The 72,089-nt window shown below is 36.1% G+C and overlaps 1 long non-coding RNA gene across 1 annotated transcript; it reads left to right on the top strand.

Moving 5' to 3' along the window:
• The first annotated feature begins 41,658 nt into the window (after nucleotides 1-41,658).
• LOC131574675 (uncharacterized) lies at nucleotides 41,659-60,942 on the top strand. Its single transcript, XR_009276560.1, has 3 exons — nucleotides 41,659-41,760; nucleotides 44,903-44,965; nucleotides 60,790-60,942. It is a non-coding gene; the product is annotated as an uncharacterized LOC131574675 (long non-coding RNA).
• The last annotated feature ends 11,147 nt before the right edge of the window (nucleotides 60,943-72,089 follow it).

The following is a 72,089-nucleotide window of genomic DNA, read 5'->3' as shown; positions in this document are numbered from 1 at the left end:
GTTATTGACCAAATTATTGAATTTTTTTCTGCATGACATGTGCTGTGAGGCAGACTTAGTGCAATTTTTTTTAAAAGATAACTCCATCGGGTAAACATTTTGGCTGAAAACCTTGAGCAGTTTTCTGAAAATATTGTAGATTAAAGTATTATCAGGATTTTCTCAGACTACTGCAGTGAAGTGTCATTTCATTTTTGAGGAATGACGCATTAATGAATTAATCAGAAAATGTGTTCAAGTAATAGCCATAGCAAACCCATCTCTTTCCCACTTTAGTCCATACTGCTCTTTCTGAATGCTAAAATAACTTCTCCTTACATCTATAGAAGAAATCTCTAAGAACACTCAATAAACTCTGAGTTTAGCCTTAATACTTTAGTATTAAGACTGAATGTGTGGAATTTCATTTAAGAATATTTTTTTCAGGTGGATACAAGAAAAATTTCTTTGTCATTGCAACACACAAAAGCCTCACGAACATACAAATCCATGCATCTATTCCTACTGTCTGAACAAGAAAAAAAACCCCACATATTTGTTTTTTTGTACATAATGTCCATGGTGGTGATATAAATGCTATTTATAAGCAGAAGAATTGGCATGAATTTTTTTTTATGATTAAACACTGCTCAAGGAAATAAATAAATATATAGCCACTTATTCTTGGAGCTTTATTTTAATAATAATCAGAACATTATTTTTTGTGATGAACTTTGTATTTATGAAAAAATGTATTTAAGGAAAACTAGTAAGATTGACTTAATGACACAGAGAGATATGGTGGTATGAAAGCAAGTAGCAACTCATAGAAGTCTCATAAACGATGTCTCAAGGGGTTTTATGGAAGCTTTTCTCCATTTAATGGAAAGCAAATACTAAGCCAGCTTCAGAACAGAAGGTCAGCTCTAGTATGCAATACCCAATTCAGTGCAGGTTATGAGTAAATCAATCTGCTCTCTCAGTTCCAGGAATTCTCTCAAAAAATGAAAAGGCTTTATCGCATAAAGGAGCATTGTGTTATTAATTGAACTCCTCAGTGTGTTGAGAATTGTGTAGTACAGCTCTAGCATTGCATCCCCTCAAAACTTCCTCTAAACAGGGCTCTGTTGAGCTTTGCATATTTTTTCTAAAAACTAGATGGGGATTGCTGGAAACACATTCTTCATTTTAACCCTGGGCCACAGAAGAGTGTGCTAATGCAGAGACTCCTGTGTGCTGGAGGTCCAAGGGGAGCTTTGAGGAAGCAGTGGGTAAGTGATGGTTTAGATGCGCGGCAGCTCGTGGCGCACAGAGCGCCTGAGCTCCACAGAGCTGGCGCAAAGCTCTGGCAGCCTCGGCATCCCCATAGGAGCAGAGTTAAGCAGCAGATTAGCTCCAGCCTTGTGCGCTTACAGACCACCACAGGACTGGTGCCTAAAGATAAGCTCGACAGTTGTGAAGCTTCCCTCACACCAAATCCGGGAGACGAAACCAAAGGGAGGATGATAAAGGTGTAATATTCATGAATATCAACAAAAGCCCGATCTCTGTTTTCTTGCCAATTGTCTGACACAGGACAGAGTTGTGAAAAGCTAATCAGAGAACTACTTAGGAAATTGGAATCTCACTCATGGACACTTTTGTGAGGAAACAGAAAAATCTTTTGAGTTTTCCCTGGTGGATACTTCACACCATTAAATGTACAACAAATTACTTCCTCACATCCCTTGACTGCCTTCCAGCTTAACCGTGTTAAAACAGTAGAGTGCTAAAATCGTTCTTTGGAGATGAAGTAGCATGGTCATGTGTTGTAGTGAATAAACATGGAATAGCAAAAGTGCTGCTTACCAACATGAAACAAATTAGTTTTAAAATGTAAGATGGAACTTCCTCCTTTCTTGTTTTTAAATTTAAATTTTCCAAGGGCTAACAAAAAAGTAATGAAGTTGTCTGTTTTTCTATAATGTCCACCTCAAAACTTGAAATTAAATTTCTTTCCTAAAGTAATGCTATCTAGAAATTAGATTTTTATGTACTAAAGTATGATTTTGAAAGAAGGACAAATTGTTGCTTCTTGTGTTTTGACTGGATGGACACAATTGCTACTATTGACTGACTATAAAAACCAACCAAAACAGCGACAGCAAAGAGGAGAAAAACCTTTTGAAGCCTTAGCCCACGAATGTTCTTTACTTAAATTATAATGAGCAGAATAGAAGGGTAATTGTCAGATAGTACTATGTGGAAAATCTAGCTTTGGTCTGCAAGCCACAGACTTATGTTATTTTACAACCTTGTCTTGATCTACAGAAGAACCTACGTATACTGGATTTATGAGAGCAGTTCCTCAGTACTTTTCTAGTTCTCTAAAGCTCAAGGAGAAACTACTAGTATTTGTGAAGGATACAATTTCATAGTCAATCACATGTCTGGACTCACACATCAATCACAAACCTTGGCAGAAATGGATCATTGCAAGTTCCTATTCAGAAAAATTAGAAAATAATTAAGGAAAAAAAAAGTCAGGAAAATTTTTGTCTGATTAGTCAAAACTTGTCACTGTAATTGGTAAATTAAAAAGCCACAAAAATGTGACAGAATTTAAAATAGAATAAAATAGTATTAATTCACAGATATTTGGAAATCTTATGAGGTATATATATATAAATCTTGGTGTTTTTCTCTGTTTTGTGGCTTACACTCAGAAGAGTATTTTCTTGCACTGTTTTCAGAACAATACAGCCAGAACCTCAGTTGAATGACAAATTTTAATTTCCATCCGGCCACTGGTGCCTCACAAGAAATAAATCTATGCTGCTGGCGTAATTTAGAATAATGTTTGCCGAAAGCAAGGATCAAATTGTGTGTATGAACAGTTCACTGAGTATACCTGTGGGATGGAGGTTGCAATGGAAGCACATTGATAAGACGTGTAGGAGAGATCACACTGCTGCTGCACACACTCATTCTCTCTGCTGCACAAGCATGAAGATAATTTCTAAGCACAGAAATGTTAGTTTCAGAAACTCTGAAAAGCTTCAGTTACCTTCATAAACTCTACAGGCAACATTTAATGAAACAAAGGAATTTGTCAGTTTTATAGCCCAGCTGACTCCCCAAAACAGGCTCTACACTACCAGGTGGCCGCCTTTCCTTCTGAACACTGGCATTTCATTTAGCAGACAATGGCAGAAGAGCACCTGAAAGGACTGTGGTCCAAGACCTGAAACAGTGCTCTGAGAGGGAACAACATTGGACACCAGGTGCTTAAGGAAGTTATATAAGAACAAGACAACTTTGAATGCTATAAGTATCTGATAATTACTGGTTTAAGGATTGCTTAAATCAAGCATGACTTCAGATACTTGTATTTAACAGCCTCTGAGGTATTTTTTTATTCTTCCTGTAAATTTGTCTGAATACATTTCTATCTTTATTCTTCATAATATCCTCTGGCAATGAGTTACACATTTTAATTGCAATCATGTTAAAAAAGTTCTTCACTTGTTTTAAACCTGTTCCTTGAAAAATATAACTTGACAACTTCTTGCTCTCTTTGAGAGCTAATGAATGATCACTCCTGATTTTATGAACTTGTACCATATCACAGCTCTTCCAAATTGGAGATCTTATTCTGTTTAATCTTCCTTAAAAGCAGAGTTGTTCTGCACTGTTGCTCATCCTTGTCACATTCCTTCCTGCTTTTCTATTTCTGCCTAACACTTTTCAGATGAGACTATTAGAATGCACTGTATTACTAAAAAATATAAATGTCCTAGTGATTTATTTGCTGACTTAATGATGTTTTCTGTTTCATTCTGTCTTCCTTCCCTAATAACTTCTAATATCGCACTTTGCCTTTCTGGACTTACTGGGCGTTAAGCTCTCTTCAAAGAACCATCATAGCAGTTTGTGATTCCTTTGAATGTAACAAATTTTGCAATCATATTCGTATCTGCATAGATGTAATTACTTTTCCCATTGAGCAGTATTTTCTATGTCATTGGCCGTTTTATTGTCACTCAATTGTGAGTGACGCTATCAATCCCTGACTGCCTCTGCTTCTCTTCACAGGCAGACTCTACAGACTTTTTTACAGGGCAGGGAAGGTTACTTCATAATACCCCAAACCTGAAGATGCAATACCAGCTGTGTAAAAGACAAACAGGTTAAATATGATGTCCTAAGATTGCCTAGAAAACAGTGTCAGTTGTAGGCACGGGCAAAGCTGGCAGTGATAATGAATGGTTCAAATATTTTTCCTGCTTCTTCCCACATTTTTTTCCTCCCCTTTCCCAGCAAGTTCCAACAGGAAGCACGGTTCAGTTTCATTCCTTCATCCTTAGAACCAAAAACATCTGTTTTGTCTACTGTGACAAGGAGCCATTGATGTAAAATAGGTACATGTAGCTACTAGTTTACCATCAGTGACTGGAGCAGCCTGTTTTTCTGAAGTCAGTCACAATAAATCCTCTAAGAATGCAGCCTTGAGCTTTCAAGGAAGAGAGAAGGCAACTCAATATTAGCTTGCTAGTTTAGAATACCTCATAAATCAATATTTTTCTACTCCCTTCACTCCACTCCTTGCAAAACATTTAAGAGGTGTACAAGGTCAGAAATAGAGATCTAGCTGTAATCTATAGTTAGAGTGTGGTATGAATTCCTATAGTTGGTGTAAAGAATTTGTGAGAAGAAGTTAGGGAAGTACCATGCACAACAAGAGTATCCTGAGGGGGAAAATCCTGCACTGACAAGCTCAGCAGATGACCTCATTGTTTTCTTTGCCAAATTTCTATTTCCATACCATTTATAATTGGTTGTCATTCTATCTCAGAAGCCTACTTGGCATCTGAAAGTCTAATTTATTTGAACCATGATCATATGCTGATTAATGCTGAGGGAAATTTCAAAATATGCTTCTCTATATACTTCCCTGTGGTGAAACACAACACTAATATATACAACATCTCATGAAAGCTTTTTATTTTTCTCTCTGTATATATATAAATATTGTATATATAATAACATATATATTATAGGTGTATATATGTGTGTATATATATATATATATATATATGTATGTGTGTATGTATGTATGTATGTGTAACAACAAATATTAACCCCTCTTATCCAGATTTTGTGACCCTAATTATTTGAACAAATACATGTGACTTCCATATTATCACAGGATTCCTTTGGTATTAGATGGAAAATTCTTTTGACATATAGTTTTTAGCTTATCTGGCATTTGTTTTACTCTTCCCTGTGGAATTATAAGTCTGTGGAAATAGAAGTTGTACTAAACAGTTCTGAGGAAATCAAGCAGAAAATACTCACTTAAAATTAAAAGACCAAAGAAATTCATGGAAATTATAAAAAAATGTGAGGAACATATATGCAAAATAGTTTTTAAAAAAGCAATGTCAATAGGTTTACTTTATCATTATCAATTACAAAGTGGCCTGGCTTCTGTACTTTACTCTGAACAATATGCTCCCTGAAGATGCTGTCTTGGTTTGAAACCAAGTGCCACCTCACCAACAAAACATTTGCAAAAAATCAGATTTCTCCAAAGTATGGCCAGTTGTATTGCACATTAGTGCCAAAAAACAAACAAACAAACAAACAAACAAACAAACAAACAAACAAACATATATAAATTCAGTACTGTGGAAAATAATGTTCCAGAAATAACAACAATCCATGTTTCTCCACCTAAACAGTACCAATTCAGGACAGAATTAACCATAGTGGCATAGTGAAATAGGTTTCTTCACTAATTGTGTGTGTATTTGTAATATATTACAGGAGATGAACCCTGTGAAATTTAATTATGACAGCACTTCTACAGTATTTCTAATGGAAAGTCCCCATTTTGCAGCTAGCAGTGATACCCTGTTTTGGAAGTTATTTATACATTTCATTTTTACTTATTTTTGGTGCTAATTTGTTCCACTAAATGCTGTATTAATTATCCAGAAAAAAAGTGTATTCATCTCCATTGACAATACAGGAGGCCTAGAGCTATCAGTAGCCTAATTAGGGCTGCTACTTTTGCCCTCTAGCCATTACTAGTCTGAAAAAGAAAAACTAAATTTTAAAAAATAAGCACATCTTTCTCTACTATGAGTCTGCGTGACTTCTGTTGGATTATAATGACACAAAGATCTGATTTTGGATTAAACATGCTGAGGGATGGATGCTTGATGGGACCAGTAGAGTGACAAAGAGGACTCCAAAGGTAGACAAGGTGCTGCAAGGTGGATTAGAGTCTTTCTCTCCACAAAGGAGATATGCTTTGGGAGGATGCCAGCCACTGATGCTTGTTGCCTTGGGCTGGCTTGAACCATCCTTCCCTGAGCCACTCTAAACCTGCATCACCTCTGCATGGCCACAGCCTGTGAGCAGAAACTTCCAGTCAGAGTTCTGGGACACATGGCTGTGCCAAGGATGGAAAGGAAGTATGTCAGGGAGGCTGAAGGAGCTCCTCGAAACACTAATAAAAGTACAAAAATGCAGATTATTTTGAGGTTTTACAGGGATCTAACTGGAAATTTGCTATTCAAAAGTATAGCTAAGTGATGGAAATTAATTCAAAGAAGCTTTACTATGAAAAAAAGCTCTGTGTGGTTTCAGGCTCACGTCACAAAATATATACGGTTTTGATATCTTTGCACTAGAAATGTTGCTCTTTAGCTGGCATGAATCAACACAGTCTTCAGCAGAGCCACACTGATTTACATGAGCTGCAGACATGACCCATTGTATTTAATTTTAGGCATCTTATTAGGAGGATATTCACATATTGGAGGAAGATCTGAAGAAAGCTGCAAAAAATGATTAGACTTCTGGAGTGATTGATGTATAAGGATTGATTGCAAGTGCTAAATATGCATGGTTTGTCTAAGAAATGACTAAAGGGGGACATGGTAACAATTTATAAATACTTGAAGAGTCTAAATGTCAAGGAGGGAAAGGCATTTTCAGGATACAGAAGAGATGCAGCAGGACAAAATTAGCAATAGAAAAAAGAGAATGAATTTCAAAAGAGCCCCCAAAGGAAGACCTTAGAGAGTAGAAAGGTGTTTTCTTTCCAAAAGAAAAAAATTATAGATAAATAGATACACTTACAAATGCATATTGGATACCAGATCATTCCAAATGGCCTTGAAATAGAATTTTAAGGCCAGTTTTCTGCAAGTGATCATACCACATCTCTATTCACTACTTTTTTTAAAGGTTTAGACAACTGTGACTCTACAAGAAACCCAAAAATTTGGAAAAAATGTGACTAATTTCACTGTAACTGCAAGTGATTTAAATTTAGAATATCACTTTCAGCCAAGCAGTACCACATCCACTTTGATGAAAATAAAGAGAGACAAAGGTTCTGTATTTCTCTTGGTTTTATTGTCTCTGGAGCAAATGGTATGATTTAGAAAACAACAAAGGAAAATATTGCTTCTGGACATGCCTTCCACATTTTTCTGTTCAAGACAGAATATTTTCAGAAATGAGTGGTGACTTGTGAAGCTATCTGTATATAGCACTGACATGATCATTACAGTTACGGATTTATGTCTGACTACGAATTTCATTAAGACCTAATTTCAAGATTCCAAGAAGTGACAAAAATCAAGTACCTGCAACATGATGACAACAAGAGAGGAGGTTCAGAGAAGTGGGCCCGAAACTCATAGGATAAATTAATGTTCATCAAAAAAGACTGTTATGTCCCCAATTTCAAATGTGAGCATAAAAATGAGAAACATGTCTTGGGATTATAAAGAGCTGACAAAAGAACTGGACATAGGGAACAACAGCTCCAAATTCAATATTTTACAGATACTAAAACCAAAAGAAATCCCAATATCACTCTTTTTATCTCTGGCATAACACAGGTTAGAAAATATCATTCATTAATTTTTGTTAAATTGAACTAAAAAGTATCTTTTAGAAAGATTTTAAGCCTAGATTTAAAGGCTCCAAATGATCAAAATTCATATCATCCTTTTGTAATTCATTGTAGTGTATGGCACTCCTCTACCAAAATAAATGTGTTTTATTTCAACCTTATGAGTTACTGATCTCATTTTCTAGACAGTGACACGCTTTCTGAATAATTTCTACCATGTTTATTTGTTAGAAATACATTTATGACCCCAACAAATACAATTTTCATCTTTGGTTTGAAGTTTACCCAGAATTTTTCCTGGACATCACATTACAGAGACTTGGTAAATACCTCTTTAACTAAACAGTTTTCTTATATGCATAATTTAATATCTTGATATATATTCACAATTATTCAAGGAGATAATATGTGATAATATGTATATCTATAATGACCTAAGAGTCCACAATGGCATGCAAAAGATTTTGCAAAAGCTTAACATAGACTGAATTGTTTTGGCAGGAAAAGACCTCATCTCACCACCACTCATCATTGTAAATTACATCTAGGTAAACATCAACATCTGCTTCCTGTGCAAACAGAGTCTGTCATCACAGGAGCTATTATATTATTATGAGTAGATGAGATGGTTTAATATTCATTACAGATATACAAGGTTCAAGAAACTGCTTCATACACGTGCTAATGAGCAGTAAATGTATGAAATGAATTGTACCAGTCTCCCCAGGTAAATGCAGCTTTGAAACTTTAACTCATTTAATGTGAAGAATTCCAGTAACATCAAAGATAGATTCAGCAGCAATAGATGTGCTTAGTGGAAATATGTTGTAAAAACTCAAAAGGACTAGCTCATAAGAAAAAACTAGTGGGTGTGTTCTAGAGTACCAATAATACCGAGGTTACTACTTTGTTTCCATTTTGTAATAATTTGTGTTACACTTTTTTGAAAAAAAATACAATTCAGCTATAAATTCTGACACAATGAAATGGTCAAAGCCAAAAATCCTATCTCATGAAATTCCTGTGCACTTCTGCTGGATTTTTAGACCTGGGACATGGGAAAGAATAGTGGCATTATTGTTCTGCTAAGCCTACATTTATCCTACATGCATAAATTCATCAAGGGAAAGGCAGAACAGATAGTAAGTTGGGATGTTTGTCACTTCATACCCATCACCATGCAAATTAAGAAGCAAAATCATAAAAATATAACAATTCCTTTAATTGTCACCTTGTGGAATTCACTGAATTTTGCAGTTCTCTTTTAGATTTGGCTTAGTTTCTTCCTGTCTACAGGAGTCTGGTTCTGAACTACAACCTTAGCTTGCAACAAGTGCTGCTTTTCCAATGGAAATAATCTGTGACTGTCAAAATGTTTTCTGTTACCTATCAAGTGACCTTATAAGGGTACCAGTGTGGTGTAACAACAGAAGTCTTCATTTCATTTGCTTGCTTTATACAGAAGAACTTCTGCTGGATAAACCATATAACAGACCTATAAAGAAGATAAAATTTGTAGCATTCTGGTTCATGTTCTTGTGAGCTTCTTACATCCAGGTCTGAAGGATTAATGGGGAGTCTGTAAAATTATATTACAGAATTAGAGCAATAACTAGCCAAGAACAAACCTAAAGAGAAATTTTGTCCCATCATGTCATAAGTTAACACAAAGACTTTTAGAATATATAAGAAAATATGAGTGGTTATGCCTTGTCAAATCAGAGTTTCACCCAGTCCAGGTGCCTGTGTGATATGGGCTAATAGAAACCTAAATAAATAAAATAAGCATGGGGCAAACATAAGGGATAGTTCTCAGATAAACTCTCAGACTGTGAATTAGGTCACTCCAGACTCAGAGGTACCTTTTTTAAATAGGCTTTAATGGGGTTTTATTTTCTGAATTTCTTTTATTACTTTTTGAACTCATCAATGCCTCTGGCATTGCTAGTACCATGCAGCAGTAGGTTGGACAACTTCATTATGAATACTGCACAAAATTAACTTATTTTGTTTGCTTGAAGGCTGCTACCCCTTAATTTAATTTTGTGTCTGTTAGTTCCTGTACTGTGGGAAAAAAGTGAATAGTTTTTTTCCTATTCTCCTTTACAGTGCCAATCATGACACTGCTTCTCTGGATTTTCCAAAACTATAAGAAAGTACCTGAAGAGTCTCTCCCAGGATGGGATAACTACTGGTTGACTTTCTCTGAAAGGGAAGAATGTACAAATCATGAATAAGGGCTTGTATTTGAACAGCAATTAACAATGCTTACTACTTCTACCACTACCTCTTACTCCAGCCATAGATTCATAGAACCGAGCAGGGCTACAATACACAGTAAAGGAGTTCTTTTATTTATATTGCAAGCTACTTTTTTGAGCAAGCTCTTATAAGCATCATATCTTTAGATCATCCCCACTAATTGTGACTCTATAAACATCAGAGCTGCACTTTCTTTAATATGTAATTCCTTATTTATTTATTTTCTGATTAGAATGGCATAAAATACATTCTACACATCATGCTAGTGCTTAGCAACCAACTTCAAGATACTAAAATAGTACAGATTTCCAACCCCCTCACTCTTACCTGCTGCTCCCCACTACTATAGCAATGCCATTGATGCATTATTGGTACAATCAACAGTGGCCAATTAAGTGACACTTCTAGGAGTTGGTATCAACCCATATGAAACAAAATACTCTCATTTCAGTTCTGACCTTCGCTACATTTAGCAGCAATCTATTCTCCGAGTCTGAAGGCAAGTATAATAATCATCTTTCATCAGGAGTATTTCTCATTCATAGCATACTAGAAAATGGTCTCCTGTATTTCAACCTAGCATAAAGAAAATACATAATGTGAGGGCTTGGGAGATTCAGAAACCTTTGTAATTTCAATTTCTATAGTAAATATAGCATACACTGTTTATAGGGTTATTTTTAAAACATTAATTCTGTGAGCTGTATTATAATTTTAACTTTCCAGAAGGGGATTGCAGTTATATTGAGTAGCAATGAGAATATGTGATGATCTGAAATCAGAGAAAACTTAAGCATTTATTTTTTCTGTCTTTTTAGTAGTTTAAAATGCTATAAAGGCCCCCAGTCACCTCAATATAATTTAATAATTCTTTTAAGACTTCATTCAGACCTAAAAAACAGTAGCATGATTCCAAGTTTTGCATTCCTAAACTCAAAGAATCTAAACCACCCATTCATTCTGCAGCAACTGAGCATGCACTCTCAAACAGACAAACATGCACAAATAAATACATACCAACAGTTTGGACAGAAAACACATCCTAATGATACACAGTTGTTTCAGTCAAGTGTTGGTAGAGCAAATTCTGAAGCCTCTTCTTTGAGGAGATTAAGTGCTTCTTCTTACAATAGACCAACTTTCACCCAGGTTGGTGGTTTCCCCACTGATCTAAACCAAGGTGATGATACCTTGGAGTGAAAACGAATTAAATCTTCATGACTGAGGAAGCCCAGAGCTCAAAAGATCAGGCCCTGGGTTATACCATGGACAGATTCAAATGCTCAGGGGGGCAAAGCCTACAATGTGAGTGGATTTCACTCTGAAGCTGACACAAATTTAACACAGAATATGCAACATTGTCCAAGCTTGCATAGTAACCCTAGGGGGGAAAGCTGTGAATTTTCTACATGTACAGAATTTAATAACTTTGAAACCTGGTAAAATCCTGAGGTTTTAACAATGTTTATTGGAGGGTAAGGGGGCTGCAGCGTTACTGCCTCTGTTCTTTGTGACTGAGAAATTCTGTAAGCATAGGTAGTACTCATATGGAGTAAAACATCCATGTGCTATGAAGAGCCTTTATTCTCAAATTGGGACAAAATGGGAGCTAATTTTCTGTGGAAGCAACTATGCAGAAGCTCCATCCATATCATAAAAAATAATGTTTTGATACTCCAAAAACAAGTTCTGGTCAGTCATTCATCTTTCAAATTAGCAATAGCTAGTTTCTTACCACAAAAAAAAAGTAAGCAGAGGGTAAAGAAATCTACTGATTCTTTCCAAGCAATTTAACAGATTTAATATTGAATAAAAAACCCAAACCATTTCAACTTTTATAATGCACAACTTGTTAAGTACATGTACAAATTTCAGAATAAACTGTTTACAAACAATATTAAACTATTAACAAATTCAAGTGTCTTGTTTTCAGCTGAACATAAAAATTGCCTTTTTTAATTGAAACTGACTTGGCAGCAGTCTGAGCTCATATTCCTGTAACATACTTTGAAATGCTATTTTTGAATGGATGATTAAAGAACCTAAGGATGATAGAAAACAGAAGAACATTATGCATTAAAACAGAAATATACATAGTTGCCTCTATCCTGTGTGCTTATAGGCAAAACAATTGTCCATGTGTCCTCTTAAGCACATTCATTACCATATGCTTGTTTCACTTGGCTACCATGAGACTACTTGATGGGATTGAGACCAGGCACATGTTTAAGTGCTTTGCTGAACCAAAGCCTAGAAAAGCAGAAAAAACTCAGAACAAATTTTAATTAAAAGATATATCCAATATTTTAAAAATCATTTGGCATGTCCTTCAAATCTGAGTAGCTAACAGAAGAAAAACTTTAATAACAAACCAACTTTTTTATAATTTGGTCCTGATTCTGCTAACCTCATGCAGACCAAACTTTAAAAATAGAAACAGAACAGCTCTGTGAATATGAACAAGCTCAAGTTTCTTTCTGTGTTTTCCTCTTCCAAGAAACTAACTGATTTGTGTTTATAGTATATTGCACAAATGACTCACTCAGGGAGCATCTGTGCTAAGTACTGAGTGGGACAACATTTTATATCAAGTAAGATGACACATTTTGCTCTTTTTTGTTTGCAAATTTTGAACAGATTTCTTGTCTCCACCCAGGCTGAATATTTTTCTTGGACTTCGGATCAGCTTTGACCTCGCTCTCAAGGCAGAAGCTAATGACTCCAAAGATAAAAGGAATAAGGAGACTAAAGGTGAAGATTCTTATCAAGTCTAGAGGGTGCTGGTGTGAGTGAAAAAACTTCAGCTGTAATAATTTTCCCAACTTTCTTCTCAGAAGAAGCTGCTTGTCAAGGCATGGCCAATAACAGAGACCACTGGAAGGGTTTGTAATCTGCATTCTCATGTATATACATGGAAACAATTAATTTTTGTATTCTTTAGATCTGTCAGGGTTTTGTTGCACATCAGACAGTGGGTACCATCAAATTAAAAAACAAGCTACTCTGTAGAATTCTTGTACGAAATCATAATGGTAAGAATAGTAAGCTCAGTTGGCTTTCACTAGTGATCAGCAATCTTGGCTGAAAATCTGTTTCTACCAATAATTCTTAATTAAATAATTCAAATGAGTGTTTCCAACAGCCCAGTTCTGTAGTGGCAAAGAGCAGGCTCCATTTTAAAAGTCAATTTTTTACATGGAAAATATTGCTGGAACAGCTGGACTAACTACATCTTCCGGCAAATATAAATTCTTAAAATGCCTTTGTTCATAAATATTTTTTCAAAGTGTTTTCCAGTAGTAACATGCAAAATTAAAATATGGACTTAGGTGAAATTCAGTGCAAATTCAACAACAAAGCTGTTGCTAATGTTGGGCACTGAAGGCATTTAGAAATGCTAATTCTCCTGAAGTTTGCTGGCTACACCGTCCCAAGTTGAGTTTAGTTTAGAATGGATCTGGATATTTGTTGTGCCTGGCTGGTATCTCCTTATTCCATGATGCTTTTAATGAATGCTAAAGTCCATCTCCTATCTGTTGAGCAAGAAAATTTGAAAACTTTTATTTCAAAATATTGTTCGAAGTGCCACGCTAAGCCTTATACTACCAAATCTAAGAAGGAAATAGGGCAAAATGACTTCACCATGTCCATTGTAGTCAGTTTTCCTATTAATTCCACTTAGTAAGTCAGAAAAGGAAATTGAAATTTTTCTGTATTGTCAGATATAAACTCAGAATACCAGAGCAAACAAATGTTTGGGGGCACTGTAGAGAGTTCTCTGACTAATTTTCATCACACAAGATGAAATGAGATAAATTAAGCTGTTACCATGACAAAACCCAGGAGGTTTGGAAAGTCTGTGGGAGACAACTAGAAATGCAGAAGATGTATGAACAATATGTCTCCTAAATACTGGTATAACACATTGGAGACTGACTATATGACCAGGATTTTAATCATCTATGCATTTCTTGCGTGGGTCCTTCCAGTAATACAGCAGCAGCATTTCCCTGTCTAATCATAACTCACATAAAAATCAATTTGACAAATCTAAAGTGCTTTTCTTTCTTCATGTTCATAAAGAATAATTTATAATATTAACCACTAACTGGTGGTTTATAAGCACAAAAACTTTGAAAGATACTCAAATACATGTTGAGTGTACTATAAAAGCTCTTACCAGTTGTCAGCACTTGTCTTTATTCTCCTTTTCACTTTCTTAATAGGTCTAAAATATCTACTAAGGCCATTTACGTTGTTTGATTTTCTAGATTTAGATGTGAATCAAGATCTCACTTCATATCTTAAATTTGTAAACTACATTTAAAAATGGCACAATACCTTGTGTAAACTAGTGAACAAGCAACTACATGTGATTTTAAGAGTCATTTCAGGGTAATGTAGAGCTTCAATGATAAATAGGCACATCATATATAGAACTCAGAAAAGCAAATATTGGCTTTGGATTCCATATATTTTAGTGAATAGGACAGTCCTTTATCTACTTCATGGTCAATACAGTATATGTGGGCATTACTAGTATAAAATTCAGAAATGTGCAATACTGGCATGAAAAAGCATGGAAATTGGAGAACTAATTTTCAAGTGAGAAACATCTTGACTTTGTGAATTGCTTTGAATGCAAGTCATAGAATAAAGGAAACATGGAATCAATTTGTTTGGAAAATACCTTTCAGATCACTGAGACCAACTCTTAACCCGTCACTGTCAAGCCCACCACTAAACCACATCACAGAGTACCACATCTACATGTATTTTAACTACCTCTAGGAAGGCAGACTCTGCTATTTCCCTGGACAGAATGTTTCAATGCATGACAACCCTTTTGGGGAAGAAATATTTCCTAACATTAGATCTCTTTTCCTAACATTCAATTCAATTTCATACCATCAAAAGAAGCATGGTGAGCAGTTCAAGGAAGGTGATTCTGCCTCCCTATTCTGTGCTTGTGAGACTCTGCCTTGAGTACTGGATTCAGTTCTGAGGTCCCCAGCATGGAGAGGACACTTGCCTGTTGGAGCAAATCCAGAGGAGGGCCATCAAGTTGATGAGAGGTATGGAGCACCTCTCCTATGAGGAAAGGCTGAGAGAACTGGAATTGTTCAGACTGGAAAAGAGAAGTCTTCAGGGTAACTTAATTGTGGCCTTCATTGAGGGGCCCAGAACTGGGCACAGCATTTGAGGTGTGGCCTCAGCAGGGCCGAGTCCAGGGGGACGGTCACTGCCCTGCTCCTGCTGGCCACACCACTGCTGATCCAGGCCAGGATGCCATCGGCCTTCTTGGCCACCTGGGCACACCCTGGATCATGCTTAGCCACTGCTGACCAGCACTCTCAGGTCCTTTTCCACCAGGCAGCTTCCCAGCCACTGCCCCCAGCCTGTAGCGCTGCCTGGGGTTGCTGTGACCCAGCACTTGGCCTTTTTGAACCTCATACAATTGGTCTTGACCAACTGTATCATCGATCCAGCCTGTCCAGATTGCCCTGCAGAGCCTTCCTACCCTGCAGCAGATAGACACTCCTAGTGTTGTCTGAACACTTGCTGAGGATGCATCTGATCCAAGCCATCAATAAAGGTATTAAACAGGTCTGGACCCAAAACTGAGCCCTGGGGAATCCCACTTGTGACCCAGCTGGATGTAACTCCATTCAGCAACACTCTCTGAGCTCAGTAATCCAGCCAGATTTTTACCCAGAAAATAGTGCACCTATCCAAGCCATGAACAACCAGCTTCTCCAGGAGAATACTGTGGGAAAAGGTGCCAAAGGCTTTACTAAACTCGAGGCAGACAACATCCACTGCCTTTTCCTTGTTTATTAATGGGTCAACTTGTCATAAAGAGAGATAAAGTTGTTTAAACAGGACCTGCCTTTCACCAGCCCATGCTGGCTGGGCCTGATCACCTGTTTGTCCTTCACATACCATGTGAGGTCACTCGGGATGACCAGATCCATGACATTCATCAGCCCCGAGGGCTGAATCCTGAGACCTGTAGTTCCCAGGACACACTCTCCAGCCCTATTTGTAGATGGGCATCACATTTGCTAACTTTCAGTTGCCTGGGCCTCCCCGGTCAGCCAGGACCTCTGATAAATGAAGGAATGTGTCAAGTGAACACTTCTGCCAGTTCTCTCAGTACCTCTGGGTGGATCCAATGTAATCAAACTACAATATGCAGCAAAACAACAAAAAGCTTTGGGTTTTTGCATTGAGGAGAAAGGAAAGGTGTTCATTAATGTTGCCCAGGCACTTGGTCCAGCTACCTGGGAAATGGTGGGACACATCAGGGCACTATGAAAGCCTCCCATGAATGTGCACCAGGATAAGGCCTGGTGAGGGCAGTCAATGTCGGACAGCCCCAGGATGTTCACAGGCATGGGGATGGGACATCAGCTTGTGGGTCAACAGGGCTGTGGCTGGGCCTGGGCAGGGCTGCTTTGCAACGGAACCATCACTGTAGGTGTAGCTTGAACCAGGTCATAGCTTCCCCAAAGTATGGTCAGGAGATTTTCTTTGCCTTCTGTGGGACAGAGACAGGTGCTGGCCCTATTGGGTGAGGGGACCTTGCAGGAATGAAACAGGGCTTGCTATATGTCTGTATAACTGGGAAAAAATAATTTTCTTCAGAACAAGAGAGAAGTGTATACAGATACCTGTTAGCCCCTTCTGGGAGCTGTTATAGCAGGTTGAAACAGTGGGTTGAAATCTGGTAATTAGCATTTGGGTTCCATGTCTCTCATCTGGGGAAGGGCTGACCGCTCTGCTGTGCACGTGGGGCTGTCAAATCCCACCTCCAGCTGCACGGCAGGCACAATTATCTTGTCCAGTGCCTAGCTGTACATAAAGCACAGGGAGTCAGAAACAGCTTGTGCACATCTGAGCCTGCTGCTCTTCACTTTGGACTTCATTACGCACACCTTCACACATCCCAGGTGGGTTCATTCATCTCCTGTTCACTTGGCTTGCTCCTGAAGCTTGTGCTGTTATAAACCATAGGGACCTCGGTAAAATTTCATGTGAAAACTCAACATCCAGCAGCAAAGTGCTTTCAAATATTGTTTTAGGGGTCTGGTTTATTATGGATTCAAGGAAAAATCTGGAAATGAGCTTTTTTTTAAACAGGAAAATGCAGTGCCTGCAAATAATTTTTCCAAGAAAACTGTTTTTCCTGTTAGGAAAATAAAAATATGGTCAGATCAACCAGAATAATAAAAGTTTGGGGTCTTTTGAAATTAATGAAACTATTTTATTTTGTAGTCTGCATTAACTTCAGTCTGGTCTTTGCTGCTGCAGGGCCTCACAGGGCTTATAATTCAAGCACATCCCTTCCTCACTCTCTTAAACAGAAATACCTCTTTGAGTGGATTGCATTTCTCATGACATATCACCACTTTTTCATGTTTGAAATTGCAAAACATGATGAAAATCATATGATTATGTCTTGAAAACAGATAATATACTGCAAAACTTAGCCAGGAAGAGGCATATGTCATCAGAATGATATTATAGGGCCTTGGAGACATCTATTAATCTCAGCCCAAACTGTTCTAATTTTCAAATATCCAAGTATTTTTCCATAATTGCAAACATAATTCTGAATTTTCTGTTTTACGATAATGTAAAAAAAAATATAAAAAATTAAAAAATAACCTGCAAAAAAAAATGTGTCAGACTTGCTATCTCAATCAGAAAAAAACCAAGTGTGAAAGGATTAACGATTTTCACAGGAGAGCTATTTCAATATTTAAACACTCTGCTCAGAGACAAAAAATGAGTTATAAGACCACCCATAAAACATAACCTGTCAGCGTATTTTCAGTTGTTTTTGTAGTAACTATTTAGCTCAGGATTCCTGGAGACTACCATACTAAATCTGGAGAAGCTACAGATTAGAAGGAAGTAGATATTTTTCATTTTCATAGATAAAGTTAATAAATTGGAAAACATGCAAAGACAAACACATTGTGATTTTTATATTATGTATATATATATACATATATATATACGTATATATATACATACATGTATATATGTCTCTTCATATGTACACAAATGTTTATATATCCAAATATTGTAGCAGGAAATTATACCAAAAGCAAGTCTATTCAACGTGAAATAGTGGTTCTCATTTGGAATTCAGAAGCTAATTTATGACTGCGTTAGACAATTTGCAAAAAAATCATAGAAGACATCAAGTCTGATTACATTCACTAATATTGAATATTTCTAGATGTTGTTTTAGGAAATGCAAACTGATTTCATAGCAGTGGAAAAGGACACATTTCTTAATATCTGGAAAATTCTTGGCAGTGTGATATGATCCGTATTTTCAAGGACAAATCTTAAACTAAACTTTCAAAAGGCAGAGACATAAATCAATGGCAAGATGTTCTTGTAAACTAGATACAACAGGTTTTCTGTCTCTTCCTTCTCTTCTAATTTTATATGCTTTTCAAGTACCGAATGGAAATGTTGATTTGAGTAAAGTTTTCTAAAGCATAACTTTCAAGGCAATAGAAAGAATAATAGCACACCTGGCTGACTTTCTATTAACATATTGATGGAACTATAAACCATCAAAAATGTTCCTTCAACTTTTATTTAATGCAAATACAGTTGTATTCCTATCAAACTATTCTTTCATAATCCAAATTCATTGCTAATGAGCTAATAAGGAAACACTACATGTCTTCGATTTGTCATTGTTGTTTTATTAATATAGAAAAAGTTTGTGTCATTCCAGGGAGTTCTGATCTTTGTGCACACTAGGCCTTCTGCCTATATATGTGGGGATATTGTTCATGAAACTGTCTGAAGGTCTGAAATGTTCTCAATGAAGAGGGCAAAGGAGAGTTTTTTTAGAGAATAGACTTGAGCAGAGTCAAAACACTTTTTTTCAAATTATCCTCCCCTTCTTTCTGCCCTCCCCTAATCTGGTCTCCTTGGTATCATCCAGCATACGGGAAACTTCATGCAGAGTGTGAGTATAGGGAATTTGTATCCTATTTTCATATCACTTCAGGAAAGTCGTCAGACAAACACCCCCATACTCTGGTTCTGAGTGTCACCATGTTAGGGCACTGTTTCTGGTATCACATGAGAAATTCAACTCAGCAGATAACACTCTATTAAAATAATACAGTAAAATATTCAACATTTGGCCATAGCCATAGTTTTTAAATCTGATTTACAGTCTTGCAATTTCAAATTGTCATCTAGCCCTGGGTTTGGGTGTAAATGCAGAAGGTAGAGATGGATAGTTAAGTCTGATCTACCTTCTGTGTTCCTTTACAGAAATTTACAGATCCAAACTGAACACGTTTTTACATCTTCAAGAATTTTTAATGCCATTTATCTCATCTGGATATGTAACTGCCTGATTACACTAAAAAAGGTAAATATTGAGTCTTTGCAATACCATGTTACACTGACATAGTACTAGAATAACTCTCTGGTGAATCAGCAAATCCATAACTCTGCATAAATTGTCTCCAAAATTACTTCTTCTTATATTTCTGAAGGTGTAAAATGTAATTCCAAGTCAGGTCATCAAAGCTAGTGAGTTTCTATTTTATATACAAATCTCTTTGATTTTGATTTCACAACTCTGTATCTTCCCATTTCTAATGACCAAAATATTATCATATATACAAAATCTCTATTGTGTGAGTTAGTTTATTGGAGCTTGGGTTTTTGTTTCGGTATTTGGGTTTTTGTTTGGCTTTTCTGGTATCTTTTTAATAAAAAGATTACTGGTATAGTTAAAATATCTAAATACCTGGGAAAACATTTAGATATCAAAGACCTTGCAATTTATTCTTGCAATCAGGTCCACCACTGCAACAGTAACAGAATCATATAAAATATCTGACCACTTGCAAATATCTCTTTCTTTATCAGAATAATTTTCAGCTGTGTCATCTTATTTGTGCATGTAGATGAGGAATTAAATAATTTCCAAATCTGGTCCATAGTGATTGTTGAAATATTCTTTTTCTTTCTACTGTGGCTTACAGACTTTAATTATATCCACCATGAGATATTGGTACTGCTCCTGTAATTTCAGAAAAAAAAATACTACAAAATAGTCATAAGCTATTAGCACTTTCTGCTTCTTTCTTTAATAATTCTTGTTACATGATACAGTCATTTCACTCCAGGTCAGTCATCTCAGTATCAAAACTTGGAGTGAGCATAAAAGTCAGAAAGCATTAAATGAGCTTGACTAGGAAATATGTGAGGAGATTCAGATCAGGAAGGTCCTAATTCTCATGCCTCTCTTATCTCCAATGAAAATAGTGAAAAAATACCAACTACTGTTTCATTCTAAAATACCAGCTACTGTTTCATTCTAATTCCATTTGGATCTCTGCAGTTTTACACTAGAGTGAGTATTAAACTGAAGACAGAAGTATCTAATGTAGGAAATAAACATGACCCAAAGTTCATGGAGGCCAGGTCCTCATTTCTAACAGTGGTTAAGACCAGGTGCAGCAGAGGAAGCTATAAAAATCCTGTGGCAGTATTGTAGATGTTAATGTGGATATCTGGGTTATCATGGATGCACACAACTGATTTGGAAGGACTTTTTGTGTCCATTGGTCTTTGATTTCAGAGAAGTAATAATAGCTCATACTGCAGATTGGTTTTATGCAACTGGCAATTAATTAGGACACATTATGTATGCTTATAACCTTTATAACCTTTATAAATTCCATAATATTAAATTTTAATTTATTGCACTCTAATAAGTATTGTGTGTATCTCATTAATCATCAGGAATGTACAGATTGCAATACAAAGCACAATATGAGACACATTGCTCTATAGTGGTAAAGATAGGGCTTCCTGAGAGGGCAGTAGAGGAACTAACAAGTTCAGAAGGAGATTTGGCTTTACATAAAGAAATGCAAATCAGGTTTTTGCAGCCTTAATCAGAGTTACTTTGTTTTATTCTAAGACAGTACATAAACTGCATTCATTTAAAATACAAAAAAATTTAGTCTGTGAGATCATTCCAAACAAATCATGACTGCAGGTAGCATTTTAGACTGATGCACTTTTTTTTATTAATGACATTTTAATTCCCTAGAAAAGGCACTGAAAGCATCAAAGCAGTAAAACAAAACCAGGAACTTAAAATTTCTCTGGGGATTTGATCAGAAAGGTTTTTCTTTCTCAGAGGCAAATACCAGGTTCATTTTTAAGCAAGGATAATAGCTGCACTATCTGTAAAAATATTTTATACATACAAATGAATACATGCAACATCTTTGTGAAATGAGAAAATATTGCAGTCTTTACGGACTGGTAGGCTCACTAAAATATGAAATGGTAATGATTTTCACAGAATTGTAGAGGCAAATCAGTCTGAAAGAATGTTGAAACATCTGACTTCAATTCTCATGCTTCAATGAAATGCACTGCCTTATCCCTCTCGCTGTTTCATTTCTCAAATGGGAAGTACAGGGGAGTATATATTTGCAGTATGGAGCAGATAACAATGCAATAGGAACTGGAAAACTCTATGAATATCAGCTTGTTCATATCTGAATTGCATTCCCTGAATATTAAGGCGTTTCTGCCCTTTCCTGTTCCCTATTGATCCTTATAAACAAATGGAGCCCTGAAATTCTGACCAGTTTCCACAATTACTTCAGCAAGTGCCACCTTTCGATTTTCTCTGTTATTTTAGCCTAAATTTTGCTCAGTATTTTCGTCTCATAACAAAACTGCACATCATGTTCAGAGACCATCTCAGTCATTAATGAAAAGACACCAAATTACCAATACAAATTTGCTTGGGATAGGTGATCAGCTCCTTTCCATTTCTATAACCTCACCTATCCACCATTCCCATCACACTTGGCTTCCATTCAGTTGTTCATTAAAAGAAAACTGTAGCATTTCATTGTCAGAGAAGAATGACGCAACAAAATTAAATAGATGTGAAAAATACCTGTCTTGGAAGCATTACCTGATAAAGCACAAGTTTTCCTGATAGAAATATAAAATCCTAAAACCTCATTTTCTCTGATTCATAATTTCTGCATTAATACTTTAAGGTATTATAAGTGACATAATACTGTTTTTGACTTGGCATTAATATGTATTGAGAATGAGAGGCTATTAAGAAATGTGCTGTGAACCTAGATCTATTTCTGTAAAACAAAATGTTCAAACAAAAAAAGGCAGACATTTTAACAACAAGAGGAAGCCTGTATGTTGCTAGCAGTGAGAGCTTCAAAGCATTAAAAAGAAATAATCACCACTTTGTACTCACTTTTTTCTTTCAGTGCCTACATGACAGACACCCACGTTTATAAGGAGCTTCTCTATCTATGGTAAAGACAGAGATGGATGATTTTTAAATAATTTTCAAAATCATATGATGATCTTTTACTCTAAATTCTAAAATTGCGTCAGACAAAAAGATGAATTTAAACAGGTCTGTAATGTATTCAAGCATCCATGCAGCTATTCAATTAAAAAGCAGTGAAAGCAAACACCAACAATATTGAGACATTCATATCAGAAGCAACTGACACCTTCTCTCATTTTGATCACTGTAAATAAGATTTTGGAATGAGTGAATTTATATTGATGTAAAAACTGCAATGTGCAAAAGCAAGAAGAAGCCCCAGTGAAGAGTTTTATTCCTGTTTTCTGCAGCAACATAGCCTCTCTTCATTCTGCAACAATATGTACTAAATAACTTAGGCCTTTTTCACTCAAACATAAAAGTGAACATTTCATTGAGCAGCTTTACCTGAGGCACTAGCAACCTGGAGGCCTAGGTTCAGAATAGAAGATAATTTTTTAACTACAGGCCTATGTGCAAACTCTGTAAATGACTATGCATCATCTGCATTATATATATGCCCAAACTATTCTGCTAAGGCATATGCATGGAAAAAGTGTCTTTAAAATGCTGTATTTTTTAAATTACTTGGCCACCTTGATTCTCCCATTCTAACCTTGCAACAGTGCTCTGCACTGGAAAACAGTTAGGACTACTCATCCATGGGGTCATTCAGCACCACTGAGCCATGAATGTCCTGCAACAGCAAGAAATTATGATCGGCAGATATCCATCACAACACTGCTTAGGCACTGAATGGAAATGGCCCATGCCAATGCTTTATAGATGCTCCTGAAAAGTATCTAAAGAAATCTAAAAGAAATCTAAACTGAAGTTATGCATAGAAGTGTTTTGGTTTCAGATAGTTTTTGGTCAAATTGTTGGCAGCCACACTGAAATATTGCTGCTACATGCCTTTTTAGTACTTTTGAATATTGTCTTGTTCCTTAGAAAAACATTCTCATCTTAATGAAAACAAAATCACAGAAAAATAAAAAGTTAAAAATAAAGGTCAAGGTGTAGTTTAAAACATATCCCTTCATGGAAATTTGTTGTGGATTATTGTTTCCAGAGAGATTGTGATAAGAAAATGATGACATCTCAAAATGACCGCAGAACAGGAAAAATATTAGGCTTTGCCCAATGCCCTTAGCAGGTGTTCATTTTCTTGACTTGTACATTGAAAATGGAGACATTCAAATCTCTAAACTTTGGTGCCTGGTGACCTTGTACATGGGACATCCACACAGTATTAGAAATTATGCCCCAAGACCACAAAAGTCCCATTAGCTTTTCATGGTGTGGTTGATAAGTGGTTAAGCTACATAAGCATAAGTGTCTTGTAGATGCCCTAGGGTATTGTCCAACCCCAAGATGGGTGTGCTAGCCAGCAGTGGCTGAAAATGAGCCAGCACTGTGCCTGTGTAGCCATCTGAGCTTGTATCAGCAGTGGTGTGGCCAGCAGGAGCAGGGCAGTGACCGTCCCCCTGGACTCGGCACTGCTGAGGCCACACCTCAAATGCTGTGCTCAGTTCTGGGCCCCTCAGTGCAAGAAAGACATTGAGGGGCTGGAGCGTGTCCAGAGAAGGGCAGCGGAGCTGGGGAAGGGTCTGGGGCACAAGTGCTGTGAGGAGCAGCTGAGGGAGCTGGGGGTGTTTAGCCTGGAGAAAAGGAGCCTCAGGGGGGACCTCATCACTCTCTGGAACTGCCTGAAAGGAGGGTGCAGCCAGGTGGGGGTCAGCCTCTTCTGCCAGGGAACAAGTGACAGGACAAGAGGAAACGGCCTCAAGTTGCATCTGGGAAGATTTAGATTGGATGTTAAGAAACATTTCTTCATGGAATGAATTTTCAGGCATTGGAACAGGCTGGCTAGGGAGGGTGGTTGTGTCACCATTCCTGGTGGTATTTAAAAGATGTACAGATGTGGTGCTTAAAATATATGGATTAGTGTGGACTTGGCAGTGCTGGGTTAGTGGCTGGACTTGATTGTCTTAGACCTAAATAATTCTGTGACTATATGATACTTAACAGTTTCCTGATAGGTTTCTTGAAGAACTGACTTAAAATCCCATGCTTTAATCTGAAAAAGAGATATTTCCTATTTCTAATTTTATGGTATTTAATATATGCATTTATTGTGGCATACACAAATGGCCAGTCTGTTTATACTTTCTTGTTATTGGTTGCATTTGTGAAAAATCCATGTATTTACATATATATATATAGTCTGATCCTGCAGTGTTTTGAATTAACTTTGTCCCTTTGAAGTATTTAGAAATATAGAGCTCTTCAGAAAAGGCAAATATTTTGTAATAATACTAAGGAGATCTGTCATCTGCCCCAGAGAGCTTGTGACCTCTTTTCACAGATGTTGGTTCTAAAGGGAATCACTGTTAATAGCATAAATGGAATACAGATCTATAGAAATAAATGCAGTAGATAACTGAGCAGCATCTAGAGGACAGCATCCCATTGAAAAAGAGAAGAGCATGGACAAAGACTCTATTCACCTGCCTAACAGCTATCTAAGGGTCTACAAACCAGTGGATAAAGATGTGGTTTAGAGTCTGTTGGTTGACTGCAGAAAAAGTGGCACAAGAAGGATGTGATTAATTCCTTAAAATAAAAGATGTCCTGCCCCCTGGAAAGATAAATCACATCTGTGAAGTGCTGAGCATGAACAGAGCTGAAGACTCTTTAATGCGCTCAAATATTTAATGACATATTTTATCTGCCACACAAAAATATTAGGCTGGACTCATCTTGCCTTTGATGATTTACCAGTATACTTATTCTTGCTTGATGATGGTAGAGTTTTGCCAATTAGTATCAACTACAAGGCTGGTGTAAGAAGTCAAATTATTCTTTTTGTAGAAAATTATGAACTCCTCAGACCATGTGTATGCCCTCATTTGAAAGATGTTTCCAACTTCATTGCTTTGCAGGGTGATATACTTTTTGCTGCAGATGATAATAACACAAATCTGTGTTAAAATTTTATATTCTGTTCTTTTATTTTTTTCTTTTGTATTTTTTGGGTATCTATTTCCCTCCTTATGAATGGTTGATGTGAATTGGATTATCAGCTCTTTTCTGAATATTTCAAATTTTAATTTGAATTTCATTATTAAAGGGATTGAGTTCAGTGACACAGAGGACAATGAAGCAAATCCAAAGCAACAGATTTCTGATGTTATTATTTTTACTTCAGGGTTCCTAGGCCCTCCTACTACACTGTTCTTAGAGCATCTTCCAGCTGCCTAAAAATCTTTCTAAAATATTAAGCATGTGAAAATAAAATAACCTATTCATAATCTATGCAAGTAGGTTTATTCACTAACATGGAATATATTTATGTACTCAGCCATTGCTCTAAAAAGATACAAAGAACCATTTGAAAACAAGGCGAACATCACTTCTGTTGGGAAGCTTCTGATTGATGTACTACTAGTAATAATTATTTGAATGATTTAGTTCTTTCCATCACCCATATCACATTAAGTCACTGTTGTGAAAGCTGTTCTGAGGTAAATAAACATTTCAGCAAATATTGTTGACAGATTAAACAAATTAATCCCACATGTTAGATTCTTTTAGAAATTGTGGGTTTTTTATCTACCCTCTGTCTTTCTTTGAAGGCTAATCTGGATCTGTGTTTCCTCACTTGCTAGCATGGGAAGGCTCACTGACTATTGGCATCAGTCATAATGTATAGTGACAAGGCTATACATAAATAAAAGTGAGTAGTCACTAAGAAACATCTAATTTAGTGAGTGTAAAAAAGCCATATGGATTTCACAATTATCAGCACCACAGCCAAAAATCATCTGCAAACCACAGCAAAAATTTTAGTTTACTTTGCATTGTTTATTCACTTTTAGTGAGTACAATGGTCAGCAAAGTAGATGATGAAACCTGGTTTATCCATATTACAGCTGTTTGTAGAATGAGAATCAGAAGACCCCACAGAAGAAAAGTGCTGAATACTGTTGTCTGTTCCACAGAAAATATCTCAACCTCAGTCTGAAAAAGGTTCATGAGTCAATGCAACATGCATGAGAGGGGATAAAGGAGACTACAGAGTCAGATATTGTTCCTTTGATTCTTGCTTTAGAAATCTTGCTACCCACACTCTTAAGGTTTAGTATCATTCTCTAGAATCCTTACCTTGGTTTTGTTTTATTGCTTTCTAGGCTCCCAGTAAAGTAGCCTACAACCCTTTGCTCACTTCATAAGGCTACAAATCACTAAAAGTGATACAAATTTGATGCTTTGGTTCCTAACCATACATATACACAAAGACATGACAAATTCTTTACCCTCCAGACACTGAGAAAGTCTGAGACTAGCAGCATATTTATTGGGTGTAACTACCGTTTCTTTCCCTGAATACCTTTGTGTCTAATTCTTAGAAGCTTTTTGCTTACATGCTAGCTTTCCTTGCTGTATTCATGCATATTTGCTGGTAAAATGTGTTATAATGAGATTGACTCAAAATATACTAAATGATACTTTTAAAATCCCTTCACTGGGCTTTGGTTCTGGGCTTATCTATGAGATCAGAAAGTTCACACTGAAAATTGAACATGAACACTTAAGAGAAAATCATCATCTAATTTTGAGATGGTCTGCTTTCTAAGAAAGGTACTAACTTAGCTGATTAGTAATACACTCCATTCAAATGCTGCTGAGGGAGGAAAAAGTGAATGTCCTTCTGTGCAAAAGATGGCTAATTATTTTTATTTTCTTTGAGTACATTCACCAGAGCTGTAGAAATTATGTCAGTATTAGGTCATTTCCCTCACATTCTGACACTGAAGAGAGAAAAGTCATAAAAACCCAACCAGTATGACCAGTATGCAACAAGGGAAGGAGGACAGCTGAACTTCTGCAACTTTTATTTCAACAAGAGAAATCTGTATTTCAAGTGTCATACATTGAGGTTCCAAGGCCTGTGCTTTGCAAAATTAAAAGTGAAAACCGTTTTGATGGTAGTTTCCCAAACAAGCTCTGCTTTGCACCACCAACCTTCACTGAAGGACTACTGACAGACATGGTTTCCAGACTCTATACTACCAAGAGCATTGCTGACCTTTTAGAAACATACTATGAGGTACTGTGGGCCTCTAGAGCCATTCTCATAATACCAACAGAGAAAAAGAATCACCATGACAACACAGTCAGCAATAATGCACAGATTTCTAGATGTGTGACTTGAACATTCTGTCAATCCCAAGGGATATTTGAATTGGAGTTCTGGACTCACAGCATTTTATTTGTGTGAAGCGACTTTATTTTCTCCCAGGGAACAAAAACATGAAAGGCTACTTTCAAATGATGCATTAGTTGAATTGATCTTTACCAACAAGACCAATCCTCAGGAATCTTATTCAGCAGAGAAGGGTAAAGAACATTGGAAGGAAGATTTTGCTTAGTCATGGAGTATTGGGTCAGAGACTCAACATCAGCAAGTCCATGGGCCCTGACAAGATGCATCCATGAGAACTGAGAGAGCTGATAGACACCACAGATAGGGCATTCACAATCATCTTTGAAAGGTTGTGGTGACCAAGAGAGATGCCTGAGGACTGGAAGAAAGAAAATACCATCCCAGCCTTCCAACAGAGCAATATCCTCATAGATAAACTCAGGAGGTGTGGACTAGATGGGCAGACAGTGAGCTGGACTGAGAACTGGCTGAACAGCAGATCCCAGAGGCTCACAATCAGTGGCACAGGGTCTAATTGGAGGCCTGTCACCAGTAGTGTCCTCCAAAGTTCAGTACTTGGCTCAGTATTGCTTAACTGAAATTACTTTGCATCAGCCAGCGGTTTTCATTAGGGCAACCTCTAGTTCAATATAAAACAGACAAAGCATTTTTCTGAACCACGACAGAAACACAGTATAGAATAACTGAAGATGGCATAAGCATGTGTGACATTGGGTCCTTTATACCACTCGTAGTCTTCTGGGAAGATTTGTGTCTCGCTGAGCTTCACTGTTACATGTTTATTGCTGAGCTACACTCAAGACTCGCTTCATAGTAATTAGAAAAAAAAAAGGAAAACAAAAAACCTTGTAAGGTACAGAACCGTTTGATCCTAAATCTGTATCTGAAGCAGATCAAGTTCATTGTCCCTAAAAGCATCCGTTCCTCTCTAGTGGCTAGAAAGGAAGCTGACTTCAGAAGGTGAGAAATTTACATCACATGTAGCAAAAAGAGATTAGCTGATTCTCCCCTCTAACAGCAGTTTGGTCCATTTTGTGCTGGTTAATCAATACTTCTAACAGATGCACAGTGCAATAAATTTAAGTTTACTAGCACAACCCACAGAAATGAGCATTTGTTCTATGCTAAGTCATAGAAGATGAGGTCCACTGAAATTTCTGTAAAAGAAAAGTGTTTTCAGAATTTATCATTTGTTTGTCAATGGCCTGTGAAGAAGACCTACAGATCTTGAGGCATTTAGTGCAAGTACAATAGTAAAACATGTGAACACTGTTTGGCAGTAAAGAAAGAAATGTTCAGTTGTCATACAAGAACTGCAAAATCCCAACTTGGTACCACTGAAATACAATACATCAATTTTGAAGACCATACAGAATAATTAAAACTGAGTGATAACACATTTTTAATGTGATTATGAGACCTTATTTAATGGGATTAAAGAAGTAATTGAGTTGAGTCAAATATTAATTCTGTTGGTACCTTGTGCATCACAGGACGGTAAATCATCGTGCATGAGAGGTACCTTAAAAATGAACTGGGTGTGATTGAATTAGAGTTCAGCTTTGGGGAAAGACTTCGTTTCAATATGAATTCAAAACTCTTTTGCACTCTCTGTCCTTGGGTGACACAGTGGGGCAAGCAACCTTCCATTTAGTGTAGACCAGTCTAATCCACTGCACCTGTCCTAGAGTTACTTCAACACCTCCAAGTGATGCCTTGCAACACGATTAATACTTCTCATGACAGATCTTTTCAGTTTTTATTGCATTCCTATGTTGCACCAGTATCTTTTCTCAGCACTTTGAGCATCATGACACCTATTTGGTGTCAAATAGGACTTTTATGCAGCATCTTTCTATGCATTGACATTTCTCAGAGACATGTGGCTTGAAGAATCAGAATAGATAACACCACAGGTGAACACCACAGATGTTAAATCTTATATGAATGTAAGGCTCTGAGTCTCCTTTAGAAATTAGCCTCTTCCCATATATTAGTTGCTTTATATTCCTTGGTTGGCAATCTCATTGAATCAAATAATAATTAAAAAAATTGTACATAGGGAGCAATCCACTGGATTCCGCTACACAGGAATTAAGAGTCCTGGGACTGCTCTCATGACATATTCTAATGTAGAGGCATCTGAATCATTGAAACTTGCTTATATACTTGGCTAAGCTGAGAATCTAACATGATTTTGGGAAGGTACAAAGATGTAATTAAGATAGCAGTATTGTCTTATGGTCATTGATTTTTATTTATGGATTTCTGAGAATTTGAGGATTTTTTAATAAAATCCTTATAATTAAGTATTGGAAAAACTCTTTAGTAGTCTTTCTTGGGTTTGATTCAAAATATAAAAGTATTTAAATCAATAAATAATTAATAGGAAAAAATATTTGTTTTTATGTGAATCCATAGAGAATTCAATGGCTAATGGATATTTTCTAGGAGAAAATAGGAAAAAAAGTGAAATATTTTCCTTTGATGGTGAAAATTCTTAGAGGTGGGTGAAGAACATCCCAGCTGTGTTCTTCAAAACAAATTGCTCCATTCTGAGGTCTGCATGGAGCCCATGTGCACAGGCTGAACTCTGCCTCCTGCCTAATCTGACCGATCCAAGGACATGGCTGGTGGCTCACACCACGTGCTTTCATACTGCTTTGTAATGGGCTGGTTTTGTGATTGTGAAAGTGTCACACCCAGAAGATCTGACATCAGCCTCTAACTGACTCTCCATTTCCATCCCATAAGGAAGATATGCATACATACATATGCATGTATACATATGAATATCTACAGATACCTATATTTTTACCTTTAGGTATACATAAAGATCTTCAATGCAATGAGGACAATAAGAAAAAGGTCCAGGATATTTCCCCCATAAAACCACACAACACAAAAAAACCAAGCAAATGTTCACAAATCAGAAAATTTAATTTACAGGTCAGTTTTAGACAGATGAGGCAGGAGATGGAAAACTCCACTCATCCACAACTGCAAGAAGCCTCCAGCTGCTTGTGGGAAAATTGCAGAGTACACATGGGTTGTATGTGCTTCCTCATCCTTGTATTAGTGGCATTGATGAAGGTTGATGCTGTATTTCAGGTGCACAGAATGGTCTGACAGCACTCTCAGGTCTCACAGAATGGAAATACTAATTTATTTTAAAATACCACTGACTCAGTCATTAATGCTCCCATTTTAATACAAACAAGCAGCAGAACACATGTAAATAGTCTGGCAAGCATCCAGGGAAATTGTCCAACTTGCAATGACCAGCTGCACCAGTTTTCCTGTCTATCCCCCAACTTGCAAGGCTCTTTTTAGGACTGTATCAGTTGTGGATGAGTGTCAGGGATGGATCAGGAGACAACCTAATACAATCCCACCTCTGTGACTCATCAGGATTTTCTCACCATCTCTGATTCTGATTGTCCTGAAGAGCTGGAGGCAGTAGGTAGGGTCTTGATGCTGGCCTGCTCCTGTAGGTGTCAGCCATTTTTATAGCTCTCTTGCCATTTAGTGCACTTGTGTTTATATTCCCTATCAACTGATATTGCTAGAAATATTTTTATTGCAATTTTCACACCACTAGAAGATTCCTGGACATGTGTTTTCTAATATATACAGGCATTTTTGTCACTTTTGTATAGGCTAGCTAAAAAAAAAAAAAAAAAAAAAAAAAAAAAAAGAAAAATGTCAAAAAAATAAGCCAGTGGCATTTTCAATTCAAAAGTTTTCTTCTCAACGTCCTTCTGTGCTTCTATTGTTGTCCTTTAGTATTTCAATGATATCCTAATTATCATAAAATATTTCACTTTCCTGCCTTAGAATCAGAAATTAAAATTGCCATTTACTTTATTCTATGCAGTCATTTAATCTATGAGTTCTAATCTGATCCAATCTTTATATTCTGTTTATTTTAAAAGACAAGGATGAGCTGGTGTGTTTTTTCAATTTCTTATTTTCTGTTACTCCCTTTTCATAATCTCTTTTCAATCAAACAGAACTCTTCAACCAAACTGGAAGAAGGTGTGGTAGAAAGGGAAAGACAGTGTTGACACTGATAGGAGAGAGAGAAAGAACTCTGCCAAGTAATGGACAAAGTAGTTATTTTACTTTTACATTGTTTTTAAATGCTGTGCTGGGGATTGTCATGCAGCGTTTATGTTTCAGACTGCCAGCTGCATCTCTCCTGAGAGTAGTGACACAGGGAGAATTAGTGAGAAGTTTAGTTCCACATATTCTCTTTATGAGAAAATCAGATTGTTTAATATAAAATTGAGTTGTGCAAAAATAAGGCAGGCAATATTACATATTAATAAGAAGACCCATTTTCTGCACAATTACATAGCACTTTTCACACAATGTTAACATCGAAATGTACCAAAAAACAGACAGGACTTATTTTCAGTTTTACATTTTTACCAAGAGCAGAAGAAAAAATACTTCATGACAGGAAGAAAAAAAACCTATTTGAATTCTTTATTATTAGATCAATACTGCTTGAATTCTTTATTATTAGATCATTAAGTTTATCTGAAAAGTTGTTTCAGAACCATTACAACAATCATGAAAATCTGCCAATACATAAAAGAATGTTAGCATTCAGAGACGGAATAAATCATGAGGAATCTCTTCAAGACTTTCTGTTGGTTTGATTAGTATCATCTGCAGAACCCCTTGCATGACATCCAGCCCAAAATCTTATGATTCACACGAAACAAAAGAATATTATTGTAACAAGCATTATTAATGATGCCACAATAAAGTGCCTGTCACAAGAATCTTCCACAATAATGATTCTGTTGACCTAAACTGGTATATTTCAAATGCACCACCCCATCCTGCTACAACAGCATGTACATTAACCAGATAACATCTCTCTCTGAAATAAAGACTTAAAAGAATTTTAAAAAGTCATATAATAGATCAAGTCATATTTTTGTATGGAACAAACCTATTCAGCTGGCAACACCAGCAGGTATAACTCTTCAGACAAGGAACTAAATTACTCCCTGGAGACTCGTTCTCTCTCACGTTCTGTTCGCAAATGACCTGTCACCCAAACTGCTGATTCTCTTCCCATACCCAGTTCTCTGCATTTGTAAGCATTATAATATCATTTTGCAGCTTCCATATCATAACTTCTTTATAACAAGATCTCAGCATATTTTGCTGTTTTTAAGCAATTTGGCTTTGCAAAAGTAAATTATTGCAAAGTGGAGAAGCCACAAGGGTCTTCAGTTTTTAAAGGTGAAACCTGAGGTGCAAACAGGTTTTTTCATGGAAAGGCTGAACATCTATGCCTTTGAAAACAGGAGCAATCTAAGCTCAGCAAATTCTATGGTCAGGGAAATGATGAAGAAATGAAGAAGTGAGATAGCCATCATCAGAAGATTCGGAGAATGTTGGGTGGTTGTTTTTAAAAGCATTCAATTCCCATGTTACTCTAGAACAATGTTGCTTTAACAGTAATTAATAATGCAGTATGTAACAAAATATGTTCAGAGTGAAACCTGAAATACATGAGTAAGACTGCTCTGACATTTTGGATTTAGACTTGTTAAGAAGCAGAGGAAATACTACTCAGGTAATAACTCATATTTTGCTACTTCTATCACCAAGATGCTCATTACCAGAGTAATCAAGCTCATGCCTGCTCTTTTCCAATTGGGTTAAGCCCTGACATGTGGGTGAAGTTCTGTGTGCCCTGGGTAGCACCATACCTTAGCATTCTAAAGAGAGAAATTCAGATTGGTTGAATGATTTGTAAAAGGCTAACTTTTTTATATGTCTCTTCACAAAAAGAAGTACATATTATCCCATTGAAGACTTTTTCAAGTGAAATTTTTCTAGTGAACTCTATAGCAAAGTAGGATTTCAGCCAAAGTGGTTTTGATGATTTTACTGAGAATGATAACCAACAAAGCACCAGTGTGGATACATGCCAAGAAAGCAGAATGCACCTTCAGCACATACAGTAGGGCATGGAAAGATGTATCCTTGCTCTTAAGAAAAGAAGCAAACCAATTTTATCAATAAGAGAACAACCAGGAACAAGTAGTATTTCATGCAGAGACAACCTAATACATAATATTCTCATGTTTGAATGAGGAATAGTTAAGTACATCAAGGACTGCAATTAGAAAAAAAGAGATGACAAAATAAGCTGCTCCCATTTTTTTGAAGTGCATAGTTATGTTTTATCCAGAATAATTATGTTAATAATATCATGCTTAGCATTAGTCTTGTAATAAACTGTGGGTGTTTGTGAAAATGGAGTTACTGTAATGATTGCATCTATTATTATCTGGAAATGAAGAATGAGATTAATTTCATTTAGCTTTATAAGAGTTGGGCATCATGTCTAAGTTCATTATCTAGACTCCCTTTGGAGTCAGTTGTTAGAGGAGCATTTCCCAGTGTAAAGTGTCTAATGCAGTCAAGACTAATTGCCTTAGGACTTGCCTGTCCATTGCCATTGATTACAGATAAAAAAAGAAGACCAACTTACTAGGAACAGAACATTGACTTAACTGAAGTTAGGTGATACTAATTCTACTTTAATAATATTTTCTCCCATTAAATGTTCTTGAGATTAAGTAATTGAAGTCTCTAACCACTATTACATTTACTTATAAATACACACTTCAATGTTTTGCAAGATCTCAACTAAAGATTTACCCAGAAGAAAATTTGAGATGATAGTTATCATTTCCTTTCTCCCTTCAAGAATGATAATTTGTAAATAGATCGTTTTGTTGAAATAGCAATTAGCAAAGCATTTTAACTACCTAAGATTGCCAGAGTAAACCTTTAATTAAGCTGGATAAAGAGATTTTTGTCAGCCAAGTGAAGTTTTCCTAGAGAAGAGTAATGGGTACTACCAGCATCTAGAACAAATATTGCATTTCTGACTCATGTACCACATGGAAAAACTTCTATGAAATAATTGAATGTCATCTGCATAGCATTTACTGAAAATAGAAATTTAATCAACAAGCTTTCATTTTCAACAACACAGCTAGGTCCTGTCAACTCTGATGGTCCTTAAATCTGTCAGTCCCAGAACACAAGGTCACATGGGCTCATTGTTCTGAGACAGGATTTTCCTTTAACTGAGTAATACTAGTTGCTGCAGCACCCAGAGTGTGAACAGAAACATCTGTAGAAACAGAGATGATTAATTGTGCTAAATACACCACAACTTTGCTGCAGCTGAGGTTGCCTTTGGTCAAGATGCCAAGGAGAAAACATGATGAGCTAAATCCATTTGCAAAGTTTTGGAAATAAAAATAAATGCTAAGGGTATCTAGCTGCTGGGCTTCCTACATCCATTTGGAAAAGGTTCCTAATTTGGTGATAATTTGTATTTCCCCTCTAATCCACTCTAGTTGTGCTACCTTTTGTCAACACAGTCATATGCCCGTCTTTATCTCTTCTGACTTTTTAACCTCCATAATCATACTGGGAGAAGCAGTTTGGGTATTCATCTCTTTTGTTGATGTGCAGAACTGAAATGGTCCTGACTTTCAGAAATTTCACATAAAGGCTATCAGAGCCTGAAAAGTAGGAGACACAGATTCTTAGATTCACCTCTAGTCAGCCCACTCCCTCTCCCTTTTTGTCCCCTAACTTCTTTTTATGATGAAGGAAAAGTGCGAGAAAAAGGACACCACCTTTAAGGAACAAGGTCGCAATATATCATCCTCTTAGGAGGTGAGGAGCAGGACCTATGTGTAATGTTTCTCTGATTCTCAGAAACATGGATGTGAAGCTAGCATCACTTACCTATTTGTCTCTGCGTAAGGTGTAAGGGGTAGCTGTAAGAGCTAGATTTTACATTTTGTCTTCACTGCTGTTAGACACGTCACTGTCCAAGAGACCCCTATTCCAACTGAGGAGCCAGCAGCCAACACATTGCTGTAAGAAACCGATGATAGCTTTAGATAAAGGAGAATTTTTTTTGTTGTGACCTTTTTCTAAGGAATGTGTGCCAGTGAAAATGTTTTGGCTGTTTGTAAGACAAGGAAGAAAATGCCTGCCTGGGCTAACACTTGCTCTAAGAAGGAAGTACAATAAAAATAATTGACAATTTTTCTTGGATAATATAGTCCAGCAACAGTGAAAAAATAAATTCCTCATTTTTCCCCAGATTCACTTTCACCCCAGGAGAACAGAACACCAGTTACCAATGCGTGCCAGAAGGGTTGCTTGTCCCTTTATCGTCTGTGCCCAGAAAGCAGTTTGACATGTTCTTGTGCTTTGACACACAGATGATGTGTGCAGGAAGAAGACATGGTGTAGGGTTTACTGCCTTTTACTGCCTCTTTTGCCTCCTTTTAAGGCAAATGGTTGTCACAGCAGCAGCCACTTCCTCTCCTCAGCTCAGCATCCAAGGAAACCATCACCCTGAGCAAGCATAAAGTCCGGCACCAGTGACAAGGTTGTGTTTGTGGGAAGCTCTTCTGAGTGGATCTGGTCCGCATGATGATTTCTTTTCATGCTGGTCTCTGCACTAAGAGATGGCCTCAGGTGCTTTTTTCTCTACTGGTCTCAGCATGTTCTGCTTTGCAATAACCTCCTTCATTCTTTCTTAATTTTCCTCATTTCTGAAATTGTGCATTTGTGATTTTGCTTGTTCTGCTGCTTTGCAGATTTGTACACCTTTTTCCAAATTTAACTCAACCTTCCCATTACTTCAGGCCACCTCCAAGTACCTGATCCCATGAGTCATAGAAAATGTAACTTTTATGTTTCTTCAAGAAAAAAAAATTAAGTTTTCTTCAAACTGCTCCACCTGTTTGCAGAATTCATTAATCTGGATTTTTATTTTAAAGTAAGAGAATGAAATATAAAATCAATACAAAATCTTCAGTCCGGTGAGCTTCTGTACAAATTTGACAGGTACAAAAATAAAGGGGAAAAGAAGGAACAAAGCAGAACACAAAAGCAATTTAGCTGTTGACTTAAAATTTATATTCTGTATCATTTACTCTTCAAAAGATGGTACATGGTGAAGGAAATATTTTGTGAGAGCTTTACATGCTCTGATTCTTTGACGCTCTAGGATACAGAGTTGGGGTCAAACTACCAGATGTAAGGGTGTAAAAAGGAGGAGCCATTTCTTTCCATAAGTCCCTAAGCAAGGACTTGCTTCTTTTAAGCAGCAAAAATAAATTTGTTGTGCTGGGTCTTATCTTTCTGCTCTTCATCAAGAAGTCACAGAAGCAGAGCCAGACCCTAAACAGACCAGCTACTTAAAATAAATAAAAAATCAAATGCATGTTGTTGCTGCAGTTTTTTTTTTTATGACAGTTATGAAAATGTGAAAAGCACTGAGTCACTTAATATTAGAATATATTTGGGAATACTGTTTTATAAGCTGAGGAACCCAAAGCCCATTTAATTTTATAGTTAGGCAGAACAATGTGATATCTTTGCTTTACTTGTGTTATACTTACTAATGAAATTTTTTGAACAAATAAGTCTGTCTTGATTGCTTAATATTTTGTTATATTTGGCTATTGTTGTAATAATTCTAGTGTACCAATTATTTTGCATAGTATTTATTGATTTTGTTACTTTCTTAATAGTAAATCAATGCACTAAGTTCTCAAGAGTTATGCTTTTTTTTTTTCCTTAGGGAAGCATATAAAGATTAAAATTATTGTTTGAGAGAAGATTGAAGCTAGTAATTTTTTTTTTTTAATTTTTTTAATAACAAAGAAAGAAACAAGGTTCATCTAGAGGCCCGAATAATTTTCATACGTGTGGTACAGTATCTATTTAGTACCATAATAGTTGTATGCAATGTTAGACAATAAAAATTCCCATGCATTTTTAAATAGCTGTAAGGAAAAAAAAAAAAAAAGAAAATCATTCAACTACAGTCTGTTGCTCTAAATACTTATTTTTAGAAAAGATTTTTAGAAAACATTGAGGTTTCTTAATAAATTGAAATATGAGCACTCAAAAAATGAAACATATATTTACATAGAAGTCATTTGAGATATTATTAATCTCTTTTTTTAGACAATAGTTTGAAAATAGCGTTATTTAACCAAAATTATCATCATTTTCTACAGCTTTAGGCTCTCAAAGCTGAAGAGGAGCTCTCTGAAGTTCTCTGAAGCTTCTGCTTAAGGCAAGACAATCAGCTGCATCTAAGTTTTCTTCCATTTGACTAGGATTCCTCCAGATGCTTTTCAGATATTATTATTTCTAGGGAAAATCTGTATTTGATTTCCAGGACAGTTATAATTTGTTTTAAACAGCTCTGAAAAATATTAAAATATTTTCTTATTTTTGTAATTAAAAATTATTTCAAGAAAATTAAGTGGAAAAAAATTTTTGAAAATTTTAACAAATGCATGGTATCCATAGTGTTCATAATCATGCAATGATTAAATCTATACAAGAGTAAAGCCATTGAGGAAATCTGAAGTTTTTGTTATAAAAATGTAAATGCAAAACCACATTTCTTATCATAAAGAGATATCAGTTTTTTAGTGGTAAATGTTAAGAGATGACATAGGGTAATTGTCTATTTCTTTTCTGATAAAGATGACTAGTTTATGTGTAGATATCATCATAATACCAGATGAATTTTGGACTTTAAAAAAAGATAAATTAGTACAGGAAAAAATTAAGGTATTTTAAGAATTAATACCTTTACAAGGTTTGAGAATGTCAAAGGAGAAACTGATATGATCAAAGTATGTCAGTATAGATTTGTCATTACATGTAACCTTAACAACTATCAACAATCATAAATTTTCCATTCATATTTTTTGACCAAAACTTTATAATTTACATTTTCATCTTGGAGAGATGACTGAAATTCTCTATCATTAAATGCCACATGATCATTAATAAAGTTAACTGCATCTGAAATCAACAGAATAATGCATATATGTGTATTTCTGTTTATTTATGTGTCCATATATTTTTCAGTGTGCACTAATTGAATGAACTCTCATTCTTCAACTCTTTTCTTCTCAAAAGGGAGTGACTATACTCTACTGTCTCTAATCTTGAACAGCTTTCTAATTTAGCCCTGCTTCTGCTAAATGGTTGACTTCTTTTCATATCACATGTTTGTGATTCCCAATGCATTTTAACACATTTCAGGAAACAAATATGCAGCAAATTCCTCAGCTTGAAAACTTTTATTTTGAAAGATAAAATGTCAGCAAATTGTTGTAAGGATGTTATGTTAATGTTTCAGAGAACATATCCTCAAAAAAAATAAAGCACATCCTTATGAGACTAAAAAGTAATTTTTCATTTTTATTCAAATGTGTTATTATTTATAACTCTGTACTCAAGGTTTTTTAAAGGTTCTATACTGGTTACTCAAGGACAAGTTATACATCTTAAAATTGGCAGATAAATAGGTATGCCCCTGAGTATTCCTTCTAAAATTAATTAGAAAATTAGAATGCAATTAAAGCAGAAAAAAACATCATAAATTAGATATTAAATAACTTCTTAGACATATTAGTATTTCTTCTTCAGTAACAGTGCTTTTGAGATGTGTTACTCTTTAATTCATCATTACAAAGCACATAATGGTGTAGCTTTGCCATTCTTAAATTTCTTGTATCTTTTGCCTACTGAATTCAATTAAGCTGCTACTGAATAATAAAAGAACATGGGATTTAATATTTACATGCTGCAAATCAAGATAAACAATGCATCATATGTATTTTATACATGTTGCTGTTGTGCTCTGTGTATACCCAAAGCTATTTAAATAAGGCAAAGGTTATTAAGTTTTACAAGTGTATTTGACTTAAATGGAAAGACCATGGTTCAATGAATATCTCATTTTATATGATACCATAATCCAATGATTGACCTCCAGCACCACTGATTTTTATAGACCTTGGACATGCTCAGCATTTCTTGGATTTCCCAACTCATTGCAGGATTGAGCCAGAAGTTAAAAACTCATGAAAGACAAGTAAATAATTGCTGGCAGTTTCACAGACTCAGTTTCTGAAAACAATTCAAGGAGGTCACTATGCATCTAGGGTCCTGAAAATCCCTTTTCACACCATGAAAGCAAAGAATTAGATTACAAATCCAATAGCAGACCAGCACATGGAAAACTGAAGCCAACTCTATCCTACAGCAAGCTGAAGATACACTTTCTTCAGCCTCCTGCCAAAATGACAAAAAATTTAGCAAAGCATTTAACTTCTTAAATTAAGACAATCAAAGGCTGAAATTGCAAAGCAGCTCATACAAACAGTGAATTTAGTGGAGCAGTATAGAAAGATACAATTTTTAAGACAGAAAACTTGGCAGTATCTGTGCTGGCCATGACACAGGCTGAAGGGCCAGATTTCTTTCATCCATATCCTATCACTTCCTGGCTTGGTTTTTGATGTTGATACCTTCTGTAAAAACACAATTAGTTTATACTGAGATATTAATAACTTTGCCTTTCCTTAACCAGCCATGTAATTTACCTACTAGCCCTGTAAAATGATCAATAAAGTGCAGCAGGAAATCTGCTTGTTTCTAGAATTAATTGCTGTATGTTATAATATTATATCACACTTCTAAAAGCCTACAAAATTGGCAGCTGTCATTAATTTACAGTTAGTTGGCTTGTTGCAGTGAAGCCTGAGACAAGAACTGCTTTCACAAAGTCTCAACTCCTATGCTTAGGCATGTTTCAGTAGAGTTTAACACTGGTAAATGTTTGGATTATGTTTCAAAAAATACAAAAGTATGTTTCAGCTCTTATTGACTTCTTACGTTTAGGGATCAGCATCTGTATTCTTCAAAATGAGGGGTTTTTTTAATGAATAAGAATAAATTGCCAAAATACAGCAAACCTAGGATACCTTATGAGAAGTAGGTTTGTTTACACAATCTCTGAGGCATTGACAAATTATTTTAATGCATGGAGTAAGATGTTAGGTTTAGAAACCTTTTCACTAGTTTCCCACATGCATGATGAAAATTCATCTCTCTAGTAATGTCCAAAAAGATAAGTGATATCATTATACTAAATGTCGCATTCATTATGTGCAGGAAGGAGGGCACTGAAAAAGGTCAATTCGTCTGCAGGGTTCCACCTTTTACTGTACTTACCCAATTGTCATAATGCTTAACGGCTGCATTTTTTGTAAATTGTCAAACAGCTTTTTTCCCCATCACATTAAACATGAATTATGTTCAGTATGGGCTTCATACAAAACACTATTTTCGCTGTTAAGATGTGATTAAGAAGGTAAAAAACCTCTCCGCTTTATCAAAACAGTCAAAGTTGTGTGCATATTGCTTTTCCAATACTTTTACAATGACAAGCCTGCATCCAATCATATGAAAGAGAGGGGTGTACTTATTGTATAATTTTTAATTATATTAGCACCAATTATATCCTTTACCAAAATATTTTCTCCTGAGTGAAATTTCTGTCAGTCAAGCAATAGAAGAATTTTTCCTGAAGCTCTTTCACTCTGAAAAAATTACTTTCTGAATTCAGTCGACCATGTGAGTTTCTTTCATGGAAATTGTTTAAAATATGCTACTAACTAGTTGATACTTATGGTATATGCATATTCAGCAGTGCTGTACAATTCTTTTTTGACTCACTGATTGGATGACTAGAATTTTTATAAATAAAGGATGGGGAAATCAGAGAGTTCTGAAGATAGCACATAGAATGGCATTTGTGAAATCACAAATATAGACATCAGCACTACAGATATTTTCATGTTAGCTAGTTGTCAAGACTTTTTCACAGTGAGTGGAGTAAAATTGGCACTTTCAAAGCATGAGTCATCTCATCTCAAAATAGATGATTAAAATAGGTCAGATGAATCACTATATATTGCTCTCTATTGACCTTGAAGAGAGCATTGGGTTACTAGCTAGTGTGTACACATGAACACATGAAGCTGGGTGAGAGGGAAACAAGCCAGGATATCTCTGGAAACAATATTTTCACTACCAGATTTATGAGTAAGTATGAGAATAGTAGACTAATATTTCTTAAGGGAAAAAAAAAAGATTATTTGCATCTTCATGGTAAATAAGATAGAAGAGAGTATATGTGATTTAAAGAGATGCCTTATATCTCTGTGTAAAACATTTGGATATAAAAGTATTTTCATGGTTCTAGAAAGTACATAAATACTTTGAAATATTATCATAGTGTTTCAGAACATCATAATCATATATATTGAAATCAAATGTTTTTTGAGCTTCAAGACCAAGACATAGTACAGTAAATGGTTCACTTGAGAAAATGCAACTACAAGATTTGGAATAAACTTTAATTAATTTTGAAAATTCTGATTAGGCATGTGACCCCATGACAAGTCAATAAATGATTTTACAGTAATCTACAAATTCTTCTAATGGAATTAAAATGTAAGCTGTATACACATACTGAGGTTTTGACTGAGGAAAGTCATAACTGACCCTTAAATCGTAACTACAAAATTCTTACACAGAATGCTTTAGCCTCTTCAAGCATCTCCTTCCATTAATTTACTCTTGTGCAGACTCCCACAAGGGCACTTTCTTGAAATCAAAATCCAAAAATCATTCATCCTGACATATCTGCGCAGCTTTATCCCCAAACTATCAGAATAGAAACAGAAAGAGTAAAGGCAGCTTTATATGCCTGTGCTATGCCTTTTTTCATCTTATCTCTGTATGACCTTCGGGTGGACTTGAAGTCTGCATTCAATATAGATTGAGGTTTTTCTGGCTTTACTTCACCTTCAATTTACTTGTCGTGATGTACTACATTGTTAACAACATTTCCTGCTTTGCTACAAATGAAGACCAAACTATTTCAAATCTGGCTGACTACAATAGATCTCCTCAACTCAGATTTAAATAAAACTGTACTAAATCTGATTTTCCTAAGAAAAAAAATCTGCTGCCAGTTTTTTAAGTCAAAAGGTGTTAAATCCACTCAGTACCTTTGAAACATATTCCTAAGAGTCTAAAATGGATTAAGGCAAGCAGTGTTATAAATTCTTCAGTGGCTCTTTACTTCCAGGAATAGTATAACTATGGCAAATTCTACAAGTTTTCTGAGCTTGTGTATATATTAAAGAGATAAGTATGTAACTTTGTAACTACACAGGAAAAACACTTATCAGAAAATGGAATTTCTAGGTGTTCTGGTTTTGTCCGTGTTAAAGTAAATTTTCTTCCTAGCACCTGGTACAGGGCTGTGGGTGTGGGATTGAGTACAAGAATAATGTTGGTAACACACTGATGTTGCAGTTGTTTCTCAGTAGTGCTTACTCTAAGTGAGGACTTTTCAGTTTCCCATGCTCTGCCAGTGAGAAGGGCACAAGAAGCTGGGAGGTAGGATGGCCAGGACAGCTGACCCAAACTGACCAGAGGGATACTCCATACCACAGAGCATCCTGCCCAGTGTAGGAACTGGGGGATGGGCAGGGCATCAGTCAGTGGGTGGTGAACAACTGCATTGTGCATTACCTGGGTTTTGTTCCTCCCTCTCTCTTTTTGTTGTCTCTCTTTTCATCATCATCATATCCCTACCATCATTATTATTGTATTTTCTTACAATTGCTAAACTGTTCTTATTTCAATCCATGGGATTCACTTCTTTTTTTCCCCAGATTCTTCTTGCCATCCCACTGTGAAGAGAGGAGTGAGCAAGCAGCTGCGTGGTACTTAGTTTCCAGCTGGGTTTAAACCATGACATTAGGTTACAAATTGGAATAAAATTAGCCAAATAGCTGTGAAGTTGAGAGAAAGTGAAAACATTTGATCCCCATATTTTCAGCTATTTTCTGGCTGAAAAGGAAAATAAAAAAAAGGAATATGTCATCAGAAATGGTATTATAGCTCTCTGAAATCACCTTTTTAAAAAATCAATCTCCTTTTTAAAAAGGAGGTAAAATTTTAAAAAACTATTTTAAAAAAACCCTCTTCTTATAACAATTATTATCTTTGGGCCATCCTAGTTAGCTGTTTTGGTAATACAGGCCTAAAAAAGCTAAACATAAGAGCTAGATATAGGAATCCAGACCCATATTTCACCACAAGAACAATATTGCCTTTATCTCTCCTCTTTATACCAGTGATCCTTTTGTTCTCCATATCTACATCTTCTCTTGTACTGCAAAGAGTACTTTGTGGACATTGCAAGAATCAGTGTCAGAGCCATGAGAAGATGACTCTTGTATTGTCTTTAAAATGTACCTGTAATGTATATGGTTGGATTTACTCACATTGTCCTAAGCCAAATTTTAATACTTCAAGCTCACAAATTTTCAGTGTATTCATGCAAAGACCACCATGATTATTTGGTCAAAATACAACCTATGTATGTTTTATTCTTATAAGAAACTTTAGGGTTTTATTGCAGTTAGTCCCAAAACCCTTCCCTCTCTCTACTACTTGTGTAAGCATGAGTTTTATTAATTATTCTCCTTCATCTCCTGACATCAATACCATTTATTTATGCTTCAGCTCAGTGAAACACCAAAGCAGATACTCTCTAAAACATGTCAAACCTGAGTTCCATTAAACCCAAGGATGATAAACTAATGCAAAGGAAACTCAGTGAGGTCTACACCTCTGAGAATAGCTAATTGCAGACAGTGGCACTTCTTCCCCATTAAAAGAACAAAACAAATAAGGCTGTGTTGACAAAAATAAACTTAACAAATAAGATCTGTTGTTTTTCCATCCCGAAAAAGCTAACTATTCATAGAAGAAAAAAAAGTATGAATATAAAAGCCAAAAAGTTGTAAGTTAAAAGGAAAAGAAAGTAAGTAGTTTAAAATAATACTTTTAATAAGGATACTTTATTAAAATATTAGCTTTTTGTAAGGTTTTTTTTGTTTGTTTGTTTCATTAATCAATAATTTAAAATGTATTTATCCACATTTTTTAAAGGAAAATAAAACTAGAAGTGTCATTGGGAATTCTTGCCTTCATCCTTTATTTTTAACAGGGACAAGAAAAAAAAGTGGAGAGGTATGAGGGTAAAAACTATTTCCTTACACTTTATGCTTAAAAAAAGGTTTACATATCCTTGTTGAAATGAAAACAGTGAGATGTTTCTGTCTTGTCCATTCTACTCTCATTTTTCTTTTTTTTTTTTTTTTAGTTCTGCTGAAATAAAAAAAGAGGTTGTACCACAGAAAGAACTATCTATCAAAAAGTAGGACAAGTAAGCCACTATTTATTTTTCTCACAAGGGGTATTTGTCTTTAAGGGATCTTGCATGCTCTGGTAGCCCAAGGCTGGATATCATGAAATATTATTTATAGCACTGCTGTATCACTCAATAAATTAAAAAAAAAATAATTCACATAATTCTACAAGCTTCAAGAATTGTCATTACCAATTTTTAACAAACACCTGTTGTGGTGAAAACATGTAGTATATATGTATCAGAAGAAAAGTTATTGGTAGAAACTGGAGGTAAGCCCTTTTCTCTCATTGTCTCAACTAATGAGCCTCTCATCATATTTCCTATCCTTGTCCAGTTGTGGATAGGAGTGACAGAGTGATTTTGGTGGCTACCTGGCATCCAGCCAGGGTCAACCCACCACAGTATATTTAAGGACTTTGCCACTGAAGCACCTTTGTACATAAAAAACCCAAAAAAACAGAGTCTGCCCTCACACAAGAATAAAATATTGTCCAAAGTCCATAACTGCCTATGTTTAATTTTTCTTCCTCAGAATTTTTTGGGACCAATATTATTATTAATGCACAATTAAAACTAGTTCTCATAGGAACAGCTCCAGGCATCAGAAAAAAAAGAAAAAAATATTTTTCTTATGAAAAGAATTCTTATCTTATTTTTCTAAGGTGTTTCTTATGAGGTGTACTACTTTATCTGTCCTTTCAGCTTAGCCACATAAACCCTTGATGATCTGAAGGAATGACATAATTTTAGAATGGAAATGAACATTGGCAAAACAGTTCGAAACCCATACCTAAAACTGTGGCCACGTGCCATACAAGAAAACAATAATGAAATAAAATATTGCTCTGTGAGTTGTTTTCATGTGCAATTGATATGCTTTTAGAGGGCTGAATTTGGGTTGTCTTTGCTCTAAGTAAAAGTTAAAAGGTGTTGAGGACTTGGGGATTTCTCCTGTATGTGCACTCCTCCAAGGAGCATAACCCATCTGGCCTTAAAAATGAGGATGAGAAAGTTATCTGAGCATTTTCCACAATCACCCAAGCTGTTCTACCCATGTTCTACTCCAGCAGTATAAAAGGCATATATTCATTATTCTGTCTGCATGTATCACTTGACTATAAACCAATAAACTTGACTACTAGAATCCTAACACATTATTAACATTATATATAAATTTCCATGTATAGTCATGTACATAGCATATCCAATTGTGCATAACAGAGAGAGAAGAATATAGTTTTTATATTATTGGATGTTTTACTACTATTTGATTAGGTCGAGGATCAGGTCCTTTTCAAAGAATGTTTTTTAAGTGAAGGGTTGAAGTCTTACATGGTTTAGTTGCTGAGAGACATCTACTTGGATACTTCCTTCGTACTCTCAGAGCATTAAAATACCAAAAGGAATTCTTCACAGTAAGGCAATACCTGAGTTAAAGCTTTACCATAACTTCCCATTAATAACTTAAATGCTATTTGAATAATATTGTTGGATGCTGAATGTTTCTAGAGCATAGTGTACCAAATATTAATTCTTTATGTTAAGCCATATTGCTTGCTGATAGTTTTGGAATCAGGTGTTGGGAAGAAATTAAATGTGTCAAAACAAAGGAGTATTCTATAAAAAAGAAAAAATGAAAAATTTTCATGCAATTTGTTTTTGACAACTAAACTGAAAAAAATAAATATCTTTCTAGGATCTCAATATCTTCGTCACAGAAATTCAAAGTCCTTTAAAATCAAAGGCAGTTCTTCCACAAGCTCACCAAGTTTTTCGTTGAAATGTTGGTGTGCCTTTCTATGGCATTTTGATAACAGGAGGGATTTGACCAATCTAGAAATGAAATGAAAGAAAGAATGAAAAAAAAAGATTTTTCTAAGGAAACAGGCAAGATATCTTTGACAGAAAAAGTCCTGACATACCCTCAAAGATTTACATGTGAGTGGAAAAAGTATGCAATCGAAGAGTCAAATATAATGGTTTTGGTCAAAAAACTAAAAGAATTACATTAAATACATAATCCTGCACACTGTATCTGTCAATTTAAAATAACAACAGAATATTCTATTGCAGAAATATTTCATAGCAAAAGAAATTCAAAGCTGAATAGTTCTGTGTATCCTTCTTAACTAACTGCTATGTTAACAGTAGCAATTTTTTTTTTTTTCATAACAAAGGAGCTAGTGCTTTGAAAAGAAGGCAAACAAATTATCACCAGCTCTGGAGGGTTAAAAAAATAATATTTAAAAAACAGCTGTGCTTTAGTAGCCACCTGGACTAAGCAGCAGTCAGTATAAATTAGGTTAAATGTCAATGAAAATTACAAGGTGGTGTAAGCTGCATCATAGTTTCTATGTTCAATGTTTTAAACAGCAGTTCACTTGAACCTTAATAACAGTTTGTCTATGCATATTTCATTATAGAATAAAAGCAAAACACAGACCTTCTAAAAGCCTTAGTTTTGACCTTGTGCAGAATTGCTTCAGAGCTCAGTGGAAATGTTGGCATTGTGATTTGGACACCAAGAATGAGGTTAGTAGGGAGTCCCTATACCTCCACAGGCTATATTGTCACAGAAATGCAAAGAAACACTAAAGAGAAGAAATTATTGCATACAGTTAGCACTTTCCAAAGCTTCCCATTCCTAGAACTAACTTTGCATGATTTGACTCATTGTCACATGCCTGCCATTGAAGGAAATAATACCCACTCAACTACAGGACGCATTTAGTGATTCAAAGGTAGTAATATCCATGTAAAATCTCCATTTTTTAAAGCCATGCAAGACTGTTTTTCTTTGTGGGGGTTTTTTAGTTGCTTCCACCAAAACAATTAAGTCTGACATCAAAGCAATCTTTTTTAGAAATACTGTGTATTAGCCAGAGGAGCAAGTAGATTTAGCTACAGCACTGTTCTGTCTGGATGAGTAGATGTTTTTCTCTACAACAACAAAGTCTATTCCAGAAAAATATATTCTCATGCTGGAAATAAATTCTCTCTCTCTGGCCTCTTGTTACCTGTTCTCTCACTAAATCTCTACTTCTCTCTGCAGCTCACCAGCTCCCTAATTTACCTCTCATTGTGCCATTGCTGATTGAAAAAAACACTTAAACTGATGTATTTCAACCATAGTCCTGCTTCTACACCCATCAGGAAGCTCAGTGAATCAGTCAGCCCTGTCCTCATCTTCTGGAACCACCTCAGTTCAGCTCCGTACAAAATAGTGATCACTCAGCTCCCACCTCTTACCCCTGCAGTCTCTTCAGAGAACCTAAAGAATTCTTTTTATGCAATATATCCAAAGGAAAAACAAACAAATCACTTCATTACATCAAATAATTTTCACCTTTTCTACCTAGGTAAGCAATTCACACCTAGGATGATTTTCCCCCTCTACTTCTAGGATCTATTTCTACCTTTGGATCCATAGTGCTTGACAAAGACAGCAGACAGAGCTTTCCCAGTTGGAGTACAAATTGTTTTTATAGGCAATACCTAGTGAGTTTTTACTATTTGGAACAGATATATTTAAGATCTCTACTATCATCTGTTCTAATATAGTCATATCCTAGTTTTGGCCTGTCAGATATACACACTGGAGGGAGGGAATAATGAAGTTATCATTGCGCATTTCATGCTGCCTTAATACAAAAAACTTTGAAATTATTTGGCCAGAACAATTCTTGTTACTATGACTGTTTTAATCCCAGCTCAGTGGAAAATATTTCTAAGAGAATTTCACTTTGCAGTTATTTAATAATCCAAAACACAGTCTTTCCAAGGACCTTGATGCACTGTTGTGTAAATATATGATAATATTGATCCTGCTCCAGGCAGGGGAACGCACAGTGGGAAAGGAAGGCTTAGAACCAGATGTTGTGGATTCCCCTCACACCCTGTCTTCTCACTCTCTATACAAGTGCATTCATCCGTGAGAGTGGCAGCAAGCCTTTCCCAGAAAGGGATATATCAATTTTTTTATATGCTTGGTTGGCGAGTAGAGTGTGTAAATAGGGAAGGTTGCATACAGCTTTAAATATAGCAAAATGTAGGAAGAAGCTGAGGTTAAGACCATTTTAAGGTTTATAATAACATGATAAGCTTGATATTTAGGGTACTACAAGGACGCACTTTGGCTGGCTGGTGTGTAGTTCAACTGTGCAGCTTGTGTGACCAGACAAATTCTGGATCTTCCAAGCAATGGTCATTTACTTGGTGTATATAGCCCAAGATCTTACCATGGAGGCTTCCTCCCACGCACAATCAATGAACTTTGCTGTTCTTCATGCATTTCACATGTGGAGAAGGAAAATAGAAAAAGATATGAGGAATCATCAAGATTAACTGTTTTGGAAACAGAGGTAAATACTACCTCTTAGAACTGATGCAGGAGCAGGTGATGATTGTTGCACATGCATTCAGCATCAAAAGTGGTTGCTGAAGACTTTATATAAAAAATTTGTTTTAGGCCTGAGAACACTGGTTTCCATTAGCTGGTTTAAGACTGGTCTCCTGTTTGTCTCCTATAGAGAAGTTTCAGCTTCTTTATTATATATAGAAAAATAATTAAAAAAAAATGTAATGTGGCAATGTTTACAAAATCAGTTCCTAAAAATGTCTGTCTATATCTTTTGTCATAAATACTCTACTGAAGAAGCAGATATATCAAATTTATATATAAAAGAAATCTTAGGTTCCAAGCTTATACAATGCGATTTGTACATTGGTCTTAGAAATTGCAGAAAATTCTGTCACTAACTTCTGTTTTCAAACAACTGCATGCTGAAAATATCAAATATATGTTCTGAGAGCAGAGAAGAATGAAGGAACACAAAATACTGAAATTCATATTTTTAAAAAATCAATTGGCATAGACAAGAGGACAAAATACCTGTCAAAACACACTAAAGAAGGAAGAGAGAATCCATTCACAACTTTAAATCAGTGCAGTTTTTTTTTAGATCATGAATTCTAAAGAATTTCATAGAATTTCCTTGATTCTAATTTGTCTTTTGACATGTGCTGATTTGGCAGTTATTATTTGATGTCAAAGGCTGGTACTGTTTTCTCTTCCTAGGAAAATCATATCTCTTTTCTTATACCAGAGAAGCATATTTCTAATGAATTTCTTCTGTGTTGACATCTTTTTAAATGGTTGCACCATAGGTGTCCTAAATGATCCATCACTAACTCAGACCTTGCAAAAGTAATAATTTATTCTGCACTCATACAGAGCCTTTTAATTATTTTTGCTGTATAACATAATGTGATTAAGATGTATAAAATGCAAATGTTGCAAAAAATATCTGAAAGGAGAGATACCTTTAAAGTCTCTATCCAAAGCATGTTATGCTAAGAACGATTGCACATACCTTTACAAATCAACTTTGTAAATAAAATACAAATAAATAAAGCTAAGATTTTTATCATCACTACCTTTTAAATATAAAAGGTTGCACTGATTTTTTTTTTAATTTAGTGAATTTAATTTGAAGGTCTAAGTGAAATTTAGGAGTTATAGACATTCTATTAGTCCCTTTAAAAAAAAAGGAGAATTGCCACTGATAAATGGCAAAGGTAATAAAAGAACATTTGCACTGTGTAGTGTCAGATGCTGGCTTGTCCTGAATCAAACAATACCACATGGACCACCCCACTGGTTCTCTGTCATTATCTTGTACTGAAGTCACTGTGATCCAAGAATCATTTTTAAAGAAAAGATGAGATTTGTCTCTCCTATTTTTACATACCTACAAGTCAGATGTTGGAATGAGTCACTCCAAGATGAATAAAGAAAAAGGGGGAAAAGGTAAAATGTATACATATATTAAGGAGAGGTTCATCTGACCTATTTCAGAGCTCTAAATATTTCTCCTTCCAGGCTACTTGCTGTTAGTAAGCATGCAGGAGAGGTGCAAAGAGTCTACGAACTTATACACTGTGGCTAGGAATATAAAAATGTGGCAGTGCTGCTGGTGGGTCTCTGAGCCCCAAAGCTGGGGAAGTTTCAAATACTTCCAAATTTTAGGGAAGTTTAAAAAAAGTTAAAGAGTTGGGAAAGTGTATCTCTCAAACGAATGACAGCCCCTGAAGACATGGGAAGGTCTGAGCTAAGCTGGATGGGAAGCAGAGGTATCATGAGCTGTAACACCTGTCTGTTCCCAACCTTATCCAAGGACCTCAGGGGCAGAAATCCACCTCACTCTGCACTTCTTGCTGGTTTAAAACATCAAAAGTAGTCCATGACTAGTTTGAAAACAACTATTGTAAATAACCCTAATTTTAATATTCCTAGAGTTGCTTTGAAATGCTTATACTTTTGACACAATTTTGGTTATAGCTGAGGACTACAGTAATACTGTCATTATTCCATAGATGTATATATATGCTGCAATGGATATCTCCTTCAGATGTAAGAAACTGGGAAGAGCGTTGGGATGAGAGCCCACCACTAAAGTAAGATCTCATGTTATTTGCATGAGAGGACTTTTTAGGCTTAAATTTTTAATCAGAACTATAAAATAAAAGCTGTGAACTCAGCATCTTCCATACTCTCTAAGGTTTAAATGACTTGACCTTCCAAAAATGATATAAAGAAACTTGCACGACTCAGAACAGTTTTAAGGTGTGATGAGTTTGATGTGCTTCCTACAAATTTGATTTTTGAAGTGGCTGGTTGCATACTTAGCAATACTATAGTTGTATGATATGAAAATGCAATTCAACTGTTTACTTCTTAAATCTTTGTTCAGCACTGCCTCATGGATGGCAAGGAATGAAAGCAAGGAAACAGGAAAAGAACAACATGTCAAGCTGCCTGTATACAGCAGAGTTCTGAAATTCAAGCCAGCTATCACCTGCTTTCAGGAGCAGAAATTTTCTTAGTAGTAACTATCGAAATACCAGCCATAAATGTTCTGTTACTCTTATTATTAAGGTCAAACATCAACTACATACTCAAATTTACTTGCAAAAATAAATCATCTATTCTGGGAAAGACCATATAATTATACATTTCTACACTGTCACAATATTGTGTACTGACCACGATTGTTCATTTAGCAGATTTTTCATTCTCTGAATTGGTTTTTTGGCCATCTCACAGCTCTGAGTTTTTCTGAGTTGACACAGTACTCAAACTGGTAAATCTCGGTAATCTTCTGAGTAAATATGTCTGTCAGATTAGACCCGGTCATTAACAGTCAGCAACTTTGGCAGCCTGCAAACTAGTTTCATAGCAGTAATTACTGCTTCTAATTTGTGTTTGGTAGTTTCCAGACTGTAAATTAACTTGTCAGATTCAAATCCTCCCCTAGTCTTTGTGACCCTTTCTGATACACATTGAGAAATTGTTTCCATGTCTGCTATCTCTTCTGACAGCGAGTTGAAGCAAGTCCCTCTTTCCAAGCACAGTATGTCCCTTTTTTTTTTCACACGTTTCTTGCAACAGTTAATTTACTGCTGTAGATTTCATTGAGCATGAAAGTACTGCATAAAAATGCTTTCTGTGATCCTATTTTTGGTAAACTACTTTGATGAGCCCAAGATCAAATTTTCAGCAATGGTGGTCTCCTGCAGATTTCTGTGACTTCAAGCTCACCTGCATACAAATGAAAGGCAGTCACCCTTCCCTCACCCTCCTTATTATTTTTTTACCTTCTTCCCCCATCCCAGTGTAGGTATAGGAGATATATATATCTATTAATACTTAAAAAATAAATAGGCACTCTTAATTTCTGAGCGCCAGACTTATGCCAAGTTGAGACCCCAAAATTTATGCTGCATTTTAAAATTTTGGCCCAAATACAGTAGGCTGCAGGCATAAACAGCTAAAAGCATCAGAATAACCAATCCATACTGTAAGCATTGCTAGAGTTACTTCTTGCTCTGCAGCATCACAAGTGGACTGTGAAAAGAAAGTCAGAGGCTCAGTCAGATCATACAGAGCTCTATGCCAGCATCACAGGAGCAAAGATGGATTGAGGTAAAGAAATAGAGAAGGTTAAACTTAGCTTTTTCACAAAATAGAAGAGTGTTTTACCGTGTGGTGCTTGGTTTGATGCAGGGTGCAGTCAGACAAGACAGATTTAACCAGTCTAATAGCTTGCTGCTCCTGAAAGGCCACTTCTCTGAGCCAGCTCTGATGCACATGCTGCCTCTCAGTGAGCAAATTCCATCCCCTAATACAGCAGAAAAAGGAAACAAGACAGAGATTTCTCTTGTATTGGTGAGCTGTATTTTCTCACAGAAAAAAAGATGTGATCAAGACTACCCAGGTATGCCAAGGGAGTGAGAACATAGATCAGGGATGGATGGGGGAGGTGGGGGAAGAAATCTTTCTCTTCTTTTATCTGAGAACTGCTATGTCAGTTCACCAGTTTCACTTGTATGCCCTATCAAAGGACGTTGACATACCACATTTGTACTATCTGTGCTGGGAGCACATGTGAAACACCCAGGAACTCTGGATGGAATACAATGATGGCATAAATTAGATAAGACAGGTTAATTATCTTAATCTCTAGATTACATTTTTAGAAATCATGGGAGTTACAACCCCAGTTAAAATAACACAATGTATAGATGAGTCCAAAAGTTGGGAAAAATTTGTTTATCTATCTATCTATTTATCTATCTATCTATCTATCTATCTATCTATCTATCTATCTAATTAATTTACTGCAAGTCTCATCTCAGCAACAATGGTATTTTTTTACCTCCTTGGCAAGTTTTCCTGCTTTTTATGCAACAGATAGTTGTTCAGGACTACCAAGAACAGAGCAATGCTGCCCATGCTGTAACATGCTATTCCCTACCCCGAGTAGTACCCAGTTGTACAGCTGCCTCTGGAGTACATGGAGCTTTCCCCCAGCACTGAAGGGACAATGTGGTGACCGGCACTATCCCACGGAAAGCAGACACTTATGGACACCCAGGAATCACACAGGAGAGCTGTTAGCAGCCCAAGTACACCATATTTGAAACAGAGGTGACTCAGCCTGATGAAATGTGTATTCTGATTCATCTCATCCAAAAGCAAACAACTAAATCAGGTCACATGAACAGCCCTTGAAAAACTGCCTGTTTCTCTCCACTACTAGAAGGGAGCAAAGGTTGCCTAGTTTAGATGCATCCTGAACATCTAATCTGTAGAAATCTAGAAGCAGCTGAAATGAATCCCACCTTGGGCAATAGTTTGGTGGAAGAACTACAGTAAAAACTGAACATTAAGAAGTTTCTGTGGCTTCCTATGAAATGGTCAGATTGTTGTTTAAAGGAGAATACAAGTTCCCATTTCTCTACACAAAGTTTTTCTAACAAATCAATGTCAAAAAGAGCAAGCATTGCCCTAGAACTTCTTCAGGCAGCCCAGTGGCAAAATCCAGAAAGAGGCCTTAAAACTAGTAAAGCAATGGGAGTTCTGTTTAATAAATCAGAAGGGAAAACAAATCCTCTAGAAAAAACATATGTTTCATATGATTTTTTGAGGGTTTTCTGAGTGCTTTACAACTTCCAGAGACATTAACATTATATTAATTTTCCCACATGGGAATTCTACCTTCTACATTCAGGTTAATTTAAAACCAATGAATTTTGTCAAGGTAATGGGGCCCCTAATGTATTGTACAAATGCATATTAACTATTGTGTGTGAGAAATAATTCAGAAAATAAGAAAATTAAGAAAAATTAAGAAAATAAGAAAATTAAGAAAACTGTGATTATGTGAGTTAAATAAAAACTTATCCAGTTTCAAAATTACTTTTTTCCCCCTTATACTATGACGGTTAGGACATTTCAGAGAATAAAAAAGCTGTTATGAAGAGACAACCATCTAAATATCTGGTCCATAAATATATTGCTTCAGTACAATTTCTTGAGTTATTTTCACATTGAATTCAGCTACTGCCATGACAATTTCTCCTGCTCTGCTCACATCTTTAATTCAAGATAATACAATATTGGGTGGGAAGGAATTGGGACATCCTGATGTCTTTAGAATCAGAAGAAGCAATGAGACATGGGGAGTTTCTTACCTTCATGCAAATTAGATGCCACAGAGAGAAGTAGGCAACCCAGACAGACCCCCTGTATAGAGCAGGTCCTTACCTCTCCCTTTAGAGATTCAAATTAAACTAGTGTTGAGAACAACCACTGTCTCTGCCACCCATGCCTGGAAGATTTCTTTGATCATGAAGAAATGATAGCAGAGAAAGACTTGCAATTCTGAAAATAAACCACCTTATTTCAGTTTCAAAATAATTTGACAAGTGGTACCTGCACTTGGTCATTCTGGTACCCTCCATAATAGCAGATCAGCTCTGCAGCTCAGCAGCAGTGAAATATTCAGTCACTTCAGTACTGAAAGGGCACTTGTTGGAAGTTTCTTATTTGCCATCTCACTGAAGGTCACGACTTTCCTACTTTTAATATAAACTATTGGCAGACTCATATAACAAACCTACTACACTGACTCAAATTCAAGCCATAGTTTGAGGATTATTTCACTTTTCACTTATGAGATTTCTCAGGAAGAAAGGAATGCAAGACCAATGGCATTGAACCCACACTGTTAGATATGTTAAAAACAAACAAGATATAACCATGTAGCCAAACCCAAAAATGTGGTGCTTTTGTTTTAACATGAAATTATTAATGAAACTTACAAAATAAGACTGCTAGAATTCTATTCTGACCCTCAACAAAATGATGGTAGCATGAACCACATGCAGGCTGGCACATGGTGAAAATCCTGGGAGTATCTGTACTGAAGAGGCCATTCCCCATCCCTTCTTCTCACTGACATACATTTAATAACTCAAATAACAGAAAAGGTAAAACCAAGGCTTGATTGAGGAGCTCTTTAAGGGGGTCTTGTGTGTTTTCCAATGAATGTATATAAAATTGTCTCTACTCGTATTCATGCAAAAAGTTTTACATTAAACTGTGAACGGGCCAATATCACTTTAAACTAATAGAACACCATGACCTGACCTAAGATCTGTTTCTAAGAACCATAACTGTACTTTTACCGTCCGTTACTGATAGTGTTTTTGGCAGACTGAGAGCAATCAATGTTAAAGAAAACACTCAGACAAACTACACTATCTCAGAAAATGGTAAATTTCATTTGTCTTTTGCAGAAACAAGGACTTAAGTATTATATAAGGCAAAAGTAAATTATATTAAAAACTGGTGGCAAAGTAAACTGGTCTTGTTTAAAATTGTAAACTGAGGTATGATCATTTTGAAAAGGCAAATTAATATACTGTTTGAATATAACAAAGCAGTGAGGAAAGGAGACATGAATAAACAAGAGACCAAAAGCCAATTCAAGGGCAGAGGAAGAGCACAATGATCTGCATTTCTGCTCTGTCTCTGAGCAACAGCACTCAGGAAAAGCAGGTCAGCTCACCAGGTGGTAGAATGTGCAATGGTTTGATGGTGAACCCTCCTGAGGATGCTCTTTCTGTGAAACACACATGTCCAATGAGCAGTACTGGGTAGAAGTAGCTAAAGCATCACAAACTTTTTTTTTTTAATGGGAGGACAAAATCAGTCAATCTTTCTGTGACATTTTCTCAGAAGATCGACTCCTGTTACATTACAAAACACCAAAACCTGACTCATCTCTGAACATATATTCCTGTGAACTTCACTGTTTTTTCACTGGAAATGTGAAAAACTTCTCTCAACACTTCACCTTCACCTCAAAACTTTCAAAACAGCATATAAAAAACCAGCATCTGAATCTCTGAAGGCTTTGCAGATGTTTTTCCTCCATCACTTCATTTTGTGCCCTATCTTCTAAGGTTTCCACTTCTATGTTAAGGTCCTTATAATTCACACTCTTATCTCAACTCCATACTCTGGGTATTCTTTTGACAGTGCTTAATGTCATGAAACAATTCTTTGAGGTATTTCTTCCCCAAAACTGACCATATACACTCCCACACTATCATCTGTGTAGGTTGTATCATTTCTAGACTAGAATAACAGATTATTTTACCATCTTTCCACTCAAATCCATTTACTCATAAAAAGTTAATCCTATGGAGGGAAAAGAAAACCAAACAAAAAAACAAAACCACAAACCAAGAAAACCAACCCAAGCCCCAAATGGTCAGAGAGGTTTCTTATCTTCAAAGAATTAAAACCAAATTATGGAACCACAAAGGTATATTTCTAGCCTTACTTGTTATCAGTTTTAATTTATATTTCTGTGCTTTGGCTAAGTCAACAAAATCGGTTTGAGCGTAGGAAGAGAATTTGAACAATTTAATCCACAGCTTTATCTAGATATTATAGGTAAAATGCTTAGATAAGCTTTTTCTAAAGCACCATTTACCTTATTTCAGGGTAGTAAGTATATCTACTCATCAAAATCCCAAATCCAACTATTGTGTAAATGCACAGAGCTGCCCTGCCTTTTGCATCTTTGTTTAAATAATCCCAGATCACCTCCAGTTTTGCTGCAAATTAAATATTTATACGTGCAGGCATTTAGACATTCACACAAAATAAGAAACAGAGAACTGGAGTAAAATTCTTATGACACTCTTATAGAAGGCAATCTTATCATGCTGTGCTGTGCTATGCTATGCTGTAAAATAATAAATGTAAAAAACATGATATAATACAAACAATTTCCAAAAGTTGTTTTATTGAAAACTAGAGTATTTTGCCCTCATTTCCTTTCCAGCTTAAATTTATTCATGGACAGTTTGTTCCCACTTGTTCCTGAGCCAATACTATTCTTTAACCTAAACACTTCCTTCCTGTCTCTGGCTTTACCATCCTGATGTATTTAAAGACAGCAATCTTATCCCTTCTCTGCTTTTGTTCTGCTAAAATTCTAAGCTCTTTCAGCGTCCTTTCATGAAATAGACTCTTCCTTCCCCTGAGAATCATAACAGCCCGTTTCTTGCACTTTTTAAAATTCATCTCCCCTGACTATGAATGAGGAATTGAACACAATATTCCAGATCAGGTCTCATCCAAGCCTGCAACAGCCGCATTAATATTCTCCCTTCCTCCGCTGGAAATGTCTCCCCTGACATATCCCAGTCTTTTACTAGCTTTTTTCACCATCACTTCACAATGGCAGCACACAAATTATCCTGTGATTGATGAATGCACTCAGATACACTTCCTTCCCATGGCATCCCATTGATAAGATCTAAGATTATTACAAGGGTTTTGTTTGATTTCGTTTATTAGCCTTTAATAATTAAAGTCTTTTGTACTTCATAATTTTATATGCTATTCTATTTACATGACATCATTCCTAATGCCAATTATCTGGGTAACATCCTTTTACTACTCCATATTAACAGTACCTGCCATTTTCAAATATTCAACACATCACATTAGAACATTTCTACTTTTTGAGTGAAGTTTATTAATCACAACGCAGGATGTGCATCTTGAAAATTACTCTTTAATACTTTCACTCAAGACTTAAGTTGAAGACCTTTTGGTTCAGCATTACCCATTTCTTTTTTTTCCCAGTTAGCTGTACTCACTTTAAGCCTTTTACATTTATCTCAATTTTTTCTAGCCAACCTCCATATGGAATTATTGCAAGCTTTATAGAAAGGTGAATTATCTAATGATCCAAATTGATTAGATCTTTTAAGATCTTTCTGGTACAAAACCCAATTATTTTTTGAAAGAAAGATATAATTTCAGTCTAGCTTAATCTCCTTTTTTTTCTGAAGCCTATTCTTTATTACCCCATTTCATGTTTTTCTCATTTTTTTCCTTCAAAGCTTTCAGTTGTCCAGATCAGTCCATTACCTATTCCCCAACCCTAACATGTATTCACTTACCATACAATATTTTTCTTCTGCACCCTTCAGCTCCCCCACTCCTTTTATTTTTCTGATTTTACTAATGCCCCAAATCCTTACCAACAGATTTGTGACTCAGAGTCGCTTACTTAAAAATTATCTGTCCCCAAGACAACTTTATCTTGAATTCAGTTGAGTATTATTCCATCTCTACTCTCTTATTTCCCACAGCCTGCAGGCAGCATCACCACCACAATAAAAAATTTTGACCATCCATTCAGTTTATATTGAGATTTATTAGATTTGCTCTGTTCCTTCCCTGTCCTTGTCACACATCACAGCCCTACTTCTACCTTCATTTTCCTCCTCTTTACTTGTTTTTTTTTCTTCTGTAGAACATTATCACAGCTCTTAGCATGTATATTTAGCTATTAAAAAATATGAGGCACTTCTGCAACAGAACAAATTTGCAGCCAAATGAAATTTATCTTTCTACACGAATTTTCCAGTCCTTGCTACTGGCTCTGAGTGTAAGGGATAAACTGAGCACTCAGATGTATTGTCCATAAACTAAATTCATGCTCTGTGTAAGATGTGAAGAATGCCAGTGTCACATGTCTGTACTTGCTAAGAAGTGTAATACATAAAGGATTTTCAAGGTGATTTTCAAGGTGGTTTTTCAAACCAAGTTGTTCCCCACTCCCTTCCTAAAGGAGCAGTGGAATTGGCTCCTTTAGGAATGCAGTCAACAGGACTTTGAATCCATAATGCACTGTATTACTAAAAAATGCTGGTTTCCATCCTGTAAGTGTTCAGATAGTTTGTTTCAGTTAACTCTGCATTGCTCAGCTTAAGAAACATAAAAATACTTCTTAACTCCTTCCTCTCCTTCGCGGGCAGAAGGTGGAGGAGTGAGGGGATGGAGCTGGGTGGAGAAGCCAAAACTGCCTGGATATATTTTTTTCATTTCAGGCATAACTCAATCTGATCATGCCCAGTGTGACAGATGGATAACACTAGGCCTGCTTCTGGATTTCTTATGGAAGGTGCAAGCAGATACCGAACACCCCTAAGCTCCACAAATTAATAGAAATTTCTTTAGTGCTATTCCAACAGAGAACACTGTTAAAATACTACAGTCCTCTGAGATGGGCTGTATTTACAGAAGTCTGCATAACTGCTGAAAGTGCCACTGTTTAAAAATTTACACCATCCTCCACTCACACCTCAGCAAATCCACATTTTAGAAATTAATGAAAAAAATAATAAAGTCTCCAGTTTTCCCATGTTAGCCTTGAGGGCCACATATATTAATAGCTGCTACAACCTTTTTTTTCTAGTGAGATGTTGAATTATTTGGACATGCTGTAAAGCTATCTGGCACTCTGTGACCTAATAGAAAAGCAAACCTTAAGAATTTACTATTATACAGCACTAACCTGGAGAGATAAATACTCTGCTGACACGGAAATGTAAGCTGCAGAAAATTAATAATAGACACTGCTCTATGAAAGAAGAGTGACCTACTCCCAGCTAAAATTTCTTTCTCCTTTGTCTAGCATTTCAGAGTCTCCCTTATCTCCTTCCAGCATGGAGCTACATATTTCTGTTTTCCCAGCTTGTATGCAGAGGCCTTTAACCCTTTAAATGTGGCATACCCAAACTAACCAGAAAAAGGGGTCTTTTGGAAAAGATGACATCCTCTCTCAAGTCAATAGATTGAATGGTGCATTTCTTTTTTTTTCGTATTCTATTACTCTCTTGATCTTAAAATTGATGTATATTGTATCTGTAGGGAGGACAGTAAAACAACTATGGGATGGAATTAAGTGTATAGAAAGAAATATGGCATAGATATGTGGAATACCACAACAGACAGAGGAGAACAGTGAAGAATGAGAAAATACTTCACTGCATTTAAAGCCTTTGGTGTACAAACAATTTGGTTTGGGATGTCACAATTTTGTGTCTGGTCTAGATAGGTCAGATTAAGGTGTAAAATAGTTCTTTATGGTTATGAACACCTCTTTTCTTATTTTTTTTTTCAGGAGAAATATTAAAATCTGTATCAGCATTCACAGATGGATTTATAGAAAATCACAGACATCATGTGCTGAATGTGCATCAGGATAACCAAAAGCAAGATATTTTCAGAAAGATTGCTATGCCTGATACTGTTATCACTTAAAAAGAAAATAAAAATGAAGAAAAAATGTTACAGAGTGTCAATCCGCCATTCTTCTTTTCTTGTTTCTCCTGATCATTGTTTCCTTACATTATCTCATCGCTTCATCTTGGGTCACGTGCATTACCACTCTCATCCAAATGCTGTGCAAAGCCAGAGGCAATACGAGGGAATGGGCAGAGGTCCATCTTTTAATTTTTTGCTTTTTCCTTCATGGAACAGCACCATCCTGGTACAGCCCACAGTAAGGAGATCAGCAGTGCACTTAGAACCCACTCGGGTCCTCCCTTCCTTTTGTTAGTGTCTCACTGGCCTGGGGATTCAGGAGTCAGCCATTGGAAATGGTTTCCCACCCCTGAAAAGTTTAACATCTTGAATGAAGTGTGATATGATCAGCTTGGGATAATGCAGTCACAAATACAAAAGAGAGATGGAACTGCATGCAAATGTTTTTTATTACAGTTTACCAGAGCTCTGATGGTAAAGCTATCTTGTAAGTGAGCACATTATTTAGACATTCCCTAGGATCAGTAATCTTGAGCAGCAGCTTGCCTGCAGCTTCAGTGATCATCCTGTGATCCTGATGATAAGTCACAGATTAGTGAGAACTGAATCCTTGCTCTTCCTGGGTGACAGGTTCATTTGATATTATCTTGCAAAACATACTTACATTTTTTACTTCTTACTCTCCTTTCTATCAAAATGAGAATCATTCTTTAGCTCATCATTGTAGCATTGTGAAACTAAGATTTTTACTTTGAAGATCTGAGGTGTTTGGGTATGATATCTACATATGAAAGATCCTAAGCTATGGCACTAGAAAAATAGCTCTAACCATAAAATGCAAAAACGGAGAGGTTTTTGTTTCGGTAGAAGTGCACATGAAAATGGGGGATGTGTCCACGTTCAGAAAGAACACCAAACTATAGTCTGAGGTTATGGAAGCCTATAATCAGACACACTTTCTGGAAGATATGAGAAAAGGATATAGATATTCTTTATGATGATAAAGATGATGATATCCTTCCTTTAATGAAGGATACTTCATTAAAGACATACTTATGAAGAAATTTTAGAAAACCTTTTGTTGTCCTTTAAAACTGAAATACAAGGTGAAATCTCATCTTTACAGACAGTAATCAAAGTTCTTTTTATGATGTAAAAAAAGACCAGGAACTAAGTCTTCTGGGGTAAAATTGTGAGGTTAATAGGCATTATCTCCATTAAGACACTTCTGTAGTTCTGTACTTTCAGGGTCAAATCTGATGTTTGAAACATATACAGAAGACTTATGTTAAAGTTATCTATTTCAAGTCTACGTAAGAAGAATTTAACTTCTAAGAATCCTGAAGAATGCTTTGGAGGATCAGGTGAAAGGTCGAAGTTATGTTATGCCACACTTATTATGGATAAGACATAGAGCTAAAAATAATCATAATGTCCAGCTGCACTTTCTCTCTAGTGTTAATGGGGACATTGATCCTTAAAATAATTGAACTGGACTTCACAGAAATCAGAAATATTGCCATTTGGGTCAGTAGCAGTACTCTTACCTTTTATTCTGAATTTCACAGTGTTTATAAATAAAACATCTGATAGTTCTTGCCTCACGTGGAAACGTGAGGCAATACAGTTATTTGAAAATGGATAAAAAATTGTGGAAAATCAGCCTCTTTATGTGGGATAGTCATAGCTTTATGCTAGCAAACAGAGATTTCTGGAATTACAAAAAGAATATTTATTTCATCTGACATGCCCTAGTGAGGATTTAGTAACATGCAGAGTTGACACACACCCCAGATATTTTGGAAGCCATGGTGGAAGGCAAGATCCATGGGAGATCAGAGTACGTATTTGCTCAATGAATGGCAGGTGTGTTCCCAAACAAACTGCATTTTACAAAGGCACCCTCTCAGAAAGAAAATTTGCTTCAGACAGATGTTTTTAGTTCCTCATGGAAAGAAGACAGAACATGAGAATAGCTGTGAACGGATCTTCACTGCATGATTTTGTTTTGAATTAACACTGCTTTTCTCTCTGTATTCAGCCAGCCACAGCAGGTGGGGAAGTTGGTTTCCTTTATTTAGTTCAGAACTGAAAAACTAGATTTAATTTTTTTTATGGGAAATTTTGCTAAAAAGAAGACTTCATTGGTTAAGGATAAAACGTCAAGAGGGAGGGCAGAATGCCCATTGTGTAAGATCTATAAATACACATTGGGTTTATATATATACCACAAATGTAATTAGCCTAGGAAGTGCTGTGCTACTGTTATCTTCATGGAACAAATGCTACTAAAAATTTCTCTGATGTATCCCCTATCAGATGCCACAGCATCTATTTTTCCAAAGTACAAGACTGGCTTTAAAGGCTGTTGCAATAATTTTGCTTTTCTGGTGAAGGTCCTTAGCTATAACTACAGCTTGCAGTGCTGCCTATCAAAAATGAAATGAATCCTTCCAGGGAGGGTGGACAGGTTGTTCTTGATGTGAAAAGGTGTGAAAAACACTGTTTTGAGAAAATTTGTTTAACAAAATCTACACTGGGTTTGACAGACTCCCAGTGGCATTTGGTTTCCAATGATCTTGAGAAGTCCTCTGTGCCTGCACAGCTCCTGTTTCTGTTTCATTCTGTGAGGAATCAGTTACCAATACCCTGCTTTTGAAACGCAGCCATCACAGCACATCACATGATGTCTTAGACACCAGCTACTGACCTACTATTAGCTTGATCTCTAAGGATCCACCCCAAGCACCTCTGTGTTTGACCTGCCTTATCACAATGGCAATAGTCTGAAAACTACCACGATAGTTTTCAGAATATCAATTATATTTCAAATAATCCCTAAGAATGCATCACACATTATACACAGAGGCATTTTACATGCATTATAAACACACCAAGCCCTTAGTGTTACAAATTAAATTAACTGAATTGAGCCATTATGAATGGGGAATAAAATTTTAACTTGCTAAACCAAAAATGGATCAAATTGATCACCAGGATCAAACAGTTAGAGCAATCAATGGCAATATTATGTAAATAGGGCATCAAAGATAGACTGCTGGAACAGTCCATGGAGCTCAGCATTCAAGTTCAGCATGGAGTGGCTTTATTTTATTCCATTGCAAAACGGGAATCCAAAAAGCAAGGAAAAATAAAGCAAAATAAAGCAAAATAAAGCAAAATACAATATCCAGCCAAATAACAGGCTGCTCAAGAGAAGGAAAGATTGCTAAGAGAACAAAAATAAAAAAACAAAAAAAAAAGTTTCTCTTGCAAAGCAGCACTTCTGGTTTTGACACACCACATTTTCCCAAGGATTTAACCTGTAGCAAACAGAATACATTTGTGCACTCTAATAAATATAATTCTTTGTGTAGATAATGGTTTGTTTTTTGTTCTCTTTACTCATAATATCCATCTCTGAGGAATGTTACAGACTTCAATGGATATTTTTGTTTGTTTATTTCCTGATTTGCTGCATTTTCCCTAAAAACACATATCTTTCTTGATCTGGGTAGGAATCAGTTGCAATGTCCATAACCTGGAATTTTTAAGGACTCTTAAACAGTTCCTAATCCTCATTCCTTTGAACTGAGTGAACTGAGAACTTTGAAAATTGTCTCTGCTGTTAGCAAAAAACATAATCAAGACAATACTGCGTGTAACTTTTCTTTGATATTTTTTTTTCTTTTGATTTGCCTGTTTCTAGTTTGTCTCAGATTCTACCATTTTTGTCTTAGAAACAGTTTGAATAATAATAATCAGAGGCATCTGAGTACAGACAAGAAAAATAACGCCTTCATTTCATGAAAATACAGTAAAATAGAACTTCCACATAATGAGGTGTTTCTCTTATTTAAGGTTGTTTTCTATATAGTCAAATATGAATTTTTATGACATGTCATAAAGAAAATATTTTTTTACTAATGCATGGCATTCTGCTTCTATATGAAGTCCAGCTGTAGAAGAAGTAAAACTAAAATCCTTGCCTGTAGTGGCTGTTCTAGTCACTTGAATTGAAAGATTGAAACTTCATTTTCAGAAGGACAATGTCAGTTACTTATAGGTAACTTTTTTCCTTTTTCTGCTTAAAACATAATTTATACAAATTTCAAAGTTATCCAAAGCTCCCTCTTTGGAGACAGGGTTTGCAGTAGGATTGGTCCAAACCACAAATTTTTCAGTATCTGAACAAACCTCTGCTGCAGTGAACATTTGTGCAGCTTAAGGAGAGCCTGAAAGCTCCACCCCAAAGTGAACAATAGGGCCAAGATGAAGGGTTTAGACTACCTTGGTAAAATAATCACAAGATCTATTTGGATTTCAGACACTCAAGGCAAGTATATACTCCAAAATGTTCTATCATGTCTGCTATCTTGCAATTATTATTATTTATAAAAGATCTTGGGTTTATCTCGTTGCTATAGTGGGATATTTGTGAAATATCTTTTATTTCTTCTTGCAGAGGAAAATGAAAAGTGTTTCCTGCCACTTCTGCACCAGAACATGTCCCTTTTATTTTTCGATTATTCTTTCATCAGCTGTTTCCTGAGACTTGATTCCATATTAAAAGAGAGTTGAATTTTATCTCTTCTGCTGGTGATAGGCTGCTCTATGCTTGTATTTATTTAGCCTAGAGCACCACAATCACCTATGTGATGTGCATGGTAGACAACCACTTTTGTGATGAACTAAGTAAACAAGAAATTCCTGTGAAGAAAACTGCAGGATTTGTCTGGACTCTTTTTATCACTTTGCAGTTGCTTAGTTTCTTTAAGCTAAAGATTTCCATTGCTGGTCTTATTTGACAAACAAGAAATAAATTTAGTAACATTATACATTATAACATGATAGTCTTTCTGAAGCCTGTGCAGAAGCATATACCTTTCAGTGACATTTCTATTATAAAGCATTTTTTATTGGTGCAGTGAGATTTCATTGGCCTGGGCTTGACTTACCCTTAAGGTCTGAACACTGCAATTTCTCCATGTGACAGCATATGAAATTTAACCTGGGCAGGCTCAAGAGTTGAGCAGAGGGAAAGCAATGCAGTGTATTCAGCAAGGGCAAATGCAGGTTCCTGCACCTGTAGAAGAATAACCTCAGGCACCAGCACAGGCTGGGCCTGACCTGCTGGGGAGCAGCTCTGCAGAGAAGGACCTGGGGGTCCTGGTGGACCACCACAAGCTGTCCCTGAGCCAGCAGTGTCCCCGTGGCTGAGAAGGCCAGTGGGACCCTGGGGTGCCTTAGGAAGAGCAGAGCCAGCAGGTCAGGGGAGGTGATCCTGCCCCTCTGGTCAGCCCTTGTGAGGCACATCTGGAGTGCTGTGTCCAGGTCTGGGCTGCTCAGGACGAGATGAGGAGCTCCTGGAGCAGGTCCAGTGGAGGGCAACAAAGATGATGAAGGGACTGGATCTCCCTTACAAGGACAGGCTGAGGGAGTTCAGTTGGTTCAGCCTCAAGAAGAGATGACTGAGAACGGACCTGATCAATGTATACAAATATCTGAAGAGTGGGTGCAGGGGAGATGGACCAGGCTCTTCTCAGTGGTACCAAGAAACTGGAACAAGAGGGAATGGGTAGAGACTGATGCACAGAAATTCCACCTGAACATAAGGAAGAACTTTTCTACTATGTGGGTGACCAAGCACTGAAACAAATTGCTTGGAGAGGTTGTGAAGTCTCCCTCACTGGGGAAAATCAATAATCATCTGGACACAATCCTGTGCCCTCTGCTCTAGGATGGCCCTGCTTGAGCAGGGAGGTTGGATCAGATGACCCCCTGTGGTCCCTTCCAACCCGATCGACCCACTGTGTGTGTCCAAAACCTGTATTGATCAGGAGAGACAACAGGTCCTGAACTGCAACTACCAACTGATTCTTTACTCTCTGCCAGCATTTTTTTGTTCAGGCTGGAGACAAAATTAAAATTGTTCAAGCTGGAGAAAAAATTGAAAAGGTTGAAAATAACCTAGCAAGGTTATTTTCATACATGAATGTAATTTTATAAGAACATATGCAAGCACTTTATAAGTCTTCTATCATCAGAAATATTACTACATATAGAAAGAGATACCCCTTGTACTACATGGTTCACAACACAGGATAGATGTATTTTCTGGTCCCTACACCTGAAAAAGGAAATACATATTCAACATCCATTAGCACTTTTCAGCAGGTTTCCATATCATTTACACAGGAAATAAAACAAACCAAAGATGCCAAACAAACAAACAAAAAAAAAAACAAAACAAAACCAAACACCAAACCAGCCAAACAACTCCAACAACATATATATACAACACCAACATCACTAAAAATAACCTGGGATAGAATAATATCCTGGTTTTTTATGGTAAACTTCACTAGCCTCTCTCAAAAAAGTTAAATGTAAAGCATGGTAGAAAATATCTTCAAAGACCAGGATTTTTTCTCTGGCAGAGAGTATTTAGAAGTGAGAGAGACCTAACAGGGACAAAATTTGCCATCAATGGGGAATTTTTCTTCTCAAGCATCTCTGATCCTTACTTCTCACTGACTGACTGCTCTGCACTCCCAAAAATCATTTTCTATGATCACCACTCAAAAGCTATCAAATTCATATGAAATGTTAGGACTAAATATATCTCTCATAATGCATCAAACTACATTTTCTCTCCCTCTTGGAGCGATTTTTAACATTGTGCCTGCAATTTAGCAAATATAGACTGGGTATGCCCCTATACACCTGTAAGTACTATTCCCTTCATCAGAAAGCTATAAAGTGTTCCATCTAAAAGCTTCCATCAGAACAAAAAGCATTCATTTATTCACCTTTAAAAATCCTCTTTCCTCATTGTTAATAATGCATTATTATTGGTGGTGGTCACCTTAGATGGAGATATTTTGCAGCCTTCTTTTGTAACATTTCATCCACCAGACAGAGAGACTGCTGCTTCTCTGATTCTGAGATGTTTTCCTTAATATGCTAGCAACAGCAATCCATCCCTCTAGAGGTTCTGGGGAACTTTTGACATCACTCTGCACTATTCCTGTTTCTGCAAACTGTGAAAATCCTGTGTCTGAACAAAATGCTAAAGTAGTATTTGTGATGCTGTATCCGCATGCTCTGCTATCCTTTTATAAATGTGACAGCTAAATTATTCCACTTATTGTAAACATATCTCACACTTGTTTCTAAAATTTTACAAAGCAGTTTTCATTCTCAAGAAAATGGGCAAAGATGTACTCACTGGTATCTGGCAAACAACAGAGGGAGAAATTCGAGCAGGTGTGGAATACTGTGTAAAAGTAATGTCTAGCTCCTAACCTGCCTCTTCATTAAGCTATGTCTATTTTCAATCATTTAATTAATACTCAAATATTACTCATTTGTAATTTGCCTGCTTTCAAGAGAGAGAATATCTGCACACATTGACTTTCTAGAGTTTTCCAGTTCCACTGTAGACCCATGTTTCTGATCTCAACAGATACAATACCTACACAGCAGATGTTTCAGCATTTTTGAAATTTCAAGAAAAAATATTTAGTTTCTGTAATGTACACCAGCCTTTTCCAAAGTTGTATTAAGCAAAAACAATCCCTCCTTTGAGCAGAAAGGCTCAGAGGTCTTGTGGTGGGTTGATTTTTGCTGGCTGTCAAGTGCCTATTAAACCACTCCCTTGCTCCCCCTCCTCAACAGAACAAGGGGAGAAAATCAGATTAAAAAAACCCATGGGCTGAGATAAGAACACAGATATCACCCACTAATTATCATCAAAGGCAAAACAGACTCAACTTGGAAAAGATTAAGTTAATCTATTGCCAATTACAAACAGAGGAAAATAGAGCAAACAAAAAAAACCCCAACCCCCAAACAACTAACCCACCAACCAACCAACCAGCCAAAAAACCAACCAACCAACTGGAAAAAAAAACACACCAAAATTAAACAAACACAAAAAACCCTATACCCCCAAATCCAGAATAAAAGCCCCAAGCCCAAAAGCATATTCCTACCACTCCCTCTTCTTCCCAGGCTCAACTTCACTCCTTCATTTCTGACACTTCTAGCGCTTCCCCACCCCTGCAGCTTCCTTCGGGCATCTCCACCTGTTTTGGTGTTCTCTGGAAAGCAGATACTCTCTCATTCAATTTTTATTAATATATGCAATTTTGGAATTTGCTTCCAGAAAGGCATTTGATTCCATACAAAAAAGAAGGACTTTTGTGTATTTAAGTACTTCTGCTTTAAATTCAATAGAAGAGGGGATGTAGCTATAACTATATATACAGTATATGTCTTCTTAACTCACCTCTTTATGCTTACTTTTGCTGCAGACCTGACTCAGATCTTTTTCATTAGCTTTTCTCACAGTTCTTTCTTCATTAATATCTTCTCAATAACTGCTTTGATCTTTCAACCCAATGTGTGTTCATATGTCTGTTTAACCAAGTTCTTTTCAGAATTTGTATTAGAAACAATTATTTTCTTCCTGTTCTTTTCACCATGTAAATATTTCAAAGGTATTAGCCAATTTAGCTTCACAGAATACCTGTGAGTTTAGATTGTAGAATCAAATTTATTTTGTAGCTGAAGAACAGAACTGCCAAAAGTCTACGCTAAAATTACTCTTTTCATCAATTGCGAATGCTTTGATTTTGAAAGTAGATATCAGGGATCCTCTTTTTCGGCTACTTGACCAATTCACTTAGTTTAATAGAAAAACAAGTGTACTGCACCATTGGAACTCAGAGCAACATCTGCATCTGTGAGCAACCTCAGAAGAGATGACATAAAGCAAAGCCCTTCCCTTTCTCAACTCCATGTGCTTAGTGCCTCAAGCATGCAGATATATCTCTGCAGACTATGGGTCAGTATATTTCAGTCAATATCTTCTCCAGACTCTGAGCTCTACAAGCCCATCTTTGAAGCTGTGCTATCTCCAGAATGACAGTGTTTCCTTCTATATATTCATCTGCTGTTTCTTTGCAGCACCTTATCTTCAGATCTCTGTTTTCCTCCTTGTCATTCTTGTCCTATGGCATTAGGTTGTTCAGTAAGGCTAAGCCCTGGTGTATTTTAAAGGTTTTAGGAAAAGCTTTGGACAGGAATGATTATGAGTTTGGGAATAAAGAGGTTACAAGTGAAACTGAAATATGCAATTACAACATATTTGAGGACATGCTAGGCAAAATGTACTTCCTGGGGTACTTTCAAGTCAAAAAGCTTTTGACCACATATTCCCATGAAATGCTCACTTCACAGCATCAGAGATAGAATTCTTCCTTTATTCTGCTTTCTCCCAACTCAGGTATAGATGGAGTTCCTGCTTTATTTCAACTTGGATGACTTTTCTGTGACATTAATACCTCCGTTATTCATTATTCTTTCCAAGTTTCACTTACTGTCCCTATTCAGAAAGGGAATATTGCTATTTCAGTGTAAGTTTCCTCTTCTCTGTGATAATACACAACCTTAAAATTTTGTAAGGTCCCATATATCATGAAAAGAATGTAAAAAAAATGCACATCAGCTAATTTAAATCTAAAATCTCCAATACATCCCATGTTTCTTATCAAAATAAATTTCAGACACAGAAATAAAACTTTATACAGAAAAGCCACTGAAAATTTTGTTCTCTCTGGTCTCTTCACCTCACTTTTCAGACACACGTTTTTGGACATAATAAATGGAACCTCTATTCAGTCCTGATGATAAAACATCTTTATCAAAGAACTGACAGAGATGGTATGCTTTGTCTTACATTTCACAGTTATGAATGCTATATGAAACCTGGTCATACTCTCTCTCATGCTTTTCTCTCCATGGCTCCAAGGAGAAACTTCTGGAGAAATTCCTTAAGCTATTCAATTCATGCTGGAAGGAAAAGATATTACTTAGTAAAAACTAGTTTCAGGGATGCCTTGCAATATTTAAAGAAACCCATATGCCCATCTATCTCAGAAGAAACTTTTGAATGAACTTCTGATTTTTTAGTCTTAAATCTTTCCTATGCTGTTAATCTACCCAGAGTAATCCTCAAATAAATAAGGCTCCAGCCAATACAACAGATTTCAAGTTTTAGCTGCAAAACTGCAGCAGTTCTTAAAAATACTAGTTCTGATTTTTCTGATTTTTTAAAACAAAATAAAAAAAATACTTCTTCTTTTCTCCCACTTGTTTTTATTTAAAGAAAATCTCCAGTGGTGTTACCTGACATTTGAGGAAGATACAAATCTATATGGCTTAAAGCTACTGTCATGGTGTAGAAATTTCCAGCCCAAGTGATTAAAGTTTCAACACAAATGACAAAAGATAATGGGAAGTGTCTGGTAACCTAGCTAAATATATGTCTAATTACAGACAGTGATGATGACTTTTCTTGTAATATGCCTACATTTTTCACTAAAAGAGCAGACTTTTTTGCTTCATTCCTTTTCAGCTACTGCTGTGTCTTATCAAATCTACTTTTTTTTTCTTCAGCCTCCTTACCCCAGTCTTTGATGATAATATGGCACGACCTGAGTTCCTGTATGGTGAATTCCTGATTGATAGTGAAGTGGTGATGAAATGAAACTGAGATGATTGATCACTCTTAAGAAACATTGATCCTTGACTTTAACATTATATCCTTAATGTTTTCCTGAATATATGAAATAATTTTAGTTTATAACTTAGCTGTTTAAAGTGTTAGAAGTATAAAGTGTTTCATCTCATTGCTGTTCATTTGGGAAACTTCTGAATCACGTATTTTATGGTGACTGATAACCTACCCTTGGCACTGTATTAATCCCAAGGAAGGAAGCAGCCAGATAGTTTTACTGACAGGCAGTGTGTCCCTTGAATATCTACTGAACTTTGAGTTAACTAGCACAATACTCACTACTTCATATGCTGTGGACTTAGGATTTAACCATTTCCTTCACTCTTTGGTGATTTACACATATTTAATGTGTAAATTCAGTTTTTAGTCATTCATTCATTTTTTTAGTCAAAAATCCAAACAACATCATATTAATGACAAAAAAAAAGTTCTATACAAAGTGCTTGCTCGGATGAAGCTTCATGTTTGTGCAAAATATATTGAGGTCAGAAAATAATGAAGACATTTAATAATATAGAAAAGCTGTTGATAACTATAACAGAAAAATTCTCATGTTTTTTTCAGCAAGATAA

The sequence above is a fragment of the Poecile atricapillus genome, chromosome 1 (genome assembly GCF_030490865.1).
Source record: "Poecile atricapillus isolate bPoeAtr1 chromosome 1, bPoeAtr1.hap1, whole genome shotgun sequence".
In the NCBI taxonomy this organism is placed as follows: Eukaryota; Metazoa; Chordata; class Aves; order Passeriformes; family Paridae; genus Poecile; species Poecile atricapillus.
This window is presented reverse-complemented; position numbering and strand designations above follow the sequence as displayed.